This window comes from Papilio xuthus, unplaced genomic scaffold (genome assembly GCF_000836235.2).
Source record: "Papilio xuthus unplaced genomic scaffold, Pxut_1.1 DF827597.1, whole genome shotgun sequence".
Taxonomy (NCBI): domain Eukaryota; kingdom Metazoa; phylum Arthropoda; class Insecta; order Lepidoptera; family Papilionidae; genus Papilio; species Papilio xuthus.
The window spans coordinates 2,819,993-2,880,940 of record NW_013531052.1 but is presented as its reverse complement, the minus strand read 5'-3'; the positions used below and the strand labels follow the sequence as shown (position 1 = coordinate 2,880,940).

At 33.9% G+C, this 60,948-nt stretch overlaps 8 protein-coding genes across 8 annotated transcripts; 4 read left to right on the top strand and 4 right to left on the bottom strand.

The window, feature by feature from the left end:
- Nucleotides 1-2,623: 2,623 nt before the first annotated feature.
- Nucleotides 2,624-3,835, bottom strand: LOC106118122 (cuticle protein-like). Its single transcript, NM_001312785.1, is given in 2 exon segments — nt 2,624-3,491; nt 3,800-3,835. Coding segments are annotated over 2 exon segments (657 nt in total). The 5' UTR covers nt 3,809-3,835; the 3' UTR covers nt 2,624-2,843.
- Nucleotides 3,836-5,656: 1,821 nt separating this feature from the next.
- On the top strand, nt 5,657-6,624 carry LOC106118148 (cuticle protein 7-like). The gene is given in 2 exon segments (NM_001311815.1): nt 5,657-5,693; nt 5,906-6,624. Coding segments are annotated over 2 exon segments (657 nt in total). The 5' UTR covers nt 5,657-5,681; the 3' UTR covers nt 6,551-6,624.
- A 1,641-nt stretch (nt 6,625-8,265) lies between these two features.
- On the bottom strand, nt 8,266-11,035 carry LOC106118106 (cuticle protein-like). Its single transcript, XM_013312660.1, has 5 exons — nt 10,944-11,035; nt 10,421-10,742; nt 10,216-10,309; nt 9,114-9,156; nt 8,266-9,011 (listed from the first exon to the last, which is right to left on the bottom strand). The coding sequence occupies exons 1-5, from the start codon at nt 10,947-10,949 to the stop codon at nt 8,406-8,408; spliced, it is 1,071 nt and encodes a 356-aa protein (XP_013168114.1). The 5' UTR covers nt 10,950-11,035; the 3' UTR covers nt 8,266-8,405.
- Nucleotides 11,036-11,355: 320 nt separating this feature from the next.
- On the bottom strand, nt 11,356-12,996 carry CPR65 (cuticular protein RR-2 motif 65). Its single transcript, XM_013313058.1, has 2 exons — nt 12,921-12,996; nt 11,356-12,010 (listed from the first exon to the last, which is right to left on the bottom strand). The coding sequence occupies exons 1-2, from the start codon at nt 12,930-12,932 to the stop codon at nt 11,522-11,524; spliced, it is 501 nt and encodes a 166-aa protein (XP_013168512.1). The 5' UTR covers nt 12,933-12,996; the 3' UTR covers nt 11,356-11,521.
- A 17,803-nt stretch (nt 12,997-30,799) lies between these two features.
- LOC106118176 (larval/pupal rigid cuticle protein 66-like) lies at nt 30,800-31,418 on the top strand. The gene is made up of 2 exons (XM_013312736.1): nt 30,800-30,881; nt 30,970-31,418. Exons 1-2 carry the CDS (start codon nt 30,870-30,872, stop codon nt 31,354-31,356), a joined length of 399 nt encoding a protein of 132 aa, XP_013168190.1. The 5' UTR covers nt 30,800-30,869; the 3' UTR covers nt 31,357-31,418.
- Nucleotides 31,419-33,945: 2,527 nt separating this feature from the next.
- On the top strand, nt 33,946-34,563 carry LOC106118179 (larval/pupal rigid cuticle protein 66-like). Its single transcript, XM_013312738.1, has 2 exons — nt 33,946-33,977; nt 34,084-34,563. The coding sequence occupies exons 1-2, from the start codon at nt 33,966-33,968 to the stop codon at nt 34,495-34,497; spliced, it is 426 nt and encodes a 141-aa protein (XP_013168192.1). The 5' UTR covers nt 33,946-33,965; the 3' UTR covers nt 34,498-34,563.
- A 1,873-nt stretch (nt 34,564-36,436) lies between these two features.
- LOC106118189 (larval/pupal rigid cuticle protein 66-like) lies at nt 36,437-37,419 on the bottom strand. The gene is made up of 2 exons (XM_013312751.1): nt 37,369-37,419; nt 36,437-36,878 (listed from the first exon to the last, which is right to left on the bottom strand). The coding sequence occupies exons 1-2, from the start codon at nt 37,378-37,380 to the stop codon at nt 36,477-36,479; spliced, it is 414 nt and encodes a 137-aa protein (XP_013168205.1). The 5' UTR covers nt 37,381-37,419; the 3' UTR covers nt 36,437-36,476.
- Nucleotides 37,420-43,837: 6,418 nt separating this feature from the next.
- LOC106118169 (larval/pupal rigid cuticle protein 66) lies at nt 43,838-44,606 on the top strand. Its single transcript, XM_013312731.1, has 2 exons — nt 43,838-43,916; nt 44,185-44,606. Exons 1-2 carry the CDS (start codon nt 43,905-43,907, stop codon nt 44,548-44,550), a joined length of 378 nt encoding a protein of 125 aa, XP_013168185.1. The 5' UTR covers nt 43,838-43,904; the 3' UTR covers nt 44,551-44,606.
- Nucleotides 44,607-60,948: the final 16,342 nt, after the last annotated feature.

Below are 60,948 nucleotides of genomic sequence, written 5' to 3'. Positions count from 1 at the left end.
TTAAATTACTAGTGAATTATGTATTATGAAAAATACCAACTAACGACTAGGTGACAAAAACCTGAGCCCCCACTCCCCCTAAACGGGTCACGTAGTACGGGTGCGTCCCCTACATATAAATCTATTAGATGGACATGGAAATTGTCGTCTTGTTAATTAAACCTTAGTTTAACTTCGGTTTTAAAACCGAATTTGTTGTACAGATACTAAAAATGTTTAACCTAAATAAACATTTACTACAAGCAGTAAGATATCATAATTAAATATTCTCATGAATCACTAAAACAATCTTACTAATAATAATGCCAAAGTTTAGACGTATAGATGTTTGTTTGAAGGTTGATATTGATGTAGAACATAGTCTGGAGACATAGGCTACTAATAATTGTTTTAAAATCCGCACGGACGGAATAACGTGCAACAGCTAGTTTTTAAAATTGATTCATATAAAATAGGCGCAAGGCCGTCAAGTGTCATGCTCTCGGATTCAAATTAACGGAAACACAACTTGCAAGGAAGCAAGAAACCTGTATGTTTTCCGATGATATTAAAAGTGGTAAATATTTTTATCATATTATATGGACAATTTATAATCTATCTGTATATATAAAAAATCAATTGTTGTTCGTTATTCTTGTTAAAAATCGAGAACGGCTGAACGGTTTTATTTTGCCGGGAAAACTCCAAAAATAGCCCTCTTCTTTTTCCCATATAAAGGCTCAATGGATCTCGCTGAAACTTGGCATAGATGTAGAACATAGTTTGGAAGAACACATAATATTATAATTATGTTTTTTTTAATTACGCACGGACAGAGGTGCGCGCGATAGCTAGTATTCAATAAAAAACTTGTTCAAGTAAATCACGGTCATAATGTAATTAAATATATGTCTTTAAATTTATAGACCCAGAATGAAATACTAATAGGCGTGGTTATTTTTTATATACGATAAAATACATTTTAAGTATAAACATGTTGATTTTTTTTAATAAAACCTGCACTTGACCACGATCCAAATGTGGTGATTAGATCCAAAAGTGATATAAGGTAGCTTAGTAATGCCTAATCTCCCTTTGACGAGAAACATGCACAATGATATCCTTAAAAAGTATAACACAGGGTGTCCCGGAATTAATGGATAACCCAGAAACCCTTTGCAATATAAATTTATCAAGGGCTCAAAAAATTAATACATAAAAATTTATTCAAGGTGGTTCGCAAAATTCCATTCTTAACGGGACATCCTGTATAAAATAATTCTGAAATATGAAAACATTTAAAATTGAAATACTTATGGGTTTGTTTTGAATTGAACCACTTGCATGAATTAAAACGGTCGTAAAGTAATAAACTTAGTTGTATGCAACTCATTTTAGTTTTCGACTTTTACTTAATACCAACCGGTTTATTAAGTTATGTTTAACTTACCTATTACTTAACTAACTTTAATAACAGGACTAAGGATACATGTATCAAAAATTGCTAAATAATTAAGGACGACTGGGGTTATGGAAAACGAAATATATCAAAGCATCAGCTTTTTTGGCATTACAAAAGGAGAAGAAAGTATGTTTATTTATTATTAAGTGGCAAAGTTTGGCGGCGACGGAGTCGCAGGCGATAGCTAGTGTTTTATAAATCCTGCTAAAAAATTATTATTGCTTTTCGTGCCTCATAAATCATGGTCCTGACAAAAACCTCTTAGCAATTAACCAAAGTAAATATTGCTAAGTAAAGACAAGTTTCATGCAGGTTACTAATAAATAAAAGTTCATGTATATCCTTATTAAGTTACGTAATAATATCCTTGTATTTAAGATCAAGGACACGGCAAAGTTCGTATGGATTTTTTATAGAAGTACAAAACCAGTCATACAGGAAATGTAGTTACAGAAATTACTTATTTCAAAGTTGTCCGGACCATATTTAAGACAAGTGCGCGGGCGCACATTATTATTAGCCAAATTGCTAACCAATTGAACCGTTCTCTTAAATTCCGTGCTAGCAATCGTACTTAATATAACCAGAAAATTGACTAATAAAATTAACAAAAATCGGTCAAGGTTAAGTAGATTGGTTTCGAATTTTCAAACACCATATATACTATGCGATTCTATTCGTCAATTCCTACATGTCCGCACCGAAGGGCAAACTTCTAGCCAATGTAAGTGATGATTAGATCTTAGTCCTTCCTTGAATGAATAAATATGAAACCCAGAACGAAAAAAAAACGATACAACGCTTCCAGATCCCGGATGTGTATACTACGGCCCGGTCCACCCAAGTTCGACATCTCATTTCCCTTAAATTGTAACCAAAAAAAAAATATATTTTATAGTTAATACAGTTTTTGCTCTATTTAATTATCTTAAAAATAGGACTAAGACAGTATATGAGACACTACTTACTATTTTTTTTACTTTGAGACAACATAAAAGAACTTTCTTATACATTAACTTGATAAATATATATCAAGTTGTCATTATGTGATGTGGAATAAATCGCTAGCAGATGATTCGAAATATTTCGATGAAAGTCGAGAAAATCTTTTAAAATATTATTTGTTAATCGATTTTAGGTGGTAGTAAGTTATCAAGGATTCATTGTTAATAAAATAATATATACGAATAAATATTTTTATTTCGTAAAGATTTTACACAATTACAACATTGTATTTACAGGAATAATCAGACAGCCTCTAAACAATCATCACTTAAGTCACTTAAATATTTTGAGTATTTTGTTGGCTACTTCCGAGTTATGTATCAAGTATGCTAGGTTCAAGTTCGCTATTTCGTTATTACTAAAATCACAGCACATTAAGATTTGTTTAAGTCCATGTTTACCAACCCAAACGACCGTAGCCGAGACCGTGAGCGCCATAAGCACCGTAGGCGACAGCGCCATGGGCGTAAGGAGCGGCGATAGCTCCGTGGGCTAATGGAGCAGCGTATGCTCCGTAAGCGACGGGGGCAATAGCAGCATGGGCGATGGGAGCGGCGTGGGCAACAGAGCTGCTGTGCGCGGAGTATGACACGGAAGCAGGGGCGACTTGAGTGGCTACGGCGAGGGGAGCAGCGTGGGCACTGTACGCTACTGGAGCGATACGGGCGGCGTATGCCAGGGGAGCGGCTTGGGCAGCGTATGCTACGGGAGCGGCGTTGGCAGCGTACGCTACGGGAGCGACACGGGCAGCGTACGCCAGGGGAGCGGCGTGGGCAACGGGAGCGGCATGAGCGACCAGAGCGGGCTCTCTGCGCACGACGGCGTTGAAACCGGAGTGGGCGTTAGCGGCGTAGTCGACGGTGCGGCGGTGGCCATCGGATTCCAGCAGCGAGTACTGGCCAACCACGCTGTCACCGACGCGAGTCTCCTGCTGGCTCTTCACGTCGCCGGTGTGCGGGTCCGATACTCCGTACGAGAAGCTGGTGTAGTCACCTTGGGTGGCGCTGCCGTGCGCAGCTGCCACGAACAAAGCGAGAACTACAAACTGAAAAAAAAATTAAATATTCGTTCAATGAGAGGTACTTTGTATACTACTAGTATTTAATTAATCCTTCCTTTAAATGTAAATAATAACTATAACCAAAATTAAACAGAAGACATTCTATGGCTAATAAAGCCGCAGTTCAGACTTAGGTTGAAGTTGAAAAGCGTAATTTTTTTTCCTTTACTAAGATCCATTGGTGCACTATTAATTTTAATATCTATGGCGAACATGTTCTAGCAAATGATTGTATTTATTCAACTCTCTTTTTTTGCCGCGTCCAGGTCGTAATAAATAAATGATGTAGATACCTTGAACATTTTGTATAGTATTTGTGTTGTCAACCTTTCGACTGATGCATGTGTTACAATGAATGGTCTTTATATAGTTGGTCAATTTGCTGTTACGTATCGGCGCCGTACGCAATCGGATTTGTAGCAGGAAACAGCCGACCTCACAAGGATACCCCCCACTATTCAATTATAGCCAGCAAACAAAGCAATGCTTGTAAAATTTTATCGCACAGTTTGATCTAATTTAGAAAAAGAATGCAATTAAAAAAATAACTTTTGTAATATCCTTTAGAATTTCATTGAATATACTAGGTCATGCGTCATACGTTTAATTTGCATAAATTTAATAAAATTATTACAGACTTAATTACGTTCACTGTTGTTAATAGACAAATGTTTTGACAGTGGTAGAGCCCGCTTTAAACATCTTCGCACGAATTGGCCCGGCTCGCCCTGTGAAATACCACGACCATACAGAAGACAGGCGTGAAGTGGAAGCAATTCCGCGTTTCGTCTGATGAGTGTGCGTCCCGGATGCCTAATTTAAGATTAAAGGTAGGCAACGCATATGCAATTGCGTATGTCTATGGGTAACGGTCATTTCGCTATATCAGCGATTTCAGGTGGCCGCTCGCTCGTTTGCCACCTTATGATATAAAAAAAAAATGGTTGACGTTAATTATATAAAATTATAACCTAGTAAATACTAATGAGGATTTACTCAGAACAAAACTAAGTTCTAAGATCTTGCTCTATTTATAACGAATAATAAATGTTATCATTAGTCACCAAGTAAATGATTATCTTTATATCTACACAAACCGTGAAATTCCACTACAGCGACAACTCAACACTGATGATATACGGATAGGTTATAAACCGTGGTAGTCTGTGTCTATTTGGTCTCCGCCATTTTGGCGCTGACTGTTACGGTTGATAGCGGTGGTGAGGATACGAACTAATTATAGAGATAGAATTAACTGCCAGGAACTTCAACAGGCACATTCAATTCGGAAAGATAAAAAAGCTATTATTTTCAAGCAATTACCTATCAATTTATAGAGATCAGTGCACTTCAATTATTATAATAAATATTTTATCTCTGTTTTGTCAAACAGAATGAAAGGGATGGCAATGTATAATGTACATTGTGTTTTCAAATAGCCAATTTCACGATAACTACTTACAAATACTGCACAATAAAACGTAAGGGTTGTAGTTGTATCCTGTTTGCTAAAAATATTCATTAGAAATAAATTGGTCAATATTGTTAGTGTAGCTAAAATCTAACTGCGCTTGTAGAAACTGCCAGCAATTAATGCACTGTTGAAAATGCTGATGTACATTGTTTTTCTACCAAAAAAACAGATGGTTTATGAGGGCTTTATAATATTTTGTAAAATAAAAGTAAAACAAATATTTTCATAATTTCCTAACAGATGGCGTTGTAAATAAAATAACATTCTAATGCAATAATTTTTTTTTAATTGTAAAACAAAATTTTTAAGAACTAGAAATAAATTTCAATTACTTTTCTAAACTTTAGAAACGGTTCCTTAGTAAAATGTTCCACAAAACTATAAATATTTACGAACTGTATAGGGATCTTTTGCTTGCCTTGACTAAAAAAAAAATGTAATGCAGAGGAAATTTTATGAAAAGACATATCATTTTTAAATTCAACCAGGTGAAATTATATATAATTGTCGCAACGAAAAAACCCATTGTTTACTGTAGAAAGTAACCATTAACGTATGTAAATTTAATAGGCAATTAATCACATAACTTCCTTTATCGCACCCCAAATTATGATATTGAAAGCTTTCGTGTGAATATAAAAAGAGAACAAAAACTTCAGGGTTACTCAGTAACTCACTGACGTTGAACCAAACAACATACAATGGCCGCTAAGGTAAAGTTCTTAGCTTGTGCAATTTTTTTTTATTAACGAAGAGGACAGCTTAGTGATTGAAGTAACCTACTTATGAGCTTGTTCTGGATTCGATTTCTGATTTACAGACCAAGTTTAATTTAAATTTAAATAATAATTAACTAACATTCCGACAAAATATTAGCGGTTGCAGCTAATAAATCAGTTAAACTTATTTTTTTCTTTCTTTACAGTTTGTCGTTCTCGCTTTTTTCGTGGCTGCTGCGCACGGCAGCTCCAGCCATGGTGACTACACCAGCTTCTCGTACGGAGTAGCAGACCCACACACCGGCGATGTGAAGAGCCAGCAGGAGACGCGCGTCGGTGACAGCGTGGTGGGCCAGTACTCGCTGCTGGAATCCGATGGCCACCGCCGCACCGTCGACTACGCTGCTAACGCCCACTCCGGCTTCAACGCCGTCGTGCGCAGAGAGCCTGCTCTGGTCGCTCATGCCGCTCCCGTTGCTCCCGTGGCATACTCTGCCCGTGTCGCTCCCGTAGCGTACGCTGCCCACGCTGCTCCTCTGGCATACGCCGCCCGAGTCGCTCCCGTAGCGTATGGTGCCCATGCCGCTCCCCTCACCGTAGCCACTCAAGTAGCCCCTGCATCCGTGTCATACTCCGCGCACAGCAGCTCTGTTGCCCACTCCAGTCCTTTGGCGTATGCTTCATATGGTGTTCACACACCCCGTCTGGCTTACGCAGCCCCCATCGCTAGTGCCGTTGGCTCTCCTCTGGCTTACAACACATACGCTGCTCCTCTGACCCACGGCGCTGTTGCCTACGGTGCCCCCGGCGCGTACTCCGCTTACGGACACGGCGCTCGTTTGGGCTGGTGAATATAATATGAAATTATTCGGACCAAAGTTTAATGTTTTTTAAGAAATAAATAAATTAATTGAAGAAAATTAAATTTTTGTTTCTCTTCAATATCAACTTACCACGATGTCATAAAATTTTAAGCACTCAAGACAGATCAAATAAATACACACACATCATTCACATCTGGAATATCATTTCCAGTACTTTATTATCTCAGTTTAATTACTAGAAATGCACTAATCTTAAGAAAGGACCTATGTTTTAAAAATTTAAATGTTCTACTTCAGGATTGCCTACGCATCTAATCAGTGTTATGAAAACAATTCGATCAAATTTTACTCTTATTACTTACCACAAATATTTGGTATTCACCTTAATTTGTAATAGATCTACTAGATAGTTATTCCTATTGAACTTGTTTTGACCTTTACTACTTCGATATAATTAACAGAACAATAAGGAAGGTAATAAGTTAGTAGGAATAACATGTGCGTGAGAATGTCACCTACGTCATTATCACGACACGTATTAACAGACTGTTATAATGTTACATATCTTAATAAAATATGCAATGAACTGAATAAATTCATGTTTATTTACCACATACGTTAGTCATTGCTATCATTCATGTTGTATAAATTCCCACGCTTTCAATACATTAATCTTACTAATGTTATAAATGCGAATGTTTAACTGGATAGATGAATGTTTAAAGGTATCTCCAGAACGTCTGAACGGGACTTGATGAAATTTGGCATACATATTTGATATTGTCTGGAATAACACATAGGCAACTCATAACGTTTTTTTTTGTTTTATTCCGCGCTGACGGCTTCGCTGGCGGCAGCTAGTTTATGATATAGAAATCAACATTCTGATCATGAGATGTTGCCGAATTACTCGTACAAATATATCTTACGAGCTTTCATCTTCGCATAATTAGAAAAAAACTTAATAAGTAGCAAACGCAGTAAAGATCCAAGTTTTCAAGTTGGAGCTTGCGTTGTAAACAGAGATAATAAGATTGTTGGAATTGGATACAATGGTATGCCAATAGGATCTGATGAGATTCCGGTTCGGTTATAAAGCATCTGTGAATGTTAGATTTTAATTATATTTATATCATTTGTCACTTTCTACCAATATCGCGAAAATCAAATAGGCACAAAATACCACATCTCATAGTCGGTCCGTGTATAGAGGTCATTTAGAAGTAATTCAGCAAATTACATTTTAATTATGAAACACTAAACAGTATCTCTGTTTCGTGTTTTAAAAAATATACATTTTAAAATTTTATTGGAAAACTTTTAAAATATTAAACTTTAAACGGGCTTGACCTCTTTACTTAATGTGAAATAAATTTTTGGAAAATATGAAAATTATAACTACATTATGAGCCGTTGATTTTAACGTATGTGTAATGGGATTAAGTACGATAAAATGGCGTACTTAAATACTTTTTAATTGAATTATATTTTTGTTTTCTTGCTACATTTGACATAATCAAAATATGTTTTAAATATAATACAACAATGATATGACCATTGAAAAACAACATTGTTCTGCAGAACTAAGAAAAAACTTAAGTGATTATGATCAGATTTAAATGAGTCAAGTATCGTATATATTACATGAACATACGAAAAGAAGTTAAATGAACTATATGCACGTTTGTTCATAAACATATAGTATATAAGAAAATGGTGGAAAGGAATAAAATTCGTATACATATGTGTTAAACTTATCACAAGTTTATTCATAAATTTCAATCACAGTTGCACATCATTTACTCACATGTCGATAGAATAAATTACAAGTATATCCGTTTGTTATATTATTATTGCCTAGTAGTTGTTGGATGTGTGTTCCCTAATGACCATAGCCGTAGCCAAGACCATGACCGGCGAGTCCGAGACCGTGGGCACCGAGGCCAAGGCCGTGGGCACCGAGACCGAGACCGAGACCGTGGGCACCGAGACCGAGACCATGCGCTCCGTAGGCGACGGCACCGTGAGCGAGGGGAGCGGCTACAACAGCTCCGTGGGCAAGGGGAGTTCCGTGGGCAACGGAGGTGCTGTGAGCAGAGTATGAGACAGCACCTGGGGCCACATGAGCTCCGACAGCGAGGGGCGCGGCGTGGGCGGCGTACGCCAGGGGTGCGGCTACAGCTGGGGCGGCGTGAGCCAGAGGAGCGGCAACAACAGCGGGAGCGGCGTGGGCGACCAGGGCTGGGTCCCTGCGGACGACTGCGTTGAATCCAGAGTGAGGTCCGGCAGCGTAGTCTACGGTGCGGCGATGGCCATCAGATTCCAGGAGCGAGTACTGGCCTACCACGCTGTCGCCGATGCGAGTCTCGTGCTGGCTCTTGACATCACCGGTGTGGGGGTCCGCCACGCCGTAAGAGAAACTTGTGTAGTCGGGGCCATGGATCGCGCTGCCCTGAGCGGCTGCCACCAACAAAGCTGCAACGACGAACTGAAAAATAAAACGAAAGTTTAATTTTAAAAAGCACTACAGTACTCTATTCATTTGTATAAATATGAACTTATATTGATTGATCTTTGAAATTCAATTTACCTTAGCTGCCATTTTGGTGAGTATGATTTTGCTGCACAGTGAACTGTGAATGATCAATCTGGGTTAATGCTGGTCATTTTATACAAGTCCTGCACAATCATTGTGTGCTATTAATAGGAAGTAAAAGACAGTTGTCCGCTCTAGGTCACGCGGTATAGCTTTTAGAGTTCAAATTTGTCGGTTAACTTTAACCAATATTAACAACGCGGAACTTGGCAGGACATTCTGACCACACCACTAAGTGTTATTTACCTCAGACATTTTACGCAATTTACGAACAAAAAACGTAACTTCGGATTGAACTTCCAATGTTACTAGTAGATGACAAATGTCTGGCAAGGAATGACGAAGGATTTTTTTTGTAAAATTATATGAATAAGCTAAATTAAAAACGTGCGTGAAACGAATCGAAAAAATGCTCAAAGGTTTACGTAAAAAGTTTTCATATGATTCCTTTAGTTACCGATGGAAAACCCTAAGATTTTGTGTTTTTATAAAGCTATGCTACTTTTATTTATTTTACATACAGATTATTAAAGTAGTAAAGAGTAAGAAAAAAAACACAACACTTAGTAAGTTACACTATCCACTACCTTATCATTTGTAATTTAGGAAACAAGTATATCGCTGGATATGATTTCATTACTTTCATTATAACCAAGATGGTCTAGAAAAATTTATGAAAAAGATTAATATTTAATATCTATTAAAGCAAAATCAATCTATAAAAAATTGATTTTGCTTTAATCAATCTTAACCCTCCTATAATATTGAATGCATTGTTCGGTGACCTTGTAAGTAAATTACATTCCCAACTACCATTGTACTTGTACGTAATTAAATAGTTAAAACATTTGAAATATGCGAAGGTAACGCTAACCTTTTGTGGAATTACACATTCTCTATATTGATTTCATTTAGGGACTTATACCAAAACATTGACCAATATCTTATTGTGATAAAATTGATGAAATTCTTTATGTAAATTCAAAATCACTTTCCATATTTGTTTCAAAAAAATATGATATAATTTTATTGATTATATGACGAATAGAACAAAATTCAATTTGAGAAAAAACAATGATGAAAGCTATATTAATACATCACTTTCTCTGAATGTAACTGGCCTTTTGGTGCATTCTTAAGCAGTTTATGGATTGCTACATCTTTATTTTTATCATCTATTAACTTTATGGCTGTGTAAAATTATTGTAATGAACATGAACATATCGGATTGTGCTTATTTTATTTACAAATCATTTATTTACAATTTCAATGTCGTGGTTCTGTTTTAATTCAAAGAAGACGGTTGTACGCGTATGGTGCGATACCAAAGCCGGGGTAAGCAGCCCAGTTTGCATAGCCGTAGGGAGCAGCATATGGGATGCCGGCAATCAGACCCGGGTCCTTCCTCACGGCGGCATTGAAACCTTCGGCTCCAGCAGCATAGTCAACAGTTCTACGGGTACCGTCAGGTTCGAGCAGGGAGTACTGGCCTTGAACATTATCACCGGCGCGACTTTCAATCTGGCTCTTGAAGTCACCAGTGTAAGGGTCGGCAACACCGTAGGAGAAACTGGAGAAGTCAGCGGCGTTGGCTACAGCCACGAGAGCAAGCACGATTAGCAACTGGAAAGGAAAACGAGTTTTATTATTTTACATTTAAATTATTACATTCTACAATTATTACCACACGTTGTTTAAGCCACAAATCTTCAGTTCGATTGCGAAAAACTAATATAGTTAAAGTGATATGTCACAGATACCATTTACCTTGCCTTATGTTTGCTCACTTTGATATTAAATGAAAAAAAAATAGAAATATTTTACCTTCATTTTCTCGGAGATTTGACTTTTCAGTGTCACTACAATGGTGAATCTTTAGACTATGATGGCCGGCACAAAACTTCAGGGCATTTATATAACTTGTTGACTGTTCCAGTTTTACTTCTTAACCTGTTTACTTATTAAAAAATTCAGGAAGTGACTAAAAGTCAAGTACATCAGGACGATGCACCAAGTAATGTGTCTCAGTGTATTGTAATCTCATTGTACCTATGTTTTATTTTACAATACCTTATTTATTATAAGCTATAAACATAAATACTTAACAGAGATACGAAGTAGCGTTTATATTTACTTACATTATTAATCAGGATTATAATTTCACTATCTCCATAAAATTATGATACAAAAAGAGGAATCCGTAATGTAAAAGATACAAGAAAAGAAAAAAAAAATCATGTGCAGATTTATTCCATAAAACAGCAAACTGTATTTTTTGTGACATGCATACAATGTAAGCAGTAAAAAAGTAAATTTTTAATCAAATTTAAGACATTTCTTTCGATTTTTCGTTCAAAAGCATTAATAAATTGTTTTTAGTCGTTGTTATTCGTTGATTATATTTATTTCTTTGATTTATGGCCATGAGAATAGGTCTGGTGGTAGACGGATGTTTGAGTGATGGTTACTGGAGTTGGACTTGCTTGATGGATGCTAGGAATTTGCCATGGTTGATTTACTTGAGGACCTTGGTTGCTTGGTCGTCTGGCTTCTTCGTTGATGTTTTCTACATATCTGTCATCACCTAGATTGCTTTGTCTCCTATCGTTATTCAGGTATGCGTTATATCCTGCATCATCAGACCTGTATTCACCAGCTCTCGGAATGTTATCCTGTTGACGGAGAGAGTATTGTCCTAATCCTGATTCTCCTCGGCGACTTTCTTGTAGATTGTCTCGACCATTGAAATTTCCAGGGTGACCGTTGTTAGCGTTGTAATCAAAATTGTAGTTTGGCGCTTGATCTTGATACTGCAGAGAGTACAATGGTAGTGGTGCTTGATGTAATACCATACATGTTGCAGATACTACCAGGCAACATAGAATTGCAATCTGTTAAAGAAAAAAATAATTAAGAAGAAGGAGAAAAAAGATGTACAAATGCCTCGTAGTACAAAAGCACTATCCGAGTTGATTATGTTAGAACAGCTATGAAGATTATCCAAATTAGGTAGTTGTGAGTTTGTTAGACAAATTACGCTGTTGATTAAACATCAGTTTGAATAATTGTATTTTGGTCTTAGCCTTCTACAGGGTATTTTATTGATCCGAAACTAAATTGTTGTTTCTGTAAGTCAATGCTTAAAGACTTTAGTACTATCTAATGCGGGTTAATTGTACCTTCTACTATAGTTCACGGCTGTTTGTTACAAAATGTTATTAACCTATATTACGAGACTTTACGTAATCGATTGAATTAAATACCATAAGGTAAATATATTGGACACAATAAGTATTGTTGGATTGTACTTCTTTTTTTATATCATAAGGTGGCAAACGAGCGAGCGGCCACCTGAAATCGCTGAAATAGCGAAGTGATCGTTGCCCATACACATACGCAATTGCATATGCCTTTACTCGATGGACTAGAGGATGCACAGAAAGAAAACATTTTCCCTCCCTATGCATCCTCTTATCCGGAAAGTCCACTTCCACTTCCCATCCTTTCCTTATAAGAAAAAGGGTGGGAAGGGAAAGAGGACCAAAATACGCCTCCGGGACGCACACGAATTACTTTCACTTCACGTCTGTTTTCTGTGTGGTCGTGGTATTTCACCGGGCGAGTCGGGCCAATTTGTGCGAAGATGTTAAAGCGGGCTCTACCACTGTTAAAATGAACTTGATAATATGCTGTTATGATATGGTTAAATTAATATTTGTAATGTTATGCTAAAAATCAAATTATAAATACCTTTATAAAACTTATAATAATTTTTTAATAATTTTATTTTCATTTCCTTACCTTCGAAATCATTTTGATATTATTGAATGATGTTTCGTCTTAACACGATTGATGTATGATAATTCGACAAACTAATCTCAATATTTATACCACTTTTAATGTAAGACAATACTTTATTTCGCAATAGGTATAGCATTTCTGAGTGAATTGGAGCGTTATAGTGATAAATTGTTCAATATCTGGCCGTCTCGGATTCCTCCGCAACTGAATCCTAATGTCACATGTAATTACCAAGCGTGAATTCTAGAACGTTCCAATGTTCTGGAAATCATTTGAACAATTTTCTTATTAGATTTCGGATATTTTATCGGGTCTTGAGATATTTAATTTAGAACATAATCGGTTGCTAATAGCGACACATATATTCTTCGCATAAAGAATGTTGGCTTTTATTTCTAGCTCAATATACAATATCTATAATGTACTTACTTATAAGTTAATTACTAAATAAAAAAGTTTCCAAATACAGTTTACTAATTGCTAATGCAGGGAGTGTGATGTATCTATAGTCATTCCTTTCACGAATGTTAATTATAAGGCGGAGTTAACTAAAATGCAAGCAAAGCTCATGACTTAATGACGTCATCGGACCGCATCTTAAAATAGTTTGACCGTGGCAATGAACTCAGAACGACGTTACTGTAGCATTACGGCCTTGAAACACACCCAAAAACTTACGATCTTACAAAGAGAAAAACACAAGTTGAATTGAACTTTATTTCAAAAGAATAATGTTTAAAATTGTTTGTACATTCGTGTATAAATTATTCATACCTTAAAATGGCTATTTTAAGATAATTTAAAATTGTTTGACGCAATTCACAAGATTCATTGTGAACAGTAAATATTTTCTTAAGATTATTTTTGATTAAGCTTATGTTCTAAGTTTTAGGTAGCGTTTACAAATTCATGTAATCGCAATGTTATACAAATAAAACTTAATAAAATATGTTTTTATGTCTACAATTTATCTTAAAGTTTTAAAGTAGTATTTCCATTAGCCTAGCGGCTCAAGGTCATCTTGCAACCCAGTGACCCTCATCTCTTTATGACCCGCTACAACCTAACATTTTGTTCTGCGCCGCCAAGATATTTGAAAAATACTATACACAAGCTATTTTTAAACTTTGATCGTTAATTGTAAATTTAAATACTTTCCGCTATTCTTAAGAATTTGTACCGCACATTGATGTAGTAAGCGTGTAATTTTAATTTGATTCTTTAAAATACTTTCGACGCAATGCTTAAAAGTCTTGTTTTACTTGTAAAAAGTGCCTTTCGTAGTCTATAATAATAATGATAGTACTTCTGTGGTATAAGATTCGAATTTTATGTCAGCTCTATATGCTTATTAATCCTACTAATCTTGGTACTATTATAAATGCGTAAAAGTTTAGATGGATTGATGTTTTTTTTTTAAGGTATCTCCAGAACGGCTGTATGGAACTCGTTTAAATTTGGCATACATATAGGACATGGTCCGGCAGAACACATAGGCTACTAATTATGTTTTTTTTAAACCCACGCGGACGGAGTCGCGGGAGATATGTACCTAGTGTTTAATATTTTGTTCTGCAGCTTGTCGTACGTAATTGTAAGCTGCATAAAGTTTAGACGGCTCGGAGGCGTTAGTAGTCATTGTCGAAGATATAGACAGTTTCTTTTCCGGAGACTACGTTCGGAAAAGTTTTTTCTTAATATCCCCGAACGACCTTTAGAAATAACGGTACGGGTTTTTACGGTCTCGTAAAAATAATGAGTAATACAATGATTCAATAAACAGTACAAATAGTGTAAATATTAACCGTTGGTTTCTGAGGGCAAAGTCTTTATATAAACAATCTTAATCCCTGTAACCTTTAACAAAACAGACCTAATGATTTGTTTAAAAGGAGTTTTTATTTTCAGAAACCCACGATAATAGTTTCAAAATCGGTTGGATTTGATGTAGGATATGGTAATAGGAATCTACAAATTTTAACTTTTACGCCTTTTTAACAAATGCATAAATAATTTTCATTAAAATGAACAGTAAAATATATTAGCAAAAGACGGGAGAAAACTTCCAAAGTTTGTCTAAGTCTATAATATTTACGAGTATATTAATATATGTCATCAGTTGTATAATACTTTAGAAAAACGGCATATAATATCATATATCATAACTAGGTATATACAATAGTCACAATTAAAGTATCAAAATTCATGTTGACAATTCGAGAGGTGCTGACGCGTCCGGTTGCGGCCTTCGGAAAGTGGGTGGGGTGTCCAATGTCACTCTGACCATTCTCCCGGCTGTAAACTCAACTATAAGTATATAAGTCAAAGAAATCCGACGCTCGAATTGTAATAATACGACAAATGTATTATACTACCAGACTATCATTTTCGTAATTAATAAATTAAAAAGAATAATTCATGATCGAATCAATTTGAAACCATTTTTAGCAATTGAAAAACGTGATCAATTTTTATAAGGCGAGTTTTAAAATTCTTGAATCAATATTAAAGTTAGAATATTGATTTTCATCTCTTTGTATACAGCAACGGTATTTATAGTCGAAGTTTATGTTGTTACCTAAAACAAATTCCATTATTTAATTGATAAAACACGATTTAGCAAACAAAGAACAATTGAATTTACCCTTGTGTACATTTTGATAAACAAATTCGTGTTCAAAATAAACTTTGTAAATTATTTACTGATAGCCTATACTTTAGGCGTAATCGTTTAAAATGTGTAGACAAACCAGTATTGTAGCGATATTGTGCAGCGAAATGCATTTATCGTTTAAGGCGTGGTCAGGTTACGAAATGTTTAGGCAAAGCCTTGCGCAATATTCTAAAACGTAGTCATAACTTTATATCCTGGTTTAAAAGGTATCTTTATTTCTTTAAAAGAAAAAAGAATAGAAAATGTATTATAGTACATTTGCTGTTATATACTCGTATGTGTCAATTACTAATTTGACATTCACAACTAACGCAATAATAATGAAGATATAGTTTAACCAGTAATTTAGGCAACCGCGTGCATTGTGATTCATGTCAATTCTTTCTAATATTATAAATACAACTGTTATGATGAATGTTTGTTTGAAGTTACGTTCAAAACGGCTAAACAGATCTCGATGAAATTTGGTATAGATGTAGATCATAGTCTGGAAGAACACATAGGCTACTAATTTATTTTTTAATTCCGCGCGGACGGATTCGGGGGGGGGCAGCTAGTAAGGTATTAAATGAATGAAGACAAACTACTAAAAATATGAGTTAAAAAAAATCACTCTAAAAGATATATCATGAGTATAAAAAATAAATCATCCTAAAGACAAATGTACTAAGTTATTATAAACGATTAACTACGTAGGAACCAAGAACCTTACTCGCTAAATGGCCATGAACGTTGATTGCAATCTAAAATATTGCGAAACTCTGGCGCTATTAAATGTTACTACGAATTAACTTAATTGCTCAGGAAACTAAACATGCTAATTTTAAAAGAAATAATTCTACGCCGAGGACTTGTTGAATTTACTATCATAAATAATGTCAAATTAAGCAATATAACAAATATAGGTTATAACTAAAAACGTTGAATTACAAGTGTGAATTTTTTTCTATCGCTATGGCGTCAAAATATGGTGCTGAATCATGGAGATTCTTCCTCGTTCAGCCATGTGACGCCCACAGCTGGGCATAGGCCTTCCAAAGATCTTAGCCTGCAGCTAGGATATTCCCGTAACCATGACCGCTTCGCTTGGTCAATCTTATTTGAAACTAAGTGTACGACGTGTACTCTATTTCCCATCATAGCTCACTTATCGCTATCCTCGACATCTTGCTCTATAACTTGCCGTCTTTTAGCATGATCAACACATTACGAATAGCATTTAGAAGCCTTGTGTTGTACTTCTTATGGGTACCCGAATTTTGATCATAGTGTTAACGATTATGCAATACTAGCTGTTAGCGCGACTCCTTGCGCGCAGACTTAAAAAACTTAATTGCCTATGTGTTCTTCCAGGCAATGTACTACATCTATGCCAAGTTTCAGCGACATCCATGTAGCCGTTTTGGAGATACGTTCTAATAAACATCTGACCATTCTAACAGTTGCATTTATAATGGTAGCAAGATGTACTACAATCGTGATTGTGATTATATTTATAGTCAAGACCTGTAGTCTTGTTATGTCATGAATCAATATCTATTATAAAAATAAAAACAAGTTTCTTATGAATGGAGCTCATCATTATTCTGATGTCAATGGCATGAGATGCGTAAACATAGATAAGTTCTTTTTTTACTCTAACTTCCGTGCTGTATAATTTTCTGTATAAAAACAGATATAATATGTGACTGACACACCTCAGGTCGCTAAAAGACCCTTAATGTAAATTTAGTATGAGTTAGCAAAAGGGAATATGTCTTATCTGTGCTTAGAATATCAGATTAGCGTCTATCGATTAAATGTATAAAACCTATCTGCGGACTATTTATGGGCAGGTGTCACTTCGCTAGTATGGCGAATTTAAGTAACTGTATCATATACAAAAATTTCTTAATAAGATATATTATAAATGCTGTTTAGATGGATGTTAGTTTGAATCTATTTCTGGAACTGCCAAATGAAAATTGGCATATATATTAAGGTTTTTTTTTAAAATTCCGCACGATCAGTGTCGCGAGCGACAGCTAGTTAATACATAATGTTAAGTGTTACTGTAGATATAAAAGCTAGCTTCTTCTGTTCCTTTGTTAAATCAAATTAGAAACAAATAGACATAGAAACATGTTCCACTAGTCCAGTTTATTTCATTTAGTAAATTCGTAAATTCTTTTGTAGAGCTTAAGTTAATCTTGTTAAGAGCCTGTCTAAGGCGAACACGGCCAGCGCTAAGACCTAAATAAACCTGGCATTCTAGATAAAACTTCTATTCTATCTGAGCAATAATTTCTTTGATTAAACTAATTAAACTAAATTGTATGAATTTATTTATCATTTTAATTTTATATTCACAGTGGATTCACTATATACTTTATGTTCTTAGAAAAAATATATAAATATATATTTATTTAGTACGTAATTTATGTAAGAGTCGTGTCGCCAATCTTTGGAAAGACAAACAAAGAAGAAGAGATAAACACAAAAAGTGAGAGATCGAAAGATTTGGTTGGTATTTACTGTTGAGGATGTTGTTATGTTGTTAGCACGGTGATTATTTTGCGAAAGTATATGAGAAATCTTTGCTGAAACATTTCAGCTGAAAGATAGCTATATTTGACAAGTAAACCAGAACCTACTTGAATTAGAAAGTTGTCAAAAAATTAAATAAAAAGTACCGTATACACACTACACGAGTTGTATTTTTATAGTAAACAAAACGTAAAATCATAAACATAAGAGGTCACTCACACGAGATGAGTATAAAAAATGTTACATCATAACGAGTCATCGCTTAATTTACATGACCTCAAGCGGACGAATACATCAGCTGTAACATCATCAGAGATCAATGACCGAGTACTCACGACTCACTGAATGAATGTATACTTTATCAGTATTGAGTATGATTTTTGTGATAAAGCCGTTAAAGGTCAATGACCTGATGCGCACGATTGAATGAAAACATATCGATTTTTGAATTTCGAATGCAGTTAGACAGTTGAAGTTTGTGTTTGAATCAGCCAATGAGTGTTTAGATCGAATGCGGATTGTAGGTGACTGTTGACGTTTTGGTAATAATTGAAGAAAATATACTTCCTTATTTTGTTCCCAATTATAGTAATTAATAAATCAAATCCGACTAACTTTGCCTTTCTTTTACGAGCTTTTGTTTAAGTTTTACGTATTTTGATGTTCAAATTCAATTTGATTTACTTTCCAATTACTGATTGAGCTGAAATTTTGCATGTAGGTGATGTTACAATATTACGATGGCATGGTGCTGATCTGTTTTTTTAATTATTATTAAAAAAAAACTTTTTTTTCATAATAATATTAATAATTAATAATGTTAGTAAATTTGGTATATTATGAAGGAAATTAGCACCCTAGCAAGTCTATTATGACATCATTATTAATAACTATTTTCTTGGGGTAAATAATCTTAACTAATTGCATACATTCAAAACCTTTATTTTCCGACTGTCCATTGTCCACGGTCGGTCTAACCAAGGCTAATATGTAATTAGCTTAACAAATTGTTGGTAAACTCTACTTTCATAATTAGTCGTGAGACATGTTGCAGTTAATTACGTACAAAAGTTTGAATATTATTTTGTCGCTCATAACCATAACCTAGTCCTAGATACTTTTTGATAAAGAGGCATAACTAAACTTCTTGTGTTCTACAAATTAATATGACCTTATACCTAGACCTAGACGTATATTATTTTAAGCATTCCGTCTATTTGCTGCGGTCTTTACTCTCTTAATTTTAACCCAGACCAACTGTCCTTTTTCTGGGAATCTTACCTACATTGTATGAATTTATACGTGGCCAACATTTGATTCTTCCGTTCCACCAGTACTGCAAGCAATGTATCTAATCTACATTTAATAAGATAAGAAGTGTTTTGTTTAGCTTACTGCCCACAATATGCTTACAACTTTGGAACATTATTGATAAGTCCTTATGCACTTACACTCGCAAAATATTGTGTACGTGGTTACTATGAATATTCGTCTAATTTAATATCAACTTACCAAGGTATTTTAGAGGTCAAACTATAACAGTTTACAGTTGGGGCTAAATTAAACATTTTCATTAGAGAATAACTAAGTAGAGTTCAAATTTTGTGTTCACTGATGAGCTCGCTAAATATTTAAGTCGAGTTTGTGAACTGAAAGGGTCCTAGGGTCGAGGGCACCCTTATGTTGGCTGGCTTGTTTGCACAAAACTTTCTATAAACTAATCGTTGTTCAGTTAAGGGATTCGACGTGCTTAGTGAACTGTAATCGCTGAAGAATCGAAAAAAAATCGTATAATAATGGCAAGAGAGGACTCGAACACTTTACGCCAAGTCAGCTTGACGATAAGATTTTAAAAAACTTGAAGTAAATTGAAAAAGTTAAAAAGCGCCATCTATTAGCAACTGTTAATACTATTGTTTTGTTATGCGTAAAGAAACGCTTTTACAATAAAATCATATCCAATAAATTGAATAATAAATGTAACGATTAAATGTTATAGAGCATAAAATTAAACTTGCAAATATCTATATTTCGATACGAATTTTGTCATTTATCTCCAGAACGTCTGTATATATCTCGCTGAATTTAGCATGGATGTAGAACATAGTCTGGAAGAACACATAGGATACTAATTAAGATTTTTCTTAATTCCGCAAAGATGGAGTCGCGGGCGACAGCTAGTTTACTTAAAAGGCGAGAACTGGAAACTACCGAACAGCAGTTCAAATTATCAGATCATATGAGTGAATGGGCGGACATTGTAATTTGCCATTTGTTTTATAATACGACGTCTGTGACCTTGCTCCAACTTCCTAGTACAGAGAAAGGCTTATATGCTTCCTTTAACGGCAACACAGGGCTTACAACTAAATCAAATAAGACCATGGCATATTAACTTCTATTCGTATGTGCATAAGTATTTAAATTGCATCAACTTTATCTTTTTAAAGCCACAATTTTTATCAGTACTGTACAAATATGTCAATCTTAAAAGGTGTTACGCAAAAACGTAATTGGTTAATACTATTTATTACACTTGCTTTATCAAGTGTTCTTTGTTTTACGATTATATTTTTTGTAATCAAACCATTTATATGTAAATCTAAATGTAAATTCGAGATATTTTACTGATATTCAGAGTTGGTCAAGGTTTTAAAGAATTTTATATTCCAAATATATCTTTAGTTCGGGATGTATTGAATAATCTGATTCCCAGAGGTTTTTCCAGATCAAATAAGAATTGCAATAACACAGGGTGTTTCTTCAAAGTATTTCTGTTTGATAGTTCTTACAAATATTTTAAATTTTTGGCTGAATACAAAATCGATCTATGGACTTTAAAAAAAATTATAGATCTTACAAAACCAAGTAGATATAATTATTTAAAAGTTTAAAAAGTAACAATGTAACATTTCAATATTTTATTCTTGTTAAAAACTTAATGTCAAAGAAGGCAAGTGCTGAGTTTAAAAATAAATTATCTCGAGACGAAATCAAGACTGGCGCCCATACCGATGTTCAGAGTGCAACGAATAACCGCGGCGTTCACGAAACTTCTATTTCGGAACGCCCGTGGGTGCTCCATTCTATTTCCACACCGCATTTTCTTCGAATCGCTACCGCGCGGTTTATGTTCGCCTGGTACAGACGAGCGCGAGCCGACAGCCGTGACGTAACGGACATGTGCCTGTCACTGTCATTGACCTGTCATTCCGATGACTGAGAGATAGATAAAAAATGTTTTCCTGTATTGTGGATTTTTATTATGATAATTTTGTTTATTCGAAATTAATGTTTGAGAATTAGGAAATTCAAGACATCCGAATCCGTGTGGGTGTAACTGAAAAAACTAATGAGATAGTGAATTGGGCGGAGGCGGAATAGGGAATTATCCTTTTTCTGTACGTTAAAGATAGGCAACGTATCTGCAACATACTCATTTCAAAAGTCTATGGGATTAGGATATTTATGAGTTTATTAGTTATATTTATTATTTTTTTTTTATATTTATTTTTTATTTATTATATTTATTTATTTACTATATTTATTATTTTTTTTTTATTTATTATGTTTATTTTTTAGTTTATTTATCTTAAGGCTCATGGACCATTCGTGTGAGTGAGGCCCAGTACTTTTCAATCTATTGAAAAGTTTAGTCAACAACGAGTTAACTGAAAACGAAACTGTGTAAAATTCAAAATGTATTTAATTTAACGAAAGTTTTTCAAATTACTAGAAAAGAAAGTAGGTTAACCAAACAATGAATTATAAATTCTAAGTTAATTAGGAAAAACAGACAATAGAATATAAAATTATTTACTTTAGAAGTTTTCAGTAACCATGGAGAATTTTCCTTGAAATTTCAGTAATAAGGTTAGAAATACCAGGGTAACAGAAATCGTTACGAGTTTATTTTCAGGCGGCGTTTTCGATTGTGTGCGTACTTGAAACGTATTAGAAGTGCGCGTGTGTGCCGATAGCATTTGATATATTGAGAGATAACTTGATAAAGTGCACGAAAGAAGTAATAGTACTATTATAGTAGGAATATCTATAGAAAAGTGATGTTTTTTATTGCTTCACGATACTAGTGAAATGTTTATGAATATTTTATTTTCATTTATTCATGCATATGGCTTCGTTTTTTGTCTAACTTAATATCTATCTAGTTAGCTGAAAAAAAAAGAATTATGTAATGCAATAAATAATGTAATTTTGGCTAAATTACAAGTTTTTGTGATGTAAATATATTAACGTTCAGTAACAAATATCGACAGTTTTTTTACACGTACTTGATTCCTTTGAATACGCTTTTGTTATTTTTAAAAATTTAAAAGTTTTTATAACTAAATTCTACGTAGTGTTTTTAGATGTTCTCGTTTGAATTAAATAGATTCTTATTTGACGCTAATTTTTTTCTACATTTAACTTCTAGAATACAATTATTAATTTTCTAATAGCTTAGTAAATGTACCTTTTATATAAAAACTATGGTACAAAGCGAGAACTTCTGTGTACTGGCCATATTTAACCATTTGTTGGCTGTGAAAAAAAATCATGAACTCTATTGACATCTATCAAAAAGTTTAAATTTCAACCAGTGTCATATTCTACGATTGTTCCGTTTCGCTTCAATTCTCACAAAAATTTAAATCCAATTAAAGCCCTGTTTTTATGGCTGCAAAACATTTGCAAGTCATTCGTCATTAGCATTACGACGCGCGTGCTAGCAACAAAAAGAACTAAAAAGTTAGAAAGTAATACTAAGAAAACAAAAAAAAAACATTGGCATAAAAGTTGCCAGTATTTGAAATTGAAAATTTACTTGTAATTAACGTTTTCATAAGTAAAAAAGTCTCTCGAACTTCTAATTACGTAACTATATCCATTTCTACTACTTCATTTATTTAATGCCTCTTCTTGGAAATTAACTTATAAGTTTAACAACTTAACTTGCTCGTTAGAACTTAATAATTTTGTTTTATAGTTTACTAGTTTAGTTTGAAAAATATAGATTTTGAGAAATAGAATGGCCGAAAGACTAATAGAAAAATAAAGAAAAACTTGAGTAATTATTACATTTTGATTGATTCTATTTTGAAATACCAAAGTTCACATGTCTTCAAAACATTACTCTGATATGTAGGTCGAATTAGCACGTGCTAATTTAACACTTGCATGCGACTTTTGGTGCCAACACACAGAATGGTACCCACTAATATTTGTGTGATATCAAACCGAAATTATTGGCAATATTTTTATTCAACTGATAAAACAAACATTGCCCTAAATGTTTGTCGCGCTTTTGTAAATAAATATCTATATAACATTAGAGTTTATTTAGTTTAGCTTATATTTTTTATAAGTCGTTGTTTTAGAAAATAACCAATAGATGTCGCTTATTCATGTAGAGCCTCAATCAAGATTATTATATTACCAAATCATTTTTTCGATGTTTTCATTTATATTATAAAGTAAGTGTTGTATATATAACATTACAATTTAGTTATTTAAAAAAATCTCTGGTATAAACTCCGATGGAATAGAGATAGAGCCCCAGTCGATTGGATTCTCAGTTTTTAAAAATAAAGATTAGTTTATATATGATTTATTTTTATTTAGAAACGCAGCAATGAAACGAAGCACTTGTTGCTTCTTCTATTGAAAGCGCTGAATTAAATAGAAATAAGTTCCCTCTAAATAGACCGAAGAGTAAACACAATATGCCAAGCTCTGAACTAGATAGTCGTAGTGTGAGTATCGACACACCAGTAGAATCAGTGTTAACTTCGTAGACTGCTTGGCGCTTCCCGATTTAACTTTGTAGCCGTTGCGTTCGCACCCCTATTTTTAGCGTGCGCCCGTCCCACTCACACCCGTCGCTTTTCCCCTAGCTTTTCTCGTTCGAGCATGCGCTGTGCGTCCCGACGCACGTGCTCGATTTACTTCTGTCATGTCATGAGATCCTGGTACTGGGCGCGCCTAGGGCGGCTGGCGCGCCGCCGCCCAACGCCTTTCCCGCCCTAGCGCTACAACCCTCCCTCAGAAGCTGATACGTGCGCCAACGATACGGTCCGCTCCAGTAATTCCAGCGGCACATTTTCACACGTGTTTGAAATTACGCGCGTGTTCTACCGCTAAATATTATAGTTTTCTTCAATTGATGATGAAGCCTATGCTTTCATCTTTACTACATATTTTATAAGCTTTTCTCTCTATTATTTTCATTCTACAACTTTTTTTTGTCCAAAAACTTTTAACGCGTTTTTTCTTTAAGTGTTTAAAAGTGTTACAGTGTAAAGTGTTTCTTCCAGTTGTGGGTGGTCTGCTGATGTTCTTCTGATCCTGGCAGCTGAGACTACGGAGATGAGGCGTCAAGTGACTCTACCAGGTACAGTAACCATGCACATATAGTAAAAAATAATTTAAAACTGCCTACGTAATTTTTAATAAATTTTATTAATTATCTTATAAATTTTTCAAGTATCATTTATTTTTAGGTCATTATAAACATGAATATAAAAAGATATATGCCTTGACATTAAAAGTTTTACAATAAGTATTGTTGTGTTTATTTAATATTATAAAACGCATATATTATAAAACTTGTTTTAAATAACAGTAATAAGTAAGATCTATTACTAACAAAAAAAAATAATATTATGTACAAGTTATGTATACAAAACTTGTAAATACTATATTAACCTTTTCACGTCTACAGAATGAATACGGTTTTCAAAACCACAAATTTTGGTTATATTTTAGTTTTTACTGATGAACTGTGCGTCTTATATTTGAAACCTACTTTCGATAGTAAGAATAATTTAATTTATGGTCCTTCATTATGTAATTTAAATATGAAAACTGAAAATAATGTTCGTTTTTTTTAATTTTAGTTAAATTGCACATTTGCCTTAATCTGGTCGACACTTTTACTTTCTTTTAAGTGTGGAAATGAAAACTTCATTGTTCCTTGTGTCTTGAATAGGAGGACTATTTAAGTTCATTAGGCGAGAAGGCGATAATGCTTTTAAATTTTTTGTTCTCTCAAGTGTCGAGAGCAGAGCATCGTAAATTGTCAGTCCATTAGCTTGTCAACTACGCTTCTCCTAGTCTTGTTAGCGAACGATCAAAGGACACTTATTAATATTAATATTATATTTAAAATAGACTTTAATGTCATAGCTTTATTAAAATTGTCTTGTAAAATTTTACGCTCAGTTGAGTTTTAAACGCTGATTACATTGTAAATGGACTATTACTTCTTGACACTTTTAGAGGAATTTACTTATACCAAAAAGAATCCTTGCATTGCTCATATAGGAAGATAAACAGGTTGGATGATGATGAGTAATGATGTATCACTGTATATCTCATATACGTATACCTTTGAAATAGTCAGTTACAGTTATAAGCCAGGTATTTCCAATCGGGTTTTACAATCAATAACTCCAAGAATGATCTCTACGTATGCCCCCTGTGGTAATTCTAACAGCCTTTGTAGTTTTATATATTTGCGCCAACAATAATTATATGGAGATTAATTTTTCTATGTACACGGCGATGAGTTGTGTGTACTTAAGTTAGTAATTTTAATAATTACTGTTTCCTTTTTTAAAAAAAAAAAAAACTTAATACTTCTTTCTGATAAAACAGATGACAATGAAATACCATTATACAGAATGTTCAATTATTCGTTGGGGGTACACTTGGGCATCTATTACCCCTATCAATTATAGACTGGGGTAATAAATGAACTTACTACTAACCCGTCTCTTAAGAAAACAAATATAACTGAATGTTTTAGTACACTTGTTTTTGCAGTGGAAACTTACTTTTAAGGTACGCGTCTATTGGCCGCACGCACGGCCCGCAACGGATTTCTGTAAGCTTTGTATGATTTTACGTACCGCTGTGTAAAAAAAAGATGAAGCAAATTCGTTTACGTACGTCCAGCGCTGGCCGATGGGTGCGAACCTTTATTGTGCATTTTTCTCACCATAAAGAATGAACTGTGGTTTGTATCCGTCGTTGTATCGGTATCCGATCAATCTCCATTCGTAAAAGAAATAGCTCAACGTTAAGTGCTGTACTGTTTGCGAAAGCTCACACCACAGTAATAAATCATGTGACTGCTACACTTGTTAAAAGCTATAAACAAGGATACGTTTAGGAGATACTATATGTATATTTTAGACAAGAAAATTTACGAAAGGATTCTCTTGTATCCAACCGGTTGTTTGTCTTCGTAACAGTCTAAAATTACCTTTTATAGGTTTTTGACTGTAGGCATATGTTAACAAAGGGCTCCAATGAGTACTCTTTAAGAGATTTAAAAAAAATTTGAAATTGAGATATGAATTATAATTATTAATAGTTGTTAGTACAAAATATTAGTAATTTTACTATCTTACTAATGTTATAAATGCGAATGTTTGGATGGATGTTTGTATAAGGTATCTCCAGAACGGCTGTATGCATCTCGCTGAAATTTGGTATAGATGTAGAACTTAGTCTGAAAGAGCACATGGGTTACTAATTAAGTATTTTTTAATACCGGTCAGACGGAGTCGCAGGCGACAATTAGTAAACATATAAATAAAATATGTACATTGATACATACATATAGAGTGCGTTACGGTAGCTGATGCACGCCGGCATAATATTTTTTTATTTAACGGAGTCGCGGGCGACCTCGAGTATGGATTAATTTACAAGTAAACGTTGAATATCATCATCATCAGCTCACTATACGTCCCCACCGAAGGGCTCGGAGCCTACCCTCAGTTAAGGGTGATTAGGCCATAGTCAACCACGCTGGCCAAGTGCGGGTTGGTTGACTTCACACATATCTCATGAATTTCTTCTAGATATGTGCAGGTTGCATCACGATGATTTCCTTCACCGTAAGAACGTCGGATAAATGTACATATGTTGAATATAGTTAACCTAAACTGTTGTTTAATGAATTATCTAAGATGGTTTATGTTTATTGGCTAAACATTAGGCGGTAGTTAAGATTAATGGGAGTCGCAGCTGTTTTTGTGGTTATATGAACACGCCATATTAATTAGTGCCAAAATTTATACATTTTCAGCAATAGCACTCCTTTAAATAGTTATCTAGTTCAGCCTAAACCTTAAAGTTGGCAACGATGTAGGATTTAATACGTTAATTATTATATAATAGTCAAGTAGAACCTTAATTTATATCCAATTAAAAGTTTGATTTCGTAGGTAATGCGAATGAAAATGCAGAGAGCTCTTTGAAATTCTTCTTTTTTTCATTCAAATGGTAATTTGTACTGAAAACAAATGAATAGGGAAATTTCGCATTTGTTTTTTCCACGAGGTAAAACTTTATTCCATCAAAGAAGGGAACCAGACAAGAAAATATGTTAATTAGATAAATATATTGTATGTAAGCGTCAATAGCCTAATGGATAAGGGTACAGATTTCCGATCACAAGGTCGGGGGTTCGAATCCCGCCATTCGACTATTGTCGTAAACCATGTCCTAGCACAAGCTTAGATCCTATTTGGAAATATTAGTAATATACAAAAAAAAATCCTTTAATATCTAAAAAAGAAAAAAAATAATATGTTGTTAACGTACCCGTGGGTTTTATTGTCCGTCTCTCTCATTTACTTTGAAAATAAAGAGATAGTATGTTCGGGATTTTCGGCAGTTGTAACTCTGGGTAAGGGTTACGTAAAGGCGTATAGGGAAGGTAATTTTAAGTAATAAAATTTGTCAACACTGGGTTTTCCAAAGGAGATTTGTTATAACAAATCTCCTTTCGATATTAAACTAACCAAAATATAATAATTTTATATTTTCTCAAAATTTTTAATTTTCTAATATCCCAAATGATTGCAAGTAAATTGTCTTGATTGAAAATTCATAATGAAAATTTATTTCGAAGCAAACGAAACTTTCCCAGTTCTGTAGGAAATTGGAGCTAAGTTGGGATCCGAGAGTGCGACATTTATATTTCTCAGTTGAACAATGTAGTTTTCAATTTAAATTCAACGTAGCTATTAATTGCATTGAATTGTCCTCAATGTATTGAACAAAGGACGATACTAGAGAGTGAAAACTTTTACGTGACGTAATTTTTTTTTATTTTTGTCTTTAATTATTCTAAATATATTGACCGCTTTTAACAATTGAATTATCATTTGCTTTGTATGCCTTAAATGTCATATGGAAAGATTTAAAGTATCAGAGTTAAAGAGGACGGAAAATAATGAGGATGGAAAGAGCGGTTGGATTTTTTTTGTTTAAAAATATTAGCAGATTTTTTTGTAAATTTACTAATATTTCTTTAACCATTCCAATTAAGCTCTAGGCTTTCGCTAGGATATGGATTACGACAATAGTCGAAATGGTGGGATTCGAACCCCCAACCTCTTGGCCGGAAAACCGTACCCTTAACCATTAGGCTATTGACGCTTAAAGAATTAAGATAAATTTTGGAATATTAAAATGTATCATGTTCCAAATACAAAAATATAAAAATTATGAAGTAAAAAACGTGTAAAAACGTTCCGTATCTGTCGGCAACAAGAGTCAATATGATTTTTTGATTTACTATCTTAATATTACTGTTTGTTAAATATTTATAGCTTCATGATAAATATATCTGCAGGAAACCTTATACATATCTAGGTAGTCTGTTTTGTTTCATATTTTGTATTGTAAATAATAAATGAGCTAATATCGCGCCGTTGTGGTGACGTCAGCAAGATTCTGTACAATTACATTTTCCATTTATCAAAAACTCATTTACGATGTCATTTAAAAACTTATCACATCTTACTAATATTAAAAATGTGAATGTTTAGATGGATTGATGGAATGGTTGGATGCATAGAATGTATAGATGGATGAATAGATCGATGTTAGAAGATATCTCCAAAGCGACTACATGAATCTCGCTGAAATTCGGTATGGATGTAGAGCACAGTCTGGAAGAACACATAAGGCTTTGTTTTTTTTTAAATTCCGCGCGGGCAGAGTCTCGATCGACAGTATTTACATATATTCCTGGTGTAAATGTGGAGCGTCGGTGGCTCAGGGGTCAAGCACTTGACTTGCAAACTGCAGGTCCTGGGTTCGAATCCCGCCATGTACCAATGTGTTTTTCGATTTCCGATTTACATATGTACATTTATCCGACGTTCTTACGGTGAAGGAAAACATCGTGATGCAACCTGCACATATCTGAGAAGAAATTCAAAGATATGTATGAAGTCAACCAACCCGCACTAGGCCAGCGTGGTTGACTATGGCCTAATCACCCTTAACTTAGGGTAGGCTCCGAGCCCCTCGGTGGGGACGTATAGTGAGCTGATGATGATGATGATGAAATGTTGTCTGGATAGTTTTAATAAGTTCCAGTTATTTATGACTATTGCAAAGTCCACATACAAAATGAATAAACTTCTATCACTGTCAGTCAACTAAAACTATTCATATTAGTGAGCTAGCAATTCTTACTTTGAATCCAAATATTGATTTTGTATACAACATACGCATATTTCTTCGTTGACAAATAAATGGTTTAACCGAAGTGCCTTTGAATAAAGGGGCTTGCTACTTGAATAGGTTCAGGGGTCGATCCTTCCGATATATGTCTAATTACCTATTCTATTTTACAAGATCGTGATAATTCTAATCTATTGTGTTTGTTAATAAGTTGATTTTTAGATATAAGTGTCGTGTAATTAGGAGTAAATACAAGCACAAGAATATAAGAAGTAACGAATTATAACAAGAATATAATTGCTTGAAAAGAAACCTATAATTAATCGTAAAAAAAGTTCACAGAAGTTGAGCCAGCAATTTGTCAAGACTTTAATTTTAATGAGTTTGCCAGTTTTCTATATATAGATAATTTTCCTGTGCATTAATACTAGAAACTAATTACTCTTTTAAGGCATGTTTTATGGATGTTATATTCTACTTTCTTATAATCCTACTTTTTACTAATATTATAAAAGCCAATGTTCAGATGGATGTATGTTTAAAGGTATCTCTGGAACGGCTCAACGGATCTTGATGAAATTTCGCACAGATGTAGAACATATTCTAGAATAACACGCAGGCTAAGTTTTTTTTAGTTCCTCGAGGACGGAGTCTCGGGCGACTACTAGTTATTCATATTAAGTAGAAACCTGTCAAACATTGAAACGTCTTACTGCACCCGAGGCACGTCTTTTTGAAACAAAATTAGGTCAGTCGGAACTCACGTACGAGCTATAATTTTTGAATATATTGATATCACTTGGAAAGCACGGCACTAGCGGAATTATATTTTATTTAACACTTTCTTGCAATACCAATATTGTTTAACTTTGAAATGAATTGTAAATACAAATATAATTTTCAGTTGCTCAAACTTTTTGCCCCCTAACGGAAATTGAATCATTATTACATTCAGTGTGTTTTTATTTAATAAAAAATATAGGATAATTATTAAATTATACACGCGATTGAAGGTTTTAATATTGTAAAAGAAAAAGCCACTGCAATATTTTAGAGACTGGTTTATTGTTTTCGAATCAATTTAAAGATACGCTGTAGAAGTGTGACGTATGTTTAAACTTGATATTCATTTATTTCCTACTCCAAGTGTAAAAGAGAATTCGAATCGATGATATAAATATCGAAGGAGGTCTTTATGAATACATCAGATCATCAGAAGCCTTCCTAACATTAACAACTGTTAACTCAACAATCGAACAATGCTTGCGAAGGTAAATGATTTTATAATTTTATGTAAATTTCATCATTTCATAAAATCTAGGATTTGTAATAATAATTACTATTTTTTACATTTTTCAGTTCGTTATCCTTTTCGCCCTTGCGGCTGCTTGTGCTGCGGATTACTCCCAGTTCTCATACGGTGTAGCGGACCCTTACACCGGCGACTTCAAGAACCAGATCGAGACCCGCGCCGGAGACAGAGTCCGTGGCCAATACTCCCTGCTTGATGCTGATGGCACCCGCAGGACTGTAGATTACGCCGCCGGTGCTGAGGGCTTCAACGCCAACGTGAGGAAGGACCCTGCCCTCATCCCCGCCGCGACCGCAGCCTACGCCGCACCCGCCTACCCATACGGATACGGATATCCTTATGGATACAACAACCTCGGTTACGGATACAACTTTGGTTATGGATATGGTGCCCCTGCATACGCTGGACCATACGCTTTCAGAAGGTTCTACTGAACAAACGGATTGTAATAGATGGACTAGATAATGTTTTAAATATATGCGCTTTAAATTTTAAATTATTTCGTGTTATTTAATCCTAGTAAAGATGAGACAAGTAATATTCCATTTTTATTGACTTTGGCAATTTAATAATATTTTAAAACAAATTGTGAAAGAAATTGAATTTACCACGATTGGGTATTGGTTTGCTATATTTTGCAGTAAATGAAAAAGTTCAATTCTAGTACTTTTAGACATTATTAGTAAGAATCCTTTTGGCCCTAATGACGTGCTTTCATTACAAAGTCTAGGGTCAGAATGAATAGCGAGGGGACACAAACGTCGACATTTTAGTAAGGCTAGTGTTGAGTCAATACACTGGCTAATTTCCGGATTTTCTTCCTAACAGTACATATCTCATTTACTTTCGATATTCATGATGGTAATCACGAAGAAAAATGATATAATTTGAGATTGTTAGAAAACCAATCAAATTGGAGTTTATTAAGTGAAACTTCGTAAATAAAAATACACGCATTACGTATCATTAGTAATTTTACTAATAGGAGTCGAAATGCATCATGTGGTTAACCGTAATACAATCGTACGTTGTGTGGTTTTTGTTTTATCTACCGTTAAATATTTATTATTAAATTAGTTTAATTATTTACAGTAAGTACCTAGATGACCGAGCTTTGCTCGGTATTTTTTTTTTAATTGTGTTTTTTGGAAATTATATTTAAGTACGAATTACTAATAAAATGATGAAATATGAATAATATTTTTCGATCTTACGATATAAGTTTATGTTTAAGTTGATTATCGATAAAACCAGAATAAAATGACATTTTCTAAAAATGATTCCTAGTTAGATCGATTTATCGCCCCCGAAATACCCTATATACTAAATTTTATGAAAATCGTTGGAGCCGATTCCGAGATTCCAATTATATATATATATACACATATAGAAGAATTGCTCATTTAAAGATAAAAGGTTATTTAACTTATACGCGATCATTTTCTTATTACAAGTAAAAATATAACGTTATCTGTTGGTGATACTGATCATATTTGAAAAATGAAAACAGTGCAAATAAATATTGAAAAATTATCTTTAAAAAAAACTTAAGTATTGGTAGATCACAATTAAACTGATATAAAAACGGCTAAATACTCACGTATATTCGTATACTCGTATTTAGCGGCACCGACTAGTTTCAAGCCCATCGGGGGCCCTTCATCAGGATGAGTGGTACTGGTATTATTTCGCGGACGCGGCCCGTCGCTCACTGAACGAATATACGTGAGTGTTTAGCCGTTTTTATATCAGTTTAGTATAATGTCTTACGAAATTTTTAATAATTTAAGATCAGAATTATTATATCACTGTGCGTTTGCACACACGCACAACGAAAACGCTTGTAATAACAGTAGTAACAGAATTAAAAAAATATTTTTTTGCTAACCTTATAATATTTGGGTAAAAAAATGATAAAGATCTTATACATAAGTATTTTATTACATTATATGATTTTTTTTAATTACAAGCTAACTATTCTATATTCTATTCAGGGAAAAATTTATAAAATATCATGTTTTTCATTTTTTTTTTGCCGTCAGGTTCCGTAAAAAATATATTCTTAATGACATTTTTGCGTACGTGTGACTCTGCCCTGAAATCGCAGGTATAGCTTAATCTTTGTGTGCTTAATATCTTTTAAATCTAGTTTTTCCACTTCTAAATTAGATAAAACAAAATCTTTGTATTGTTATCAGCAACACAAAGAATAAAGTTTTCATAACTTATTTCTGATCTAGCTAAGAAGCGTATGTTAAGGTGTTGAGGGTGTGTGGTTTGACGAGAAGAAAAGAATATATAGGAGTTTGCTTGAAAGTTGCGCTAGTGATCAAGAAATTAAGAAGAAGAAGTTAGCGTAATATAGAAATATAAAGAGTAGATGGGTACATGAATAAGAATGTAATGATATTAAATGTGTCTGGCTACAGCGATAGAGGAAGACCGAAGAAAGTATGGATGGATCTTGTAAAAGAGGATATACCTAAGAATTCAGATATACTGGCTGATAGACATGTTTTTTTTTATTGGCGTCTCTATGCCGCTCTCTCGTTACCCTTACATGTTTGGGTCAGGAACCTGTGGTGCGGGTTTTATCTTTATTTCTATAAAAAGATGGATATGTTCTGTGCACACCCTCTATAGGGAAAAAGGATGCCGATGATGATCTAATTACTGATGCAGCACTTTATTAGAATCGTGATATCGATACCATTACGTAGCAGCAAGCGTGTATTAACATGGACGAAATATTTCACATAGAACGAAACACTTTGAACTAAGAATTCGTAGATATTTGATGAATTACGTCAAATAGCAATTATGTCTATAAATAAAATGATAAGTCAACCGTACTTTTTCGGTAAAATCACACTATATTATTATTAATTAATAAAGGAAGTTGAATATTTCAACTTGACATTTAAATGTTATCATTTCGTTTCATTCATTTCTAGGGATATGAAAGTACAATTCGATGATATAAATATCTGTTGAGCTAATTTCAAATCAGTCTTACATCAGCCTTCGTCTACCAACCTGCAAGATGATTGGAAAGGTAAATCAATTTTATTTTAAACTTTAACAGAGTATTAAGGTACGATAATATATGCCAAGGGTTCAGTTGTTCCCATAATTATATACAACTTTTGTCAACATTTCAGTTCGTCATCCTTTTCGCCCTTGTGGCCGTGGCCAGTGCTAGTGACTTCTCAAGCTTCTCTTACGGCGTAGCGGACCCTTACACCGGCGACTATAAGAGCCAGATCGAGAGCCGCGCCGGAGACAGAGTCCGTGGCCAGTACTCCCTGCTCGATGCTGACGGCACCCGCAGGACTGTAGACTACGCCGCCGGTGCTGAGGGCTTCAACGCCAACGTGAGGAAGGACCCTGCTCTTATCCCCGCCGCGACCGCAGCCTACGCCGCACCCGCCTACCCATACGGATACGGATACCCTTATGGATACAACAACCTCGCTTACGGATACAACAACCTCGGCTATGGATACAATAACGCAGCTTACGGATACGGCGCCTATGGATATGCCGGACCTTACGCTTTCAGACGATTCTACTGAACAAACAGATTGTAATAGATAATACCTTACTGTAAATAATGCTGTTTAAATAAACTATAAAGTTTATCTAGATTTCTTTCTCTAAAACTTCCAGTTATCTATAATATAAGTCAAGAACGATTAATAAGCTAGGCCTATAGCTGAAAGTATCATTACTACTCGTATTAAGAAATGCAATAGTAGTATTATGAAAATATTGAAAGTGCATTCACACTTCAACACTTCCGTTATTTTATAGCAACCATTACTGACATCAAAGTAACTTTTTTTTTTAATAAAAGTACAGACTATACAAAATAATGAAATATTTTCTGCGCTGCGAGTGCCGTACATTTCAGTATCATAAATATCACAAAACATTTTACAGTTTAAATTCGTTATGTTGCTTATTAAAAATGTTCCTTCAATTTCTCTACTACTTTATACAGTTTCAGACGTTTCACAGAATTTCACATTTATATTATATTATAAAAGTAAAGTACAAAAATAGGTTAAACGACTATATAAAAGGACCAGTTGTCGCCCGCGACTCTGTTCCCGCGGAAATAAAAAAAATTTGTTCTTCGAGACTATGTTCTACATCTATGCCGAATTTCAGCGAGATCCGTTGACATGTTCCGGAGATACCTTTAATGAAACATCCATCCATCCATGTAATTATTTGACAATAATTTGGTGAATATTTGTGATAAAAAATGTGATTTCAATATACATATTGATTAGGTAAATGTTGAAACTGGTTAAGCGAGAGTCCAAAGGAGCGCGACATTTTCTCACTTATAGAGGCTTGTCTCTAATCCGAGTTTGTCGCTTATGGAGTTTGTCCGTCGGGTCTCTCGCTTAAAGGGTTTTTTCTCTTGTCCAGAAGGGCTAGACATTTGCTCCGAAGCGATTTCTTAACGAAATCAAAAATGCATTTTAACAGTGGTAGAGCCCGCTTTAACGTCTTCGCACGAATTGGCCCGGCTCGACCGATGAAATACCACGACCATACAGAGGACAGCCGTGAAGTGGAAGCAATTTCGCGTTTCGTCTGCTAATGTGCGTCTCGGAGGCCTAATTTAGTCCTCTTACCCTCCCCACCTTTTTTCTTATAGGGAAAGGATGGGAAGTGGGAGTGGACTTTCCGGATGAGAGGATGCATGGAAAGAGAACATATAATCTTTCTGAGCATCCTCTCCTCCGTCGATTAAAGGTAACCAACGCATATGATTTCAGGTGGCCGCTCGCTCGTTTGCCACCTAATGTTATAAAAAAAAATGCAAACAACTGTTACAAACTTTCGCGTGATTTTCGTCCGCTAGTTCGATAAGTAAACTATTGATATTGACGTTATGAATCCACTTTGGAGCGAATACAATATGTCTAGCTCCGCAGGTTCGACTGTTTCTGTAAATATGTCCCGAGAATAAGCTTCACCTTTATTCATTTAATTATTGTGTAGAAAAACTATCACAAAAAGGCAAACACAATGAAGAAGAATGTTGGTGAAAGATTTAATAAAACACAAAGGATAATGAACAATATATGAAAGGGCGAGCCCTCGATCTATTCAAGTAGTAACCCCTTTAATCTCAACGGAGCCACTTCGCGTCAACCCGTACCCGTATATTTGTTTACGAACTACTCTTCGCGTACATTATACGCAGGCACGGGATCTCGGAATCTAATAAAAGACTTCAACGTTCCCTTTATATGGTAAGTCATATTGTTTGCTTCTTTGTGGAATGTTTTATTGGCGTATTATTGCTGTTTATATGTTCGTATAATGTAATGGAAATTAGGATAAGGATATAATTTTTGTTTATAAATTCCATAACTAATGTTCAAATGTTTAAAAAAAAACAAATGAAAGAATAACTTGATTCGGTATAGTGATAGTAATAAATGTGTAAAAATGCGCCAAAAATATTAAAATTCACATGTTTATGGATTGAGATTTATTTTAAAATTATATACACTAAGCCATAATTGTCAGTTCAGTAGAATCTTCTGAAAGCGTACGGAGAAGCATATCCGTAGGCGCCGTATCCGTACGCCGCGTTGTTGTATCCGTAGCCAAGATTGTTGTACCCGTAAGCTGCGTTATATCCGTATCCGTATCCGTATGGGTAGGCGGGAGCAGCGTAGGCTGCGGTCGCGGCAGGGATGAGGGCGGGGTCCTTCCTCACGTTGGCGTTGAAGCCCTCAGCACCGGCGGCGTAGTCTACAGTCCTGCGGGTGCCATCAGCGTCAAGCAGGGAGTACTGGCCACGGACTCTGTCGCCGGCGCGGGTCTCGATCTGGTTCTTGAAATCACCGGTGTAAGGGTCCGCCACGCCGTATGAGAATTGGGAGAAATCCGCAGCACAAGCAGCCACAAGGGCGATGAGGATAACGAACTGTAAAAAGTAAAAATAGCCAATTTTTTTACAAATTCTATCAGCGTCCGCAAGATCGAACTGGAGAAGGAACTGAAATACCAAATTTATAGTGATAAAAGTTCATGATAGTAAATACATGACCCACGAATATTTAATTAAATATTTTCGCACACTGCTGTGAATTTTGCGACGTATTTAGGTATGTAGTTCGGTTAAGGGTGCTCTTAGCTAGAACCTTTTTTGGGGCTTACCTCTTTTCTTATTAATGCTTTCCTAATTTATAAAGAAAATGTAACTCAAATTTTACCGCAAAATGTCACATTTTATATCAAATTCATTATGGTTTTTATATTTAATTTATTTAGAATTTGTAATTTAATATGCTACTGTGAAATAAATCCGTGGCTGTTTTTTTAACACTACAATTAATCGAACGAGTACATCGGTCCTATTACGAATCAGTGAAAATTGAACGTAACTGTTTAATGATTTCATTAAAATTAATTACCTTAGCGAGCATTTTGTTTGTGCAAGTGATTGTGATTGTCCGAGAGATTACAGACTGATGTCCATTGTAACAAATCATAGGTTATTTATACTAAAATATATCGAGAAATAATATTGATAAGTCGGAAATTAAATGCCAAGTTCGAAAGTCTTCGATAAAAATTTAAACATCGAAAAAACCTTTCGCATTTTTTATTGTATTTAATGATATGTTTCGGACGAATTTAAGTTGCATTTAAATATTAAATATCTAAAAATAGAATTGACCAAATTAATTTTCGTTCAGTTTTCTCTGATTTTTTTTGTGATATGTAGTTATTTACTCAATTTTTTGTACTTACTAGCCAAAATATCGTAGGGTTGTATACTTAAAAGCTAATGTACTCATCACGAAGCATACTTAAGGCGGGTGAAGTGAAAACGTTTACGACAGAAAGTGTACCCGAGACCCTTTCTCCATTATATCATTATTCCAGTAAATTCCAAAAATATGTCATGGAATAAACTGTATTGAACACTACACACTCTTTAATACTTAATGTTGTTGACAAGTAACATGTATTTTTTCATCTTTAAATCAAGTACTGAATACAAAACAAGAAATAACCTTATCAATATTAAAAATGCAGAAGTTTAGATATTTAGTTTAGATGAATGGATGGATGGATGTGTGTTTGAAAGTATCTCCGGAACGGCTGACCGGATTTTGATTAAATTTGGCACACATATAGAACATAGTCTGGAAAAACATATAGACTTTTAGTTTTTTTTTTAATTCCGCGCGGACGGAGTCAAAGGCGACAGTTGTTTGGCATAAATGTAGGATAAAGTTTTTTTAATCCTGCGCAAACGCAATTGTAGCAGTAGCTGGTCTAAAATAAATTTATAAATAAGTATGTCAAGGAATGTTTTCTTTTTTATATTGTACAAAGGTTTAATCTGTTAGGCCATATACATTTATTTTTCATCAATTTAACAACTGGCAACAGATATAATCATTATTTAAGTATTTAATTTAGTAAATTTTGCATTTAAAATTCAATTCCATTTCTGCATCAATATTTCATTGAAGCAAAAACATTCCGATAGCAATGCTGCCAAAGCGTCTTCAAGTATTTTAAACGAAAGCAAATAAAGCTTATTTACTTGGTTCTATTTATATTCAGAGTATGATTATTTTACTTTTAATTTATACTATTATATTAATGTTAACTATCAAAAACTGATCTATTTGATTCTTTTTTGCAATCAGTACTTTAAAGTATTTCAGTTCATCGCAAAATACAAATTGATTTTTATTTGTATGGTATACATATGTTATGGACAAATTAAATAGGCAAACTTTATCTGCTAACCGTACAGATTATTAAATAAAACCGCAGTGTTAACATGAAACAGAAGCATCGACTAATTAAATTACGATCTTGTCGAGTCCGTGTCCCGGCGGTCGAAGATTTGTCCGCTTTACTGAACTCTGCTCCCTTAATTCGATTTCTAAGCGAGATAACTTTTAATGTAATATTGATGTTTTTGGTGACTGTACACAGAAAAATCATTTGTATTGTCTTTTAACCTATAATTAAGTATTTCAGATAAAATATGGTTTTCACTAGATGTCACCCGCGACTCCGTCCGCGCAGAATGAAAAACAAACTTAGTAAGTAGCCTATGTGTTCTTGCTGACTATTTTTTACATCTATGACAAATTTCAGCGATATCCATGCCGTTGCTCCGGAGATACCTTCAAACATCCATCCATCCATCCATCTAAACATTCGCATTTATAATATTAATAAGACTAAACAACATTAAGATTTATTATAAGGTTTTAGTTTTGGGTTTACTTTAAGGTTAATGTCAATCGTCTCAGAAACCCACGGTAAGTAGTGAAATTATACATCATAGAGCTGATTGCTGATTTAAGTAGTTTTTATATTGATATTTTTAAAGTTCAATACGGTTGTTTATTTTTACAGCGACGATAAGTGCAATATAAAGCGAGAGAATTTATTAATATTATAAATCTTGCCAACGTTTGTGATAAATATTTTTATAAAACTATATTGATTTAGTTTTGCCACAAAAATGATTTACTGTAATTAATTCTAGTGTAGTAGAGTTTTTAGAGTTTTATATTTCATTTGTTTTATATAAAAAATTCGTGTCACGATTTATGTTCGCGATGAACTCTGAAACTACAGAACCATTTCTTGTCAAATTTTGTAAGCATCTGTAATTAAAACCAACGTAGGAGATAGGGTAGTTTTTATCTCTATTATTGTTTTTTTTAATACCGCGGACGGAGTCGCGGGCAACTGCTACTATTCGTAAATCTAGATAAAAAAGGACATTCAAGAGTTGGCATCCAAAAAAGTTAGCAAGAACAAAAGCTTTTTAGTCAAACAATCATACATCATTCTCTTTTTTAGCCTTGTAATCTTTATTAATGTACTATGTTTGGAGTGAAGCCATTTTGGTTTGATAATGTCATAATAAATACAGTTTTGGCCAGAACAGATCTCAGATCACTAACAACTTTCTACAAGGGCGCTTATAAGGATTACTACAGCAATTAAAATTGTAACTTGCTTGTGCTTGCTATCTTGTGTTTAAAATAAATTATTTAACTTTTTTTACTTATTGTATTTTTTTCCATATATTAAAAAGTAAGGTTTTTACTTCAAATATTATTGTTTATAATTTTTTTTAAATAAGGGGTGTATTTTATTTTATTCACTATACTTTTGAAATAAAAGAATATTCTAGATTTTAAAAGTTAAAAGGTTAGATCGCAATTTAAATCTCAGATAAAAAATACGACATTCTGGGAATAAAAGTAAATCTTCTTAAAGGAAATTGATTGAAATTAATTAAATTTGTAAGCTACTTGGAACAGAATTAATTTAAGTAACTGAAAGGGAACATTTAAAAGAGGACGAGTTCGTTTTAGAAATCTGTAATTATTTTGAGAAAGTCGGTCGATCGAAAAGTCGGTTTCGGCTAAATACTAACTTAAACGTAAATATGTCTAAGACATCTCAGATATAAAATGTCACTAATTTACCTCGGAAATAACAATAATTGTAAAATCCACACCTACTTATTATAAGAAAGTAGAGAAATTTCTTACTTTCTAAGGTATTCATGACATTATTTTGTTAGTTTTTTAATGTGTTTTGTTTAACATTGTTTTTTTTTGTTTCATCATGTTTTTTTTTATTTTATCTAATAGCATAGAGGAGAAATTCTGATGGACCATTGCTCACGAGATATGAATGAAATAAGAAGCAGAGATGTTACACTCTGGAATAGAATAGAATTAAATACAATTAATGACATATACAAATGAAACTGCTACGTAAACGTGGGCGATGTAACAGCAATGATATTTTATCACATTCATCTATCAAATGGAAGCGAATTTTCATCAAACGAATTCGTTAACGCCGACATTTCTTTCATAGTTACGTCACAAAAACGATAACTTTTTTTATTGCCTTGTATGTTACGTCTATTATTACTACGTCATAATTATTTCAAAACTAGCTGTAGCCCGCGACTCTGTCCGCACGGAAATAAAAATATGTTCAACATCTATACCAAATTTCAGCGAGACCCATGCAACTGTTCTGGAGTTACGCTCTAACAAACATTCATCCATCTAAACATTTGCATTAATAATATTAGTAAGAATTAAGATAAAGCTACTTTGAAAACTTTGCAACAGTGGTAGAGCCCGCTTTAACATCTTCGCACGAATTGGCCCGGCTCGCCTGGTGAAATACCACGACCACACAGAAAACAAACGTGAAGTGGAAGCAATTCCGCGTTTCGTCTGATAAGTGTGCGTTCCGTACTCCTCTTCCCACCCTTTTTCTTCTAAGGAAAGGATGGGAAGTAGAAGTGGACTTTCCGGGTGAGACGATGCATGGGAAGGGAAAATATTTTCTTTCTGCATCCTCTCCTCCGTCCATTAAAGGTAGGCAATGCATATGCAATTGCGTATGTCTATGGGCAACGGTCACTTCGCTATTTCAGCGATTTCAGGTGGCCGCTCGCTCGTTCTGTTATTCGTCGGTTATGTTATAAAAAAATGATTTTGTAGCAGTAGACAAGTATACGAGAAGATAAAAAAGATTTTATCCACGTTAAAGGAATAATGCACAATTCCTGGCGTCGACCTTTTCGTGTTACAACCAATTCGCCAAACCAAGTCATCCCTACGATACTACAAATGTAATCTTCTGAAGCTCGACAACAAGACACGCGACGAACTTGGCAAATTGTTAACTTATCTATCCCTATCACGCAAAACACGACAACGCAGATTAAAAGCCGCATTCAAAATCTAACACAAGACATTAAGAAGTGCCTCAAGGTTTCTGATGGAAACTTAAATTATTTTGTTGGAGATAGTTCAGTGTAATACAAATTTCAAAATAGTGTTCATTTTAAAACTAAATCTCCGATATTATCAATTTACCCAAATAGGTCTGTTTGATATTTTTTTAGCAATTTTTCCACGTTGAACTTTTTTGTTTCTCATATGCTATCGTAACCTTGGGTTTTCAAAACATAAACACTAATACAAAAACTGATAATCGGTTTTTCACAGACATTTTTAACTTGTCTTTTTATCAAAAGGAAGTTGAAAAAAGACGTGAAAAGTAAAATTAAACCTTGTTACAATCTCATAAAGTTCAATTTATTTGCTATAAAATTCTGCTCTACTCATCTCTCTGGTCTGTGTGACCGAACCTTAAGGGCATACGGTGTCGTGTCTAGCGCTACTTGAGCTACATTTAATATCATCTATTTGTACTGACAAGAAAGCGGGTTAAATAACAACACTAATAAACAATTCTACAGACGGACAAGTGAATATGTTGTGTTATAGCCTCGAGTAAATGCATTCTCTGTTTTGACACGTCCGCATTGAGTTCACAGCAATGTAATTAAGCGAAAGAAAAATAACTACCGTTATTTCGTATCAACTAGTTTTTTCATTCAATGTTTTACTAGCGGTAGCCCGCGACTCCGTTCGCGCCGAATTAAAAAAAAAACAAAATAAGTAGCCTGTGTGTTTTTCGAGGTTATGTTCTACATCTATCCTACCTTCGAACAAATAGCTATCGATCCATCCATCCATTAGTAAGATAGTAAGATCTCATATCGTATTGTCTTCTGTTTCATTTTTAAATATTTGAACAAGGTTTTCCTTTACCTCAAACCTTCTAATAAATACTGAGATTTACAGAAAGGTTTAAGTTTATAAAAATTACTGTTTTTTTTAATACTGAGTTAGGGTTAGATATTTTAGAGTTTTTCACAAAAGCAACAGACATGTTGCTTTTTTTGGTCATTACCTTAAGCGGTATAATAATAGGGGTACAAAACTGTCTAAATTTAAAATGGAGTCATAAGGTAGCAAACAAATATATGTATGTGTATGAAATAAACAAGGGGCCTAGCATTAAAATTTTCGAGAAAGTTTTCGTAATATAAATTGTATTAGATTTGTAAAGTCAAAGTAATTTATCGGGCGTAGGTACTACGACAATTATCACACAAATTTTGACATATTGTGTCGATAACGTTACGAATACTTTCGTGCTAGGTTCCCTGATATATTGTGCTGAAAAATCAATTTAGATTCTCCAAATTCAATCTCAAACGAGGCTTATATAAAAAGTCCAGAGCTTAGGTTAGTGAAGAAACAAAATCAAAGCGGATCAACGAAGCAATAAATGTCTGAAGGCAAAGAAGTTCCGCAGATCTTTGCGCAGTAAATCGGCAAATGCGATGGAATTTAATTTAAATTTTATATTTCTAATGAAAAAGATCCATTTTCAAATCGAGTTTGTTTTTGTTAAATTGAGGATTACCGTAAAGTATAAGCGAGCGTGAGTAATGAGAGTGTCGGTCAACTTGACTTGCAATCTTGGGTTCGAATCCCGCCATGTACACAATTGTTTTTCGATTTACATATGTACTTTCCATACGACGTTCTGACGTTGAAGGAAAACATCATGATGCAACCTGCACATATCTGAGAAGAACTTCAAAGATATGTGTGAAGTCAACCAACCCGCACTTGGCCAGTGTGGTTGACTATGGCCTAATCACCCTTAACTTAGGGTAAGCTCCAAGCCCCTCGGTGGGGACGTATTGTGAGCTGATGATGATGTAAAGTATAAGTAAGTTATGAAATCATCTAAGTATAGATGGATGGAAGGCTTTGAATTAATCTTTATATCAAGTAATTACTTAATATTAAATGTTGACAAAACCGTTTTATTTTAATGTCAATAAAAGCATGTACTTGTAACCGGTAATTTTTTTGTTACTTTTCTGCGCTGAGTGTTTATTGAGCGCTCTTACTCAGATTTGGACTTGACATTTGAGCACTTCCTGCTCGCCTGGTATGGAAAGATAACTCGAAGATTTTCCTACGATATAAATACAAGTGGACAATATGAAATTGGCATTAGTACATCAGCTGACATCGACATAGTCGCAACGGTTACCACAATCAAAATGTTCGCGAAGGTAAATTGTGTTACTTTGAATGCAAATTATAAAAGTAAAGAGTCGCTAGACTTTTATAGTCTTAATAAATTTAAAGAATGTAGCAAATGGCTTGGTGGCCTATGACTATGGTCAAAGTTCCCTTTGAAAAAGTATCGTAGTCATTCTAAATTAAAACATTAAGAGACGATGTCTTTCATATATTTCGAAAATGACACTATATCTTTAGTTCAAGAGCAACACTCTAAAAAATATTTTAAGTCATAATTTTTGATGTGATCTTTTTCAGTTTGTCGTTGTTCTCGCCCTTGCGGCTGTTTGTGCTGCGGATTACTCCGAATTCTCATACGGTGTGGCGGATCCTTACACTGGCGACTACAAGAGCCAGATCGAGAGCCGCGCCGGAGACAGAGTCCGTGGCCAGTACTCTCTGCTTGATGCTGACGGCACCCGCAGGACTGTAGACTATGCCGCCGGTGCTGAGGGCTTCAACGCCAATGTGAGGAAGGACCCCGCTCTCATCGCCGCCGCGCCCCTCGGCTATGCCGCACCCGCCTATGGATACGGCTACGGATACCCATACGGATACAATTCAGCTTACGGATACGGCGCCCTAGGATACGCTGCACCCTACGCTTTCAGACGATTCTACTGAACTGGCATTTATGGCTCATTGTAAACAACGAATTTGTAAATAAACTGTAACCTATATTAACCTATTTTATTTATACACATACAAATATCCTTCTCGGCTTCATTAACATTCAAAAACTAGAATATCCATGTTATATTGCTATATAATTATGTAAGGCGCTTGCGTAAATTACAAATTAACTTTGAATTAAGTTTGCTACTATTTTCAATTACAACTAGAAAATACAATTTGCAATTATTTAAAAGTCAAATACAAAGTAGACAAATACGCTTCTAGTGTACCAAAAAAAAACTAACACAAAATTTTTACAAAGAATGTTGCAATATAAAAATACTGGTACAATTTCAAAGTTAAATTTTATTTTAAATGTCCCAATTAGTGCGACCGAACTCTCCAACTAATGATGTACTCCAGTCCGCTGCTACCCTGCTTATGATACCTACTCGTTGGTTGATCGGCTGACTCGTATCTTGTGTCGAGTCACGTACTGAAGAATAAAACTTTGAGTAAATGAATCAACGTTTGTCCCTATGCGTTCCCAAAATTTCAATAGATTTTGATATAATATTTCGAGGAAACCTAAGAAGATTAGTATCTTAAAATTAAGAAATAAATGTAAAAGTAATAAATAAATAGAAAACAAGATAATTTATAACATTATTTGATTTTTAATATTATTATTATTCCTATTGTTTCAGGTAACGTTATATTCTAGAATGGAATACATTTGGTATGTACGTCATATGATGTTTTTGCAAAACTGTAAGGTACAGGACAAGGACAGGTAATCCTAAGCAGTAACAGCTTAAAGTTTTGTTCTATTTATAAATATTTTGTTCTATTTATCATGTTTCATAACGTATGAGTATTATTAATTACTTTAAGGGATGTATTTTTAACAATTTCAGTATTATTAAGTTTTAATTGTTTTTTTTTAAAGTAAATTTTAGTTTAGTTTATTCCTCGCCTGTTAACCAGGTGATTTGTCGTATTATCGAAATAAATTCAGCCATCTCTATCAAACTCTTTGAAAAAGTTGAAATAATTTTGAAAAACAATTTGTACTAGAAAAAAAAATTATACTAGTTTTTCTACAGTGGACATTCACGTCGGAAGTAGAGCACACCGAGTAATTGTAGATATCAAAATGTAGAGTATTTGGACGACAGAATATTTAACATTCACACCTGACATTCCACTGATGCCCTCGGTTGAAATAAAAGGAAGGACATATCCCTTAGAGACTCAAGAACGGAATGCGTGATATTTCTCTGTTAAATATTTCACTATTTACTACGTCATCCAACATCCATCCAATATATGTCATCCAACTTTCACGACAATAACTTGTAAGGTTAGCGACACTCAAAATAAATAATATAAAAATTCAAACGAAAGAAGGTAACTTACATTGTTTAAGTTTATTTGCTTAGTATAAAACATGGGCACAAACAGTGGAAAACTAAAATGTAGAGCTGAATATAAAAACACAAAGCACATGAAAAATGTATTTAACAATGTACATATTAGAGCGTCCTTTGAACATTCCTCGCGACTTTAATTATGGATTTTGTAAAAATATAAATTCATAACTACTCTTCGTGCGACATGTGAATTATTTTTCTTATGGTTGGTTATATTTTTTTGTACACGATGAAGCTTTAAAATATTATTTTAGTACTTGTATTGTGAATTAACACTTTAAATTGATAATGTCTACAACATACATATTCCATTTTCAATGTCGAAAAACAGACTTCAAATTATATGTTCATTTACGATGAACAGCGAAAAAACTCCACATAAAATTAAGTCAAAAGCTTTGCGATGAAAATGTCCAAGCTAATGGGAAACTCACTGCTAGGCTTCTCTGGAAACCGTCTCGGGACGTGACAAGAAACTGAATTGCATATAGCTAGCCTCGAGGTGATAATTTGAATTACGCAAGAGTTAATGACATTAAAAAAGTTAATATTTTCTACTAGTAGCTTACGGTTTCCTCTCCGCGGAATTAAAAAAAAATATTATTTGATAGCCCATGTGTTCTTCCAGACTATGATCTGTGCCAAGTTTCATCAAGATTCTTTGTGCCGTTCCAGAGATACCTTATAACAAACATCCATCCATTTAAACTCTTGAATTTATAATATTAGTAAGATTTTCAATATACATTAAACAATAATCTAAAGTATAAAGTACTAGGAATACATAAACATTGGTTAGTAATAGAAGTAATACATAAGTTGCATTCTATATAGCGGATTGTAGCACACGAGAGGGCTATATGGTTTCAATTGGCAGTAGATCTCTTGCTAGCGTCAAACGGCACGAAGTTGAAGATATTCGCTTTTATTTGCACCAGTGGCTTGAAGTCGATTTACACATATGTCACAATATATTCGACATAGAATAAATATTTGGAAAATTGTCCATACATTACTACAATTCGGTATAAAATATAATATTATATTTATTTTAATATATCAGTAAACTAATAAATTTGATTGTAGTATAAATACTCAATTGTAGACAATTTGTAAAGTATATAAACTACGAAACATTGTAAACTTACACATATATATATATATAACTCACGAACGGCTTTACCGATATGGCTGAAAATTGATTAGGAGGTAGCTGAGAGTTGATGTTTGAAGATATCTCTAGAACGGCAGAACGGATCTCAATTAAGTTTGGCATACGTATAGAACATAGTCTGAAAGAATACATAGGCTACACTTATTAAGTTTTTTATATATTCACGCGGACGGGGTCGCGGGCGAAAGCTAGTTTAATTTAAATAAACGTTTTCTCAAAGCTTCTGACTACGTATAAACGTCTCAGTATATTCATTTATTTCAATCTTAGCAACATTATGGAATTTATTAAACTCTAACAGGATTACTCTTTGATGTTACTTTGTATTCAAAGAAATTAATTAAATCGAAGACCCTTCGATGACATTGACAAATGATTGATAATATTGAATCGTATTTTATTCAATTGCTTTATGCGAATTGAATAGAAAATTACGTCTCGTTTATTGGTAATATGATTTAAAAATAAATCTTCGTGACTGTTTAATATTTGCATTGGTCTGCCATCTTGAAAATTGTAGCGACATTTCTCATGACGATCTTAAGAAACAGGTTGCGAGCGTCTGGTTTTGGCGGCGAACAAAATGTCGCCGACGCGACGTCAGCCTGTCTACACACCTCACTGACATTGTTTTGCGTAAATCGCTTAGCGACTAAAATCGTGAGGTATCGAATATTTATGTTACCTTGTGTACAAAGAGCCTTAGTCTTTAAAAATAATTATGTTTAATTTTAATTAAGTTTAAATTTAACGATTGTATAAAGATAAACAAACATTCATAATCAGCTCACTATACGTCCCCACCGAGGGGCTCGGAGCCTACCCTAAGTTAAGGGTGATTAACCACCATAGGCCATAGTTAACCACGCTGATCAAGTGCGGGTTGGTTGACTTCACACACATATCTCATGAATTTCTTCTCAGATATGTGCAGGTTGCATCACGATGTTTTCCTTCACCGTAAGAACGTCGGATAAATGTAGATATGTAAATCGGAAATCGAAAAACACATTGGTACATGGCGGGATTCGAACCCAGGACCTGCAGAATGCAAGTCAAATGCTTGACCACTGAGCCACCGACGCTCCTAAGGAATAATTGAAAATAAACATTATTTTCAATTATTCTTGTTTGGTAATTGAATGGATTTATCATTGATTTATTCTGTGCAGTTGGAGTTGAGTTTCACGATACTCAGTTAATGCAATTGACACCGTTTGTTAACTGAAGTGAGTCCGGTTAGTATGCAATCAATTCAACCAAGTTTATTTGTAAATGGAGCGTACATTTTGCCCAGCGAACTATATTTAACACTATCTTTGATTTATCTCTTACTAGCCCGCGACTTCATCTTCGTAAAATTAAAAAAAAAAATTACATGCATTATAATCTTCCTGGTTCCTGGGTTCGAATCCCGCCAGTACCAATGTGTTTTTCGATTTCCGATTTACATATGTTTATCCAACGTTCTTACGGTAAAGGATAACATCGTGATGCAACCTGCACATATCTGAGAAGAAATTCAAAGATATGTCTGAAGTTAACCAACCTGCACTTGGCCAGCGTGGTTGACTATGGCTTAATCACCCTTAACTTAGGGTAGGCTCCGAGGCCCTCAGTGTGGACGTATAGTGAGCTGGTGATGATAATCTGTTTTTATGTCCTTCAGTTAACTAAAGTACTTGAAAATCACCTGAACAAATTACGCTGTAATTCATAGTACCGAACAAACTTTTCTCGTTATAAATTCTTCGACGTCGATAAAACAAAACGATAAGGTTAGAACGAAGTTCTTTATTGGATCACTCAATTATCTATGAGTTCTTTATTATGTTTGGAACACAACATAATAAATTAATATATATTTTTTTAATTCCATCCAACGTTGTTAGTCTGGGCACGTAACAACGATGTTTTGGTAGATTTTTTCTTATCATTTTCCCCTGGGCCATATATACCAATAAAAATTGTGACTCATACCTTTAATCATTTCTACAATTTTCAATATTATATTGAGAGATATTAAGGTGTATTTACTTTTTATAACGTGGCCAGTATCGATATTGACCTTTGTAAATAGCATTTTCTGTAAACAAGTCTGATTAAACTTCGATTTTCTCGTCGAAATAAAAGTAATTATTGTTTTTTTTATTCTGTTTGTAGAATCAACATGCTTGATTGAATTTTTGCTATATTTATCAATTACTAGCTGTCGCCCGCGACTCCGTCCGCGTGGATATATATTAATATATTTTTTTTCAACTTTATAACGAGATAAATAGAGAGTCGGAACCCTCAGGAATGATTGACGAGACCCACAAGGTTGATAGTTGGAAATCTCAAATTCTTCCAATAGATCTTAATAAATCAACGCTTAAGTACTTAGTATTAATGTTTTAGATTCCTTGGAGATTAATATTCAAATACATTAATCTGTTAATACGTCTGAATGTCGCGATAAAATTAGTGAGAAGTTTAGTGTAGCCGCTCTTATCGCACTTTAACTTTCGTAATGTCTTACCAAACAGATTATTTACGTCTCTAGGCAGTATTTAAGTCAGCTAAACGCAAATATATTATATTAAATGTAAATCAAATGGTATTTGATGGAGGAGGGGAAGCATAGGAAGGGTAAATATTCTCTTTCTGTGCTTCTCCTCCTCCGTCGATTAAAGGTAGGCAACGCATATGCAATTGCGGATGTCTATGGGCAACGGTCGAGATGCCATTACGGCTAATTCAGGCAGCCGCTCGCTCGTTTGCCACCTTATGATATATAGCAATAGCCCGTGACTCCATCCGCGTGGAATACAAAAAAAACTTAATAAGTAGCCTATGTGTTTTTCTAGACCATGTTCTACATCTGTGCCAAACATTCACATTTATAATATTAGTGAGATAAAAAAAATATGACATAAATTGTAAATAAAACCCGGTATAATATTAATTCCCTATTTAAAAAGAGATCAGGATTATAAATATATCTCACTGTTAGTATTCAATAATATTAAATCCCTAAAATAAAAGATAAGGTCGTCTTAATGCGTGCGGCATTTCATCGTAATGGGTGCGTACTGTTTAAAATAAGATCCGACCAAAAACGCTATTACGATATTATCATACATATTGGTATTGGCGCTCAGGAAAATCTTCTTTTAAAAACCTTTTACTTTTTTGGAATGTAATCGATTTAATTTTCCGCAAGAGACCGAATTAGTCGGCCGAATATCAATAATTTGTTTAATATTAAGTACTATTTGTCGAGAAAAAGATTCGTGATGTCTCACACCAATCTTAGTATGCGTAGTAGTATAGTACACTTAAATAGGACATGAAAATGTACCAGAAACGGTACTTTTGGTGGTAATTATTATATAATTTTAGTGAACGTTTGTTTTGAGACAACAAATATAAAACTAAGGGCCAATGGTATGATATTAGTATTCTGCACGGGTAGGGAATGATTGTGGTTCTTTATACTGAATCAGAAATTGGAGTGTACTTACGACTTATTGTGGAAGTCCGTCCGGTTTTAATAAGATCTCTAAAAAAAAATTTATCTAAAATTTTATAATTTTTTTAGAAACACGATAAAATATTTGTTTATTTTTGTCAAAATTTGTTCGGGGCCCACTTATTCTGATAAAGGGCCCCCCATGGGCTCGAAACTAGTCGGTGCCGCCACCGGACGAATATACGTGAGTGTTTAGCCGTTTTTATATCAGTTTATTATATTGTCTCACGAAAGTTGGAATAATTTAAAATGTGTTTAGCTCTTTGTTTAAAATATTAACATTTTATTATCACATACTTTGTATCCAACAACATAATCTTAAGCGTACTTTGTTCTTAAGCACAGATCAAAGTATAAATGAAGTAAGCTCAAGTATAATTACGTTTGGTTTTTAAATTAGCATCACTGAATTATGAAGAGCCTCATAAGCCCCATAGATTGCTTGCGACGTGAGCGGAGTAATGAAGACCACATTTTTATATACTCTTCGATGCGACCTTTTTCTTGATGAATTAATGTGGACATACTGGCTGTTTGACCAACGATTTCGTCCGCGTGGAAAAAAATAAATTAATTAGTAGCTTACGTTTTCTTCCAGACTATGTTCTACATCTATGCCAAATTTCAGCGTGATTCAGCCGTTCTGTAGATATCTTGCAACAAACATCTATCCATGTAAACATTTGCGTTTATAACGTCGATGTTTAGAATATATGTGTTGTTATCCCTTTCATTCTATTTGACAAAACAGAGACGGTTATATTTATAAACATGACTTGGGTGATAGTGAAATTCTACGGTTATAAATACATACAATGTGCAAACCAATTTTTTGTGCAGTTTTGTATTTGGTTGTGACTTTTTAGAGCCAATTGACTTGTCCGATTTTGTAGGCTGAGGTGTCTTTTGATCTTTCTTAAAATGATATACGAATATATATAGTCAGTTGGACGTATTGGTTTTCAAATGAAGTACTGGTTGTAGTTGGGTCTGAACTTACACAGTATATGGAAGAGTTATAAAACTTAAAAAAGGAGCTGTTCGTTTCTGTTTTGTTTTAAGTGGCTGAAGTTCAATGAAATCCAAACTTGCCAATACTTGTACTTGAAATCTATTTTAATTTATTCTTAGTTTTCGAATAAATAATTCAGGGATCGTTTAATTTTACGATTAACCTTTGTAATTACAAAGCGTGGCGACGTAACGTTCACAATTAATATTTACGGTTTTGAATCAACTTTAAACAAAAGGAACAGTAATATGTTTCCCATCTTTTATACTAAATTATGACCCGTAAATATAATAGTTAACACATTAATCGTTTATTCTCAAAATAAGGAGAATATTATTTATTTTAATGAAACTTATGAACAAGAACTCAATATATGAAGTCGACAGCACAGCTGATGCGGTAATAAAATACAAGATTATTATAGGTGAACGAGTAGGGAGCTAAATATAACGTTTGTTTATTCATAAGGAATAATAATTGTTTATGTTATCTGTGCCTTAAGTCAATAAATATTAATATTTAGTACTATAGATAGTAAAAGTGGCTTTGTGTGTTTCATGATCAAAGGCGCAAGTCACCTAGAAAAATAATAGCAAAAGTGCATAAATGTATCTTTTGCTCGTAAAATACCTAAGGAGTTACCCAGTTCGAAATTAAATTATCGATTTGATAGTCAATTTATAGATTTACATCTTTGTGTTCAAAGTATGTATTCAATAATATTTATTTCATCGTTGACAGGGTCACAGAATTTGTCAATATGAAGTGGGTTCTTAAATCAAATTTTCTTTTTCCTGTTTCTCGAACGATATTGAAATTAGGCCACGTCAAAAATAAAGATCTTCTACTTCAGATACAATTTGAGATAAAAGAGAAAAAATTGTAGTAAATATATTATTTTTCTTCTTAAGAGGTCATTAAATCAAAATCTTTCTAACTTTGTAAATGCGAAAGTTAAGATGAATTTGTGCATGAATGATCTTTCAACACCTAACCATCCATCCACATCACATATATATTTTATTTTACTAATATTTATAATAATAGTAAGTTTAATAAAAAGCAGCTCTTCAAGGCATAAATTCGAAAAAATAATAATAAATATCCTATGTCCGTCTCCTGGCTCTAAGCTACCTCCACACCAATTTTCAGCCATATCAGTAAAGCCGTTATTGATTTATAAATAGTGTAACTAAAACGACTTTCTTTTATATATATATTATTATATATAAGATTATGTTAGTAGATTTTCTAATTTACTTTCCACCTACGAGTATATATCATTCCAACTGAGCTTTATAATAAGGTTTACGACAATATTCCAGTGATGGGATTCGAACCTTCGACCACGTGATCGGATGTTAACCATTAGACTATTGGCGCTTTACTAACACTTTCATACTTGAATAAAAAGATATGAAATGTTATTCCATAGCTACTGTACAGCACATAAAATATATTAACGATACGAAACACGCAACAAAAGACTAATGAGTTGTAACAATGTATTGAAATAATATGAACACAACATAATATAGACTTTTCTTATGTTACTGTCACACTCATAGTCATTTAGTAGGTAAATAAATACGAAACCTACGCTAAAGATCTCCCTAATGCACCAATTAACGTAACTGTATAGGATTTTACCTAACAGGAAAAGATTGCGAAATATATAAAAGAAAGTTTGTTAATTAAAATACAGATTAACACTACATTTTAATTTGTTGTAACCGTAACAACCGCGGTGACTAAATGCGCAAGTTACAAACACAACTTCACTGCGGTTTGTAAAGCTTAGCACTGTAAGGCGTAAGTTATTTGTACATAGCACGTAACTTAAGTGTAGACTAACAAATGTGTAACTAAACAATAAGGTTTAAAGGCCGGCAATGCATCTGCGGTTCCTCTGGTATTACTGATGTCCTTAGGCGTCGTTGAACACCTCGGTGGTCTCGCTGCTCGTTTGCCTCCTTCTGATATAAAAAAGGTGCTTGTTCATTCATAAGATGGCAAACGAGCGAGCGGTCACCTGAAATAGCGAAGCGACCGTTGCTCATAGACATCAGCATTTGCAGATGCGTTGCCAACGTAAAGGTCTAATTGATTCGAGGTCAATTAAAATCGACGGAGGAACACCGGCCAATTCATTCGAAGAAGTTAAAGCGGGCTCTACCACTGTTAAAAAGAGAGTTCAAATCCCATTCGACATTAGGACAGTCTTACTTTTTTTTTTTAAAATTAAGGTTATTTATCTATTCGAATAAAGAAAATTGTTTGAAACATTCTTCAAAAGATCGTTACGAACTTTACTTGCCGTTACGTTCACTAGTTAATCACGACCACAAAAAACCTTTTGTGACAGTTTCAAACGTTGAAACTGGTCGTGTTTACCAATGATATAGTGATTATAGTATTCGTTTAACTGTAGTAGAGAGGTTAGGATATTTTCACACTTTTCTTTTGAAAGAGTTCAGCCTTTATCTAAGCTGAAGCACTTCAGACGAGTTCACGTGCACTCAACTTGGGTACATGTAAGTTTAAAACACTCAACGCCTTAAAAGAAAGAATAGCAACTGTATACGAATAGTCGTAGCATACTCTGAGACTTTATACTTTATTCATTTCGCTTTCTTTGTCAAAGAAAAAAATCGTAACTATTTCGTGATAGTTATAACAAACAAAAGGTCCCTTTTTTCACTAAATCAAACAGAAAAAGACTGAGTCTATGTTGTTGTTAATTTACTTTATCTTTGTTATAGTTCTAGAGTTTTTATGTAGCAATCAAATCTATATATCAATCACACGATTTGTCGGGATCCCAGTCATATTCCCAGGGAGGCTCTGGAGTGGATCCCGCTAGGAACAAGAAGACGTGGCCGTCTTAAAAAAACTTGGCGGCGCTCAGTAGCTGCCGCCATGAAGGCAATCGGGCTGACATGGCCCGAGACTAAACGCAAAGTAAGATAGAGCGAACTGGCGGCGCGCTGTGGACGCCCTCTGCCCCACTACAGGGAAATAGGACTTTAAGTGAAGTAAGTCTATGAAATCTATATTATTTTATATCAGTAGTATATCTTTAGGGAATGTTATATATTATAATATTAAAGTTCAAATTCCCTACACATATGTATAATTATATCACTTATGAATTCGATCAATTTCTGATTTCCGCATGACAGAGATAAGTATGCTATAAATTTAAGATCAATTTAAAGGGATGTTCTCGCACAATACGTCAATTTCCACTCAATGGACATTAAACGATTTGAAGCACACTTCCTCAAATTAAATTCACAATACTGTTAACTGAAATTGCGCAAGTATTTTTAAAATAAGAATGCAAAAAATATTAAGTATTATGCATACTTTACAAGGCATTGGGGAAAGCCTATTATCAGCTTTGGACTGACAAAGGTACCGTATGATGTAATAAAATCTTATGTAACATAGGAATAGTTGATTTCCCGAAATGGAAGTGTAGGAGACCCATAAAAATATGGGTAGACGAAACAAGGGCATTAGATGGACATACTTCGACCAGAACGGTGACACAAAGATAGTAAAGGAGGAAGTTAGAAGAGAACTACTAACATTATAAATGCGAATGTTTAGATGGATGGATGATTGTTTGAAGGTATCTCCAGAACAGCTCAACGGATTTTAATGAAATTGGGCACAGATGTAGAATATAGTCTGGAAGAACCACATAGGCTACTCATTAAATTTAAATTAATTCCACGCGAACGGAGTCGCTGGCGACAGCTAGTGAATATAAATGTAACTATAATATATATTTATTTGTATAAATTATTATTACTAAATATGTCCTTAAAATAACTACATAACAAAATTATAAACATAATTTTGTGAAGGTAACAAAGAAAATTCAACTGTATAATGTTCATGTTTAACCAGACTCATCAAAATTTCATTGTTGACGAATACAACACAAAGCGGCGGATAAAGCTCATACAGAGTTTAATATGTTCAGTTTCATTTCTCAAATGAGAATGCATTAGACAAATGAATCCATGTAGTAAATCCGTGTACAATTAATTTGTTCTTAACTGTGGATTTGCACTGTCTAACTAGTACAGAAACATATTGACATCCTTCTCTTTTTCTTAAGAAAAGAAAGGAAAGACAAAATATGTCTATATGTTTGTGTTCGAATTTCGAATACAATAACTTAAAATTCTTTTATTTCCACCGAGCGGAAATTACGTTGCCAATTAATGTGCTAAAGGATATCCGCAAATAAATAAGCGAAGGCTTATTTTAACGTAATACCGCTCCGAGTTTGTTAAGAGGAAACAATTCACCTGAGACAACGAACAAAACGGTAAAGGGATCTTCAACTATTGTTTTTAAGTTAATATAAACGTGAAATGTTGTTAATTCAATTCTATTTTGTTAATTCACGCCTATGTAAAATTATTTTACGCTTTGTTAGAAATTATATGAAAGTTTACTATTAAATAATAAAGTCCTTGAAATGATTTAGCTCGTTTTAAAAATAATTGCGATGAAGATATAGTGTTTATCAGAATATTTTGTTTGCTAGCTAACCGTTGGTTTCTGAGACTAAAATGTATATATATATATATATATATATATATATATATATATACAAAAAGAAATAACAATATGTTTTAAACGGAGATTTTGGTCTTAGAAACTCACGACTAGTCAAGTATTTAATTCACAGTATATATTTTCGATACTGTTGTTATATCCGTCAGTTTTTTGGTTAGGTCATCATTCTACTAGCTATCGCCCGCGACTCCGTCCGCGCGGAATAAAAAAAGAATGGTCTCCGCGTAATATTACATAGACTAAAGCCTTTTTCTATAAATGGACTATCCAACAAAAAAAGAATTTCTCAAATCGGACCAGTAGTTCCTGAGATTAGCGCGTTTAAACAAACAAACTCTTCCGCTTTATAATATTAGTGTAGATTTTAATATTCGATTCTCTTATTAGGATGCAAGAAAATTCCGTTTTCTTACATTGTACTAAGTTTAATACTTAAGATTTTGTTTAGACAAGAACCGTTTTACTCTGTCCTCAAATATAAATGACCTCGTAGTATTTGAGTAGAAGGAAAGTATTAAAGTCGACTTACATTGTATGAAACGACCTCCTTCGTAAAATGTGAACATCGTAAACTTAACTTATGTTGTCATAGTTCACTGTACTATATCATTTTAAATTTAGTAACAATAATTTTAACTGAAAACATTTATCAAATAACTAACTGTTGCCTGCAACATCTATACTCTACTACTATAAATATTTGTTATGTTATCACCATGTCACTGTTCAATAGCTAAGTTTGTTATTTTATAATCGATCTAGGCATATAAATTGTCATTGTTTAATAGCTATCATAAACTAGCTGTCGCCCTCTACTTCGTCTGCGCGTAATGAAAAAGAAAATTAGTAGCGTCTTTGTTCTACCAGACTGTTCTACAGCTATGCCAAATTTCAGTAAGATCCATGCAGCCGTTCTGTAAATACCATCAAACAAACATCCATCCATCCATCTAAACATTCTCATTTATAATATTATAATAGTAAGATATACAAATATTACTCTTGATCTACTAATTTTACGTTCATTTAACGATTCATATATTTCAAAAATAATTGTTTATAATTTTAATATTTTTTACAAGCGATATTAAAGGAAGTTATTCCAAGCCATATAACATTTTACCCTCGTATGCACTATATTTTATACTCGCAAACATGCGTTATTACAAACATGTTATTGCAACACGTTCACGAAAGAAATGAAAATAATATGTTATAGTGCCATCTCACCACAATATTATCGTAGAGTAAAATTAAAATCTTAAATTACAAAATAGTTCAAGTAGAAAAAATAGGCATTTTCCATTCATCTCATTCAACATCTTACGTAAATTGAATCAATTATGCTTCGGGAAGCATAAGCGAAAGATTTTATAAAAGCTTTTCCTTGATTTCATTGCTAAGAGTAGGGTGACCAAAATTTATTTCAATTTTCTGATACACGCCTACTCATTATACCAGATATCATCAGCTCTATGCTTGGATATATTTTCGTGGTAATACAGCATATACTTGTATTTCAAATAAATCAGTTACTATTTAAAATCACCCTGTATTAATCAGTTGTTGGAAATATCAATATAATATTTACCAGGCTGCCCTATGCTTTCCATTCATTTTCTGCCGTCCCTATAAAAATATACTTCGTCTTGCGTTTTAGGAAATATCCTATGATTTTCTTTAACGACGTCAACTTATTTTGTGAAGTAACGAATATTGATGAGTCGTGACTATTACTTAGCGTCAGGTAAACGCTTTGTTCGTTCGATATTCATTACACAAACCATTAACTAAGGTTAAATTAAACTTAGTTTAATTTAAATTAATATCAAGAACTAAGCTTTAATTATGGGAAAGCTAACCGTGGGTTTCTCAGAACAAATCCCCATTTAAAACATATCGTTAGGGATATATTTTATACAGAGATTTTGTGCTTAGAAACTCACGGTAAATGGACTAAGTAAACCAAATGTATCTGCCACAGTGGATGTGTTTATTTGGTTGTAGAAAGTTTATTAGTATAATGAAGATAAACGTAAGTAAATTTATAATAAAACAAATGAAAAATTAAAGATTACTATATGATGGTTTCATATACAAGGACTGCGGAATTATTTTCCCAACAACCACTATGATAAGAATGAAAATATAATCCTACAAAGCGCTAAAGAAGGAAAAATAATTAACCCTGTTACGTTAGGGAAAGCTATACAAAATTCAACAGAACGTGGGTAAATAATTTCATTACATCATGCATTAAGGTTTCAAATAACGTAGTTAAGCAATTTCAGTTTTGTCTTACGGAAAATTGGCGGAAACGTATATAACAATCTTATTTTGACAACAAAGAGAATTAAGTATCAATGTAAAAGGCATGTCAAGAGTCAATTAGTTTATGTTATATCACATGGAGTAAAATATTCGTGTTAAAGTCAATCAATTCTCACACATTTTAATTCAAATCAAACAATTAATTTATAAGAGAGTAAAGTAAACGTAAACTACAGATTTTTTATAATATTTATATAGCCAAGAAAAGCCTGAGGCTAGTAGTGACATAAACACCAACAACATACTATAATATCATTTTATTTTTATAACATCCTTTAATCTTCAGGTGACCGAGCAAGAATCTTGATAAACTATTTTTAATTGCATACAGTACACAAGCATGATATAACCCTTTTAAATGTTATACGTATATCTAAACTTACTTATTTAATGTAATTTTAGTTACTTAGTTAACAAATACGATTAAGTGAAGTAGTCAATTCTTGTATACGAATGTTTTTTGTCTAAGCAACAATTTATTGTTCCATGATTACAGTAAATGATATGTAGTGTTTTTAATCCTAGCTATTTAATATTATACATGAAAAATCTTAAATATCTTTATATATATAATTCTTCTGTGCGTGTGTATGTCACTGAACTTCTCTCAAACGACTGGACCGATTTTGATGAAATTTTTTGTGTGTGTTCAAGGGGATCTGGGAATGGTTTAGATTCACAATTTTCATCAAATATTTACTTCATATTAATTTATTCAAATTAAAGACGTGTAGAAAGGACAACGTCTGTCGGGTCCGCTAGTATTAAATAAAATATGAAAAACGAATAATTACCTAAATACATATTATTGAAAGGAGTCCCTTTAGGTAAGGTTCCGAAGATACTGGCAGCGTTCCCTCTTTGAATAGTTAAACTAATTCTTTGATCTAGGTAGCCAGGTCTTTTGTTTACACACTTTAGATTTCACATTAAAAATATCTTAATGAATTTTGTAACACCCTTTAAAAGAAAATTAAATTTCATTCTGTATAATATTTTCCATTTATAAATTATGAACCAACATAATTCATCCCTTTTAAACAAGCGGTCCCTATTTTGGTGAACGCAACACGAGCCTGCGGCTTACCTTAGTTTAACATTTTACAAAGTTAAATAAGAGGTAAACATTGTATTCGTATAGTTTTTTTTTTATATAATAAGGTGGCAAACAAGCGTGCGTTGCCTATCTTTAATCGACGGAGGAGAGGATGCACAGAAAGAAAACATTTTCCCCTTCCATGCATCCTCTCATCCGGAAAGTCCACTTCTACTTCCCATCCTTTCCTTATGAGATATAGGGTGGGAAGGGAAAGAGGACTAAATTAGTTAAATCATTGGTCACAAAGAAAGTGTTCTATTAGTTGCAAATAATTTAGAAATCACATTATATATTTATAGAGATAGAATAGATACAAAATACGAGTATATTGCATTTTAGAATATTTAGTAGGAATTATTTGTAAGAATTGAACCATATCCTACGCAGTCTACAATATTTTCATAAGTAAAAGAAAATGACGGGGAAAGGATCACAAAATAGGTGGGAAAAACTATTTATACTATACAATTTAAGTTGTATGATGTTATCGAATCGTTTCGGCATTCGATGTTCATTAAAGATGAACAATTCTTTCCTATGCTATTCAAAAGTCTCATGTTTATCTTACTAATGTTATAAATCCGAATGTTTGGATGGATGGATGTAAATATGGAGAACTGATCGCCAACCTTCGTTAGTCGGAGAGGCACCTCAAGAAGAAGAAGAAGATATTCGCGGCCACCCGAAACTCCGTTCGCGCGGAATTAGAAAAAACATAGTAGCCTATGTTCAGACTATGTTTGCCAAATTTCATCGAGATCAGTTCAGGTGTCTTGGAGGCACTTTCAAACAAACATCCATACATCTAAAATTCGTAGTTATAATATTAGTAAGAAGATAGATATAAATCTTTTGCACGCTTTTATATTTCAGTTAATAAAATGTAAGCTATAAAAACCAGCAAAAAGATACGAATAAACGATTGTTCTTTCGTGCGAAAGCAGTTCTTTAGCATTGAGAAGCCCTTTAAGCGCAAATCGTCCGAATGATTTATGTACATGCATTAGTCCAACCTAAGCGTCTGAAGTTTTCATTCTCATTTTTACGATTTTACATTTTTTAAATTAAATATATATGTCAGAGATTACCGAGCGGTTTATTGTTTAAATGGTCGATATCACAATACGATACTGCTTTATTCAGTCAGTGCGCACACCGGCGCGGGCGCTGTCCATCACTTGTCAAACGACCACGCGCACTACTGAAGGATACAGTGACACTAACAGACGTCAATCATGCACCTTA

Bases quoted from the DNA above. Each gene is read 5' to 3' on its own strand.
- LOC106118106 (XM_013312660.1), bottom strand. The intron at 10,310-10,420 runs GTCTTCTTTGAA...AATTTTACACAG, and splicing joins CGCACCATACGCGTACAACC to CCATAAAGTTAATAGATGAT. The intron at 9,012-9,113 runs GTAAATTGAATT...TTTATTTTTCAG, and splicing joins TCACCAAAATGGCAGCTAAG to TTCGTCGTTGCAGCTTTGTT.